General features: G+C 48.1%; 2 protein-coding genes across 12 annotated transcripts in view; both read left to right on the top strand.

The window, feature by feature from the left end:
• znf318 (zinc finger protein 318) overlaps positions 1-5,085 on the top strand; it is an 87,700-nt gene extending 82,615 nt beyond the window's left edge. For all 7 annotated transcript variants that reach the window (XM_085998063.1, XM_085998068.1, XM_085998062.1 and 4 more), the window contains one exon: positions 181-5,085. In XM_085998063.1, the coding sequence (XP_085854189.1) occupies positions 181-3,993 (3,813 nt within the window). In that variant the 3' untranslated portion in view covers positions 3,994-5,085. The remainder of the gene's footprint in view (positions 1-180) is intronic.
• Positions 5,086-24,141: 19,056 nt separating this feature from the next.
• Positions 24,142-49,112, top strand: LOC147113161 (uncharacterized). 5 transcript variants are annotated; one of them, XM_085998059.1, is made up of 3 exons: positions 24,142-28,119; positions 28,279-39,275; positions 46,403-49,112. In XM_085998059.1, the coding sequence occupies exon 2, from the start codon at positions 28,471-28,473 to the stop codon at positions 29,608-29,610; it is 1,140 nt and encodes a 379-aa protein (XP_085854185.1). In that variant the 5' UTR covers positions 24,142-28,119; positions 28,279-28,470; the 3' UTR covers positions 29,611-39,275; positions 46,403-49,112. The 5 variants fall into 5 exon arrangements, with proteins under 5 accessions (XP_085854185.1, XP_085854187.1, XP_085854184.1 ...); XM_085998061.1 differs by having other exon boundaries at positions 24,142-36,684; positions 39,227-39,275; positions 47,710-49,112; XM_085998058.1 differs by having other exon boundaries at positions 24,142-36,684; positions 39,227-39,275.
• The last annotated feature ends 22,492 nt before the right edge of the window (positions 49,113-71,604 follow it).

The following is a 71,604-nucleotide window of genomic DNA, read 5'->3' as shown; positions in this document are numbered from 1 at the left end:
ACGAAAAATAAACTCCTTACTCCCTTTAAGCAAGAAGAATTATTGCACAGAGCAGCTGACGTTTTGTTGAGTTGTTAAGTATGGGTTGTTGAGACGTAAGTAATCTTTTCTTTGTTTGGAAACTGTAGATGGTGTACATTTTCTTAAAGTAACAGCTTTTCTTTCCATATTTTTTGATAGGGATACTTAAATGAGAATCCTGTCTATCAACAGCGAAGAAACCTAGACCGCCAGGCTGGCTTAGTGGTGATCATGGAGACAGAGCGCCGGCGCCAGGCAGGGCTGAAGAGGAAAATAGATGAAGAAAAAGAGGTTCAGAAACAGAAGAGGCTGGAAGAAATTGATGAGAGGAAGGCGAAGCTAATCAAACTGGATAAGGAGGAGCGAGAGAGTGTCACTGAGCTGGAAGAGGAAAGAAGTGACCGTTCATCCTCCCGCAAAATGGAGCACAGTAGCAAGCCTGGTATAAAACTAATGCTGAAAAAGGACGCGATTGAAGACAAGAAAGATGAGGAACAAGGCTCATCCTTTGGGAAATTCAGCTGGAAGAAATCTGAAAAAGAGGAGGAGAAAAGCAGCACAGAAAATAGTGAGGGTAGCAAGGAGAAAGATGATGGCAAGGGGCAGGCAGGGAAATCTGCCTCCAAGACGATTGAAATCAAACTCTCGGGAAAGACTCTTATTGCTCATACAAGCCCATGGGTACCATTCACTTCAGTGACCACCACCACGCAGGCAAAAATTCGACCCAATCTTCCTGTAGCTAACATGCCACTGAGGAAGGCCAGTGGGACATCAGTCAATAAGCCAGCTCCTTTAGACACATTCCTCTCCATTCGATCTTCAGGGGCTTCCAATAAACCACTACCTGTAGTTAAGGCTGGAGTGTTGTTGGCTCCTGAAGTGATCTCCAGGGCCTTTGGTGGGGAGGAAGTGACTTTGAAGGGAAGTATTCTGGATGTACATCGAGAGCCAGATCCTTTGGCCGAAGAACCAGCCCCTGGAGTCTCTGAGTGTGAGCAAACTATATTGGCTGTTCCAGTCCGCCCACCACCACCACCACTTGTGTCTCTCAGTGACCCCAGTAAGAAAACCGAGAAACCCAAAACCTGTCTGGCTGCTGCTAATGCTAAAGATTTGTATGGTATTTACTATAGTAGCTCGGGGAAGAGCCCAGCTGACAGACTTGGCAACAGTGCACAAAGTGCCAAATTGGTGCATGGTACTTTGAAGATAGCTGCAGGACAAGTCAAAAATGGGGATGGAAATTCATCCAAAGAACTGGTACACTCTGAAAACACTGCCGTGGTCGTCCCCAAACCAGCAGTCCCAGATGAAAGCAATGAAACTGAAACCGATGAACAAGCTGAAAGCAGGGGCATACCTGATGCACAAGTCATGGAACTGGGTGAAAATTGTGATTTGGGCACCTCTACAGCAGAACTGCAGAGTATAGGTGACGAGGTGACTGTTGCTGAGCAAGGGAGCCAAGCTGGAAAGTTGGTGATTAGCACTACAGAACAACCAGAACAGGGTGATAGCAACTTCAGTATCCCCAATCTAGCAGAAAAAGTTGAAGATGAAGAACTGGATGCCCCTGTCTTGCAAACCACTGTAGAACAACCACAGCAGTGTGATGATGTAAGCATCTCCAATTCAAACAAAGAGGCTAAGGGTGTAGAATTGCATGCTCCCATATTAGGTAGCACTGCAGAACAGCCACGGCACTGTGACAAGGATGTAAGCATCCTCGCTGCAATAGAAGTTGGAGATGTTGATGCTACTGCCATACTAGATAGTGCTGTGGATGATGACCTAAGCATCTCCAATCTGGCAGGGCAGGTTAGAGATGAAGAAGGTATCCATATGTTGGATAGCACTGCAGATCATCTGGAACGGTGTGATACTGGTTTAAGCTTCCCTACTCCAGCAAAACAGGTTAGGGATATGGAAATGGATACCCATGTGTTAGACAGCACTGCAGATGAGACAGAGCAGTGTGATATTGGCTTAAGCGTCCCCAAGCCAATAGATGAGGTTAAGGATGTGGAAGTGGATGCCCATGTGGTAGACAGCACTGCAGATGACACAGAGCAGTGTGATATTGGCTTAAGCGTCCCCAAGCCAATAGATGAGGTTAAGGATGTGGAAATGGATGCCCATGTGGTAGACAGCACTGCAGATGACACAGAGCAGTGTGATATTGGCTTAAGCATCTCCAAGCCAATAGATGAGGTTAAGGATGTGGAAGTGGATGCCTCTGTTTTAGACAGCACTGCAGATGATGCAGAGCAGTGTGATATTGGCTTAAGCGTCCCCAAGCCAATAGATGAGGTTAAGGATGTGGAAATGGATGCCCATGTGGTAGACAGCACTGCAGATGACACAGAGCAGTGTGATATTGGCTTAAGCATCTCCAAGCCAATAGATGAGGTTAAGGATGTGGAAGTGGATGCCTCTGTTTTAGACAGCACTGCAGATGATGCAGAGCAGTGTGATATTGGCTTATTTGTCTCCAAGCTAATAGACGGGGTTAAGGATGTGGAAGTAGATGCCTCTGTTTTAGACAGCACTGTAGACCAGCCAGAGCAGAGTGATACTGACTTAAGCGTCTCCAAGCCAGTAGATGAGGTTAAGGATGTGGAAGTAGATGCCTCTGTTTTAGACAGCACTGTAGACCAGCCAGAGCAGTGTGATATTGACATAAGCATCTCCAAGCCAGTAGATGAGGTTAAGGATATGGAAGTAGATGCCCATGTGTTAGACAGCACTGTAGACCAGCCAGAGCAGAGTGATACTGACTTAAGCATCTCCAAGCCAGTAGATGAGGTTAAGGATGTGGAAGTAGATGCCCATGTGTTAGACAGCACTGTAGACCAGCCAGAGCAGAGTGATACTGACTTAAGCGTCTCCAAGCCAGTAGATGAGGTTAAGGATGTGGAAGTAGATGCCCATGTGTTAGACAGCACTGTAGACCAGCCAGAGCAGTGTGATATTGACATAAGCTTCTCTGAGCCAATAGACGAGGTTAAGGATATAAAAGTGGATGCTTTCATATTAGATAACACTGCAGGACAGCAGTGTGATGTTGGCTTCAACATCATCAATCCAACGGATGAGGTGGGAGATGTAGAAGTAAACGCCCCAATATTAGATAGCACCATGGAACAGAAGCAGCAGTTTGATGCAGTGGAGCAGGTGAGGGTTGAAGAAATGGATGGCTATAAAATAGATCAAATTGGAAATAGTGAAATGAGCAGTTCACCATGGACCGATCTGTGTGATAACCTTGTGATGAGTGTTCCTATCCCAAATCAGCAAATAATAATGACCAGCTCATTGCAAATTAAGCCTTGTGGTGATGATAGTGAGGTGGGTACCCATGTTACAGAGGAGCAAGATACAGATGTGAGCAGTTCACGACAGACTGATCAGGTTGGAAATAGTGACCAGAGTGTTCCTAATCCTGCAAAGCAATGTAAGGAAACGAGCAGCTCACAACAGACTGAGCAGCATGGTAATAGTGAGATGAGTGTCCCTGACGCAAAGCAGGATCAAGATCAGGGTGGGAGCAGCACTCCTGAACCAGATGATCTGTCTCGGAGTGTTAGAATTAGTATTTCAGATCAAATTAGGCGTAGTAGTGATGGTCAAATTGGCACCCTCAACCCTGAAGTGCAGGCAGCAGACAGCAGAGCAAAAACCCCAGAGCAGCCTCCTCAGCTTCAAAATGTTCATGTGAGCACATCAGAAATGGCACAGAAGGCAAACGGCTCACAGTCAATAAAAGCTGCTGGCATCAGCCAGGTGGGCACTCGAGAGGAATGCAAGAGCAGTGGCAGCTCGCGCACCTCTTCCAGACGAGCAGCACAGGCTGGAAAGGGTGCGTTGTGCTCACAAACCCCTGAGAAATCAGATGAGTCCGAAAATACTCAGGCTCCTACCAAGCAGCTGCGTCGCAGGAGCGCAAGAAACCTTCGGTCAGCAAAGTAACTTTGGAAAGTAACACTGACAGAAGAGCAGGATGGATAAAGTGTTCATTAACAGACAACAAGGTGCACAAAACCCTCTATTCTAATCTGCAGACTATGGCTATGCTGTGTATCCTGCTCTTGTCTGCCTCCCTGACTATTTTAAAAAAGTTGTGATTTTTTTTTTTGGTTTGTTTTTCTGCTGTCTTTTTAGGCATGCATGCTGTAAACGTTCCAGCAAAGGTTTCCAATCACTTTGTAAGTGCTGTGTAGCATTGTAAAGTTTTTTTTTTGCATGGTGCTGCATTATGTTGTAACGGACACCCAGGGCGCAGACATTCCACTTCAAGAAAAATTGTTGTTTAATAAAGTACGGGGCTATTTCTAAACCACAACTGCAGCTGTTTGAGAAGACATGAGGCTTTGTATTGCAGCATTTGTAAACAGTGGGTTGAAGGAGTATATTTCCAATTTTTTTGAACACACTGCTCTTCTGTAATTGGTTGCCATTATTGTACTGACCAGAAGAAATCATCATTCACTTATAGTAAAAATTGAATGTTTTTTAAGTAGTTTATAGTTCATTCTGTTTTATTCCCAATATTGTACATTAAACAGTGTAGTCAAGTCTGTGTGTCTGTCATTTGTTCCTTTGTTTCATAATTCTGCAGTGTTGTTTCCACTGAATAGATAGATTTCACCAGTACATCTTGTCATCCTATGAGTGGGAAGTGAGTTGGTAAGACAGGACAAGAGCATGGACCAAAATTGTGATTGTTGAAAATTTTCACTTTTTTTCGTAAATGCTATGCTTTGGAAATATTACTGTCATGCAGTAACTTTCCTCTATTACAGCGTATAGAGCAATGCAGAACTGATGAAACAGAAACCGAGGAAGGAAGATATTGAACTAATTTCTCCTCTGCCTGAACACAATATCAAAGTATCATTTGTATTGGCAATTTCTGTACGATTCTGATCTAAACTGTAATGTAAAAAAAACACATTTTGTGAACTTGATGGATTGTAACTGAAAGTTGCTTGGAAGACACTTATTTGCATAATTGCTATGTTGAAATGTTATAAATAAAATTACTCCATTCAACTATAGAAAGGTCTGTCTTGTCTTTGATCAGCTTACAGCTGCAGAATCTTCTGGAGTGGCCAAATCGTCTGAAGTTTGACATACCTGTTTGAGTGCAGCACAAAGCAGTGTTCTTTTCATTGCTCCCATTAGCTTGAAATTACACAACTGGAGTGGAAGTTTTGGAGAAAATTTTAACAACTTGGAGAAAGGGCTCTTATTGTTGCGTTCACCTGTTCTACAGAATGTTACTAATATGGTTAGAATGAAACAAGTTTAGAATCCAGACAACTGGATCTGCATTGTGGTAGAATGAAATTGAAACTGGACTGGGATTGTGTGTGTGAAGCCAATATTGAAAGCACAGTTAACCATAACACTGTTGTTTTCAGTTTCTCGTCCCCTCTACACATTTTATTTTTCTCGGCTCTTCAGGGTCACCGAGCACTGTTTTGTCTGACTAACGGAGGTGGGTAGGTGCTGTTCTATGGGCTCTGCTGCTAGGATGTCCATGAAAATCACCCTAATTATTTTGCCATCTTTCTATGTTTCCCCTCAGGTAAATATTTAACTCTCAGCAGGGTCTAAGTGCCATATGGGGATTACAGATGTAAATCTTACCTTTGTGATGCAGGATGTCTACACCAACACCACTTCGATCCTGAGGTTGTGTCTTTTTTATTCGTTCATGTTATGTGGGCGTCGCTGGCAAGGCCAGCATTTATGGCCCATCCCTAATTGCCCTCGAGAAGGTGGTGGTGAACCGCCGCCTTGACCGCTGCTGTCCATGTGGTGAAGGTACTCCCACAGTGCTGTTAGGTAGGGAGTTCCAGGATTTAGACCCAGCGACGATGAAGGGACGGCGACATACTTGTAAGTCAGGATGGTGTGTGACCTGGAGGGGAACTTGGAGGTGGTGTTCCCATGCACCTGCTGCCCTTGTCCTAGGTGGAAGAGGTCGTGGGTTTGGGAGGTGAGGCCAAAGAAGCCTTGGTGAGCTGCTGCAGTGCATCTTGTAGATGGTACACACTGCAGCCACGCTACGTTGGTGAATGTTTAAGGTGGTAGATTGGGTGCCAATCAAGTGGGCTGCTTTGTCCTGGATGGTGTCGAGCTTCTTGACTGTTGTTGGAGCTGCACTCATCCAGGCAAGTGGAGAGTATTCCATCACACTCCTTACTTGTGCCTTGTAGATGGTGGAAAGTATTTGGGGAGTCAGGAGGTGAGACACTCGCTGCAGAACACCTAGCCTCTGACCTGCTCTTGTTGCCACAATATTTATGTGGCTGTTCCAGTTAAGTTTCTGGTTAATAGTGACCCCCCCCCCCGCAGGATATTGATGGTAATGCCGTTGAATGTCAAGGGGCGGTGGTTTGACACTCGCTTGTTGGAGATAGTCATTGCCTGGCACTTCTGTGGCGCGACTGTTACCTGTCACTTATCAGCCCAAGCCTGAACGTCGTCCAGGTCTTGTTCTGTGTGGGTATCTGAGGAGTTGTGAATGGCACTGAACACTGCAGACATCAGCGAACATCCCCATTTCTGACCTTATGTTGGAGGGAAGGTCATTGATGAAGCAGCTGAAGATGGTTGGGCCTAGGACACTGCCCTGAGAAACTCCTGCAGCGATGTCCTGGGGCTGAGATGATTGACCTCCCACCACCACAACCATCTTCCTTTGTGCTGTGTATGACTCCAGCCAGTGGAGCGTTTTCCCTCCCGATTCCCATTGACTTCAGTTTTACTATGGCACCTTGATGCCACATTCGGTCAAATGCTGCCTTGATGTCAAGGGCAGTCACTCTCTCCTCACTTCTGGAATTCAGCTTGTTTGTCCATGTTTGGACCAAGGCTGTAATGAGGTCGGAAACTGAGTGGTCTTGGCGGAACCCAAACTGGGCATCAGTGAGCAGGTCATTAGTGAGTAAGTGCCGCTTGATAGCACTGTTGATGACACTTTCCATCACTTTGCTGATGATTGAGAGTTGACTGATGGGGCGGTAATTGGCCAGATTGGATTTGTCCTGCTTTTTGTGGACAGGACATACCTGGGCAGTTTTCCACATTGTCGGAAAGTTGCTAGTGTAGCTGTACTGAAACAGCTTGGCTAGAGGCGCGGCTAGTTCTGAAGCGCAAGTCTTCACCACGATAGGCGGGGTGTTGTCGGGGCCCATAGACTTTGCTGTATCCAGTGCGTGCAGCCGTTTGATTTTTTTATTCGTATATGGGATGTTGGCGTCGCTTTATTGCCCATCCCAAATTGCCCTTGAGTAGGTGTTGGTGAGCCACCGCCTTCAACCGCTGCAGTACGTGTGGTGAAGGTGCTCCCACACTGCTGTTAGGGAGGGAGTTACAGGATTTTGACCCAGCGACGATGAAGGTTTGGCGATATACTTCTAAGTCAGGATGGTGTGTGACTTGGAGGGGAACTTGGAGGTGGTGATGTCCCCATGCACCTGCTGCCCTTGTCCTTCTAGGTGGAAGAGGTTGCGGGTTTGGGAGGTGCTGCCGAAGAAGCCTTGGCGTGTTGCTGCAGTGCATCTTGTAGATGGTACACACTGCAGCCACCGTATGGCGGTGATGGAGGGAGTGAATGTTTAAGGTGGTGGATGGGGTGCCAATCAAACGGGCTGCTTTGTCCTGGATGGTGTCGAGCTTCTTGTGTTGTTGGAGCTGCACTCATCCAGGCAAGTGACGAGTATTCCATTACGTGGAGTCAATCGAATTGGCTGAAGACTGGCTTCTGTGATGGTGGGAACCTCGGGAGTAGGCCGATATGGATCATCCACTTGGCACTTCTGGCTGAAGATGGTTGCAAAAGCTTCAGACTTGTCTTTTGCACTCACGTGCTGGGCTCCACCATCATTGAGGATGGGGATATTCATGGGGCCTCCTCCATGGTGACCCCCCAGGATGTTGATGGTGGGGGATTTGGCGATGGTAATGCATTGTCATGGGGTGGTGGTTAGACTCTCGCTTGTTGGAGATAGTCATTGCCTGGCACTTGTGTGGCGTGAATGTTACCTGCCACTTATCAACCCAAGCCTGAATGTCGTCCAGGTCTTGTTGCATGCAGGCATAGATTGCTTCATTATCTGAGGAGTTGTGAATGGCACTGAACACTGTGCAGTCATTGGCGAACATCCCCATTTCTGACCTTATGTTGGAGGGAAGGTCATTGAAGAAGCAGCTGAAGATGGTTGGACCTAGGACACTGCCCTGAGGCACTCCTGCAGCGATGTCCTGGGGCTGAGATGATTGACCTCCAACCACCACAACCATCTTCCTTTGTGCTAGATATGACTCCAGCCTGGGGAGAGTCTCCCCCCCACCCCCAAATTCCCATTGACTTCAGTAATTAATTGTTTAATTGTATATAGGTGAAATGTTTGATTTTTGTCTAATTGATTTGTGATGTGATTGTGTTTAAGGATCAGATCTTTTAGAGACAACTCTGATCAGTGCTTTGAATGAGAAGATGTAATGTACAGGAACTTTGTGGTCTGGTGAGTAATGTATCCTGCTATAAACCAGTCCAAGAATTTTCTTGTAATTAACTACAACCTTTCTTGAACTAGTTTTGTCACCGGTTGTTATGCTCTCTGTTATGTCCTCCAGTGTACTTTCAAAGCTTTCGCTTCACATACAGATACAAATGAGATCAAAATACTGCCTCCTCCAAATCTGCAGCTCTACACAGCACCTATTTTTTGAGAAACCGACATGAAGGTCCAAGGCCCACAGTGCACCGTGATTGAAAAGAGACAATAGGATAAATTGGAAAAAATCTTGAGAAGATAAATGATGGATGTGATTGCAAGACTTGGTTTTTGTCAGTATGCGTAGATCATACAGGCATAATAGTTGGGTGTGGTCTTTGGAGTTGTCATGCTATTTGAGGAAGCTTTCTTTGACTGTCAGACATGTCCATATTTTGCTTCTGTCCATATTTTGTAATGGCTGAAGCAGGTAGGGTAAGAATTTTATGTACCTTGAATCCAAAAATATTGGATGTCTTTGGGAAGTAATAGTCCACTGTTGATAACAGACTCGGGTGTAGTTTGCTGCATAAGGTTTCTTGTTCCACAGCAATGCCTGGCTATGGATCTTGGATAACGTGAGACCTCCAAGCAAATTATTAGTGCATTCAGACAGAAAGGAACAGTTCTTTGGCGAGCAGGCAGAGTTGAATCAATGGTTGTTTTATATTAGTCCTCTGTTGTCGCATTTATTGCTCCAATTATGAATTGTACTGTATTAGCTCTCTCTCGCTGGTTGTAAATTATTTTATTAGCTTGAAAGCTGAACGTTGGCGAACAGGCTGCAGAGACATCCATGAAATCATCCTCGTTGGGACCCCCAAGAATGTCTGCTACCAAGCCTTTAAAGCAAAATTGGGGTTACGTTTGAACCTGGATGTTTCCTGGACTGTGAGATCCAGTATGTGGTGCAATTATAGACTGAGCCATGAGGGGACAATAATTGGCAAAATGGGCCAATCTGTAGGTTCAAAGACAACAGCCATGATTGACTATTGCAATGCAAGTTGTACTATTATCTTGCCAGTCATTTTGCCTGCTCTCAGTTTAACAATAGGATATGCATGAAATTTATTATTAATTTCTATCATTTTTGTTACAATGTTCCTTTTGAAAATTTTATTTATTTTATTTGCCAATTATAAATGGCCTCATCCCAGTATGTGAATGGTCAAATCCATTAAAACGTCATGTCATTATTGCAACGACGTGATGCAACTGTTGAGCCCACTGAATAGGCCGCTCCCTCGCCAGCTGTTCACTCGGGTAAGCCAGTTGTCTAAGTTATAAATTATTTTGACAAGCTTTGTATATTGGCCGAGACTTCTGCTTTATTCTATGATGTGGATATTGGAGATTTCTCAAGCGATGTTTGACTTGATGCAAAATATTCATTTCTCCACTGAGCTATTTCTGTTAAAATGTCAGCTGTTTCCTGTTGACCATAGTTTAATCACAATTTACCTTTTGATTTCCCATTCATTTTAAGGAGAAGCGTCAGGTGTTGTGCATTTGCACTGGACCTTTTTAGAAGAAAAAAGAAAAATGCTTGCGGATGAGATGTAGCCAGCTGGAAAGAGTGTTAGAAAGAGAAACCCCTGTATAGGGTGAGCTATAATTTGAGAGAGGAGTAGAGCGAACAGAGGCCGCCTGATCAGGTTAATATTTAAATGCCTGATGGGGGTGGAGCAAATGGAAGTTGGTACGGGGCTATTCCCCCAAAAAAGTGACATCAAAAATGACTGAATACAGCTACTCAAACTCCCATCAGTGTAGCTTGGTTATACGAAATATATTGAAGGTGATGGCAGACTCTCCGCAGTTAAAATAATTTACAGACTCAGTAATGCGTTGAGCGCACCGCGCCCTAAAGTTGGTCCACAAATTGTACCCCTCTCTAGGGAGCGAGCGCTAAAGGGACTGAGGCCAAAGGGGCACAGTGCTACACATGTTCCAGTTCTGTGCGCTCGATCATACAACGAGAGCATGATGAGCTTCATAGTCCTGTGGGCCTATGCTTACAGGCTTTGCTCCCATCCCCAGGAATGAACACCCACCTCCAGAATTGTCACTACTAGCTGCAAGGCAATGTATTCCCCCACTATGGTGGAGTGCAACCCCACCCACAACACACAATGGTGTGATGTGGGAGCACGATGTCTAAATACCACCTGGAACTCAGGGCGGGGAAGAAATGCCAGGCCATTTGGAACCCATTACTGGAAGCCCATGCGCACTCATATCAATCCTCAAGGAAGTTGAGGGGAGACTGCAATCCAGCAACATCTGCAGCGCTCCACAAAGGATAAGGCTTACCATCATCATTCTTATAAGGCACTTGAGGCAGCTAAATCTCACTGACCTTGGTTAAAGGATTGAACCCAAACCATGCTATTTCAAATGTCTTCATAACATAGAACTACACCAGTGCATTCATGTACATGTCCATAAACAGTGTCAAGCTCTAAAGTGATTCCATAAAATATATGGACACTTTTTTCTTAAAAATTTGTAATTTAATTAGATTTATTTTAAATTCTTTTTTAGTTTGTTCATGGGATGTGGGCGTTAATGGCAAGGCCAGCATTTATAGCCCATTACTAGTTGCCCTTGAGAAGGTGTTGGTGAGCTGCCTTGAACCGCTGTAGTCCCTGTGGTGAAGGTACTCCCACAGTGCTGTTGGGGAGGGAGATCCAGGATTTTGACCTAGCGACGATGAAGGAATGGCGATATATTTTCAAGTCAGGATGGTGTGTGACTTGGAGGTGATGGAATTCCCACATGACTTCTACCCTTGCCCTTCTAGGTGGTAGAGGTCGCAGGTTTGGGAGATGCTGCCGAAGAAGCCTTGATGAGTTGCTGCAGTGCATCTTATAGATGGTACGCACTGCAGCCACGGTGCACCTGTGGTGGAGGGAGTGAATGTTTAAGCTGGTGGATGGGGTGTCAATCAAGCGGGCTGCTTTGTCCTGGATGGTGTCGAGCTTCTTGAGTGTTGTTGGAGCTGCACTCATCCAGGCAAGTGGAGAGTATTCCATCGCACTCCTTACTTGTGCCGTGTAGATGGTGGAAAAGCTTTGGGGAGTCAGGAGGTGAGACACTCGCTGCAGAATACCCAGCCTCTTACCTGCTCTTGTTGCCACAATATTTATGTGGCTGGTCCAGTTAAGTTTCTGGTCAATGGTGCCCCCCAGGATGTTGATGGTGGGGGATTCGGCGATGGTAATGCCGTTGAATGTCAAGAGGCGGTAGTTAGACTCTCGCTTGTTGGAGATATTGCCTGGCACTTGTGTGGTGCGAACGTTACTTGCCACTTATCAGTACAAGCCTGAATGTTGTCCAGGTCTTGCTGCATGCGGGCACGGACTGCTTAGTTATCTGAGGAGTTGCAAATGGAACTGAGCACTGTGCAATCATCAGCGAACATCCCCATTTCTGACCTTATGATGAAGGAAAGGTCATTGATGAAACAGCTGAAGATGGTTGGGCCCTGGACACTGCCCTGAAGAACGCCTGCAGCGATGATTGGCCTCCAACAACCACAAGCATCTTCCTTTGTGCTAGGTATGACTGCATACCTCAAAGTCAAGCAATGTAAACTATTAAAAGTAAACAATTAAAAAAAACGAATTTAGATTACACAATGTTTGTAATTGATTTAATAATTAGCTAATTTATGTGCAACACTCAACTGCATTTGTTAGTTTTATGTACTGCCAGCAGTGAATGTAATGCTTCTCTGCATGAGTCTGTCTTTAAGTTCTATAGAAATCTACACTGGGACTTACACTACTGTGTTGGTGAGAGTATGTTCAGGAAACCGCAGTTTTATAATTTTCTTAACATTTTCAGCGGTGGTGCTTGGCCAGACATCTGAATACTGTAAAACCACTGACTGAAGTACGTCCCTTGGTCAGATAGTGGTTGATAGGCTAACAGTCACAGTTTTACCAGTGGATAACAGCAGCAGATGATTACCGTAGGATGAGGAGGCAGTACTCTCCAAACAGAATCCATCAGCCCCATGTGAATTATTTGGCTTTAAGGAAAGAGAGTGCATCAAGAGCTTCTGGCCCAACAGACTACATATGTCATGAATACAGTGAAGAGTTGCAGTCTTGCCATTAGCAGTTAAAATGTAGCATAAGCTTTTAAGCTATTGTGGCTTCCAGTCTCTAGAATTATCTTAGTCCACCATGGGTGTTTGTAAACTATCCAGAGTCAACTGGATGCCTCTAAGGGAGTGGGATTAATTGGATAGTTCTTTCAAAGTCCCGGCATGGGCACGATGGGCTGAATGGCCTCCTTGTGCACTGTATCATTCTACGTTTTCAAAGGTGTTTCTCCCAAAGCTATAAGCAACCGCAGAAAATAATGTGGATGGATTGTCATGGTTGAGGGTTGCAACTAGTCCCGTTCACCCATCACCCCTTAACTAAATGAGATCTTTTACCATAATTGGAAGGAATTCTTCTATATTCCTTGTCGCTGGTCAATATTTATTGCCCATCCCTAGTTACCCTGAGAAGATAGGACAACTGGGCCATTTCAGGAGGCTGTTAACCACACTGGTGCGGAATGAAGTCATGTTGGTCCTTACCCATGAAGTCATGTTGGTCCTTACCCAGTCTGGCCTATGTTCCCTTTAAGTTGTGCAGTACCAAAAAAGATATTAAAGGGAACATTGGTAAGGATATTACACCTGACTGGGTAAAGGACATTAGTGAACCATTTGGGCTTTTATGACAATCTGCCAGACTCATGGTCACTTTTACTGATGCCAGTTTTTATTTTATTTCCAAATTTTTTTTTAAGATGAATTGAAATTCTCAAGCTACCATAGTGAGATTTGAGCTTGTGTTCTCTGGATTATTAGCCCAGGCTGCTGGATTACTAGTCCAGTAACATAACCACTAGAATACCATAGCCCTGGCACAATAGTGTAGTAGTTATGATCATAGAAATAGTTTGTGGTTTAAACAGTTTCATCATTTTATGTTTGTAACCTATCCAGAGTCTACCCGCCTCCATTTCCAGGACATTTAAGACCATCGAGGGACATCTGGATCGGTTATTTGGCGATGATGATTATGGCCGAGGGCCCAGTCCATCCACCTCCTGGAAAGGAAAAAGTAATGATCCAGTCCATCAAACAGATTGCATGGTTACCGAGAGTGTTTTTGAAAGCTGCAAATGCTGATCTTCCAGTGCATTACAATGTGCCCTCTGAAGGTATGCTAAACCTTACTACCTAACTGTGTCTTTCACAATATTGTTATTCAGCATAGGAGACCTTCCCAGGAAGAGGCTCCATGTCAAGGTCATTTATGCTTATCATTCTGCCGATGTCAGTACTACTGCTGGTGTCGGGCTGTGTGGAATAATACAACATTTCATGTAACTGAGTACTGTCTGTAATATGCTTGGAACTGTGCTAGTGTGGCAAGTGAAATAGTCTAGTAATATAATGCATCTTTTCTATTTGTGATGGGGTTACATGCTATCTTGTCAATCATAAGATGTGAGTAAGTATAGCTGTCATCTACATCTTATCGTCAGTGTAGTTTCTACTCCCCACACTAATAGCAAAATACTGCGGATGCTGGAAATCTGAAATAACAGAAAATGTTGGAAACATTCAGCAGGTTAGGCAGCATCTGTGGAGAGAGAAACAGAGTTAACGTTTCAGGTCTGTGACCCTTCGTCAGAACTGGAAAAAGTTAGAGATGTAACAGATTTTAAGCAGGTGCGGAGGTAAGGAAAGGGGGGAGGGGAGGAAAGAACAAAGGGACGGTCTGTGATGGGGTGGAAGGCAGGAGTGATTAAATGTTGCAAATGGGGATGGCAGAATCATCAACAACTGCTGCCTGAAAAAATAGGGGCAGAGGTTATGGTCTGAAATTGTTGAATTCACTGTTGAGTCCAGAAGGCTGTCAAGTGCCTGATCGAAAGAGGAGTTGCTGTTCCTCGAGCTTACGTTGAGCTTCATTGGAACAGTGCAAGAGGCCGAGGTCAGAGTGGGAGTGGAGCGGGAAATTAAAGTGACAGACTGTATTTGCTACTCACGATGCGGTCTCCTCTACATTGGGGAGACGAAAGGCAGATTGGGTGACCGCTTTGTGGAACACCCCCGTTCAGTCTGTATGGATGACCCCGAGGTTCCGATCGCCTGTCACTTTAATCACTCCTGCCTTCCACCTGATCACAGACCGTCCCTTTGTTCTTTCTTCCCCTCCCCACTTTCCCAGCCTCTGCACTTGCTTAAAATCTGTTACATCTCTAACTTTTTCCAGTTCTGACGAAGGGTCCCAGACCTGAAACGTTAACTCTGTTTCTCTCTCCACGGATGCTGCCTGACCTGCTGAGTGTTTCCAGCATTGTCTGTTGTCATTCTACTCCCTGACCAGTACTTCATAACTTATCACTGATGTATCCAATGGCTGAAATAATTACTCCAAATCCAATATATTTCAGCTGAAGGGGCACAGGAATAAAACTTATTGGAAAATATTGGCATAAGTCAGTGACACTGAGCCACAAGAGATATTAGGACAGGTAACCAATAGCTTGGTCAAAGAGGTAAGTTAAATAGTTAGGTTTTAAGGAGCATCTTAAAGGAGGAGTGAGAGGTGGAGAGGTTTAGGGAGGGAATTCCAGAGCTGAAGGCACAGGGTTGCACAAGAGGCCAGAATTGGAGGAGTGCAGAGATCTTGGAAGGTTGTAGGACTGGAGGAGGTAGCAGAGATAGGGTGGAGTGAGGCCATGGAGGGATTTGAAAACCAGGATGAGAATTTTTAAATTGAGCTGTTGCTGGACTGGGAGCCAGTGTAGGTCAGCGAGCACAGGGTTGATGGGTGAACAGGACTTGGTGCGAGTTAGGATATAGGCAGCAGAGTTTTGGATGAGTTTAACATAGAAACATAGAAGATAGGAGCAGGAGTAGGCCATTCGGCCCCTCGAGCCTGCTCCGCCATTCAATGAGATCATGGCTGATCATCCAAACTCAGTACCCTGTCCCTGCCTTCTCCCATATCCCTTGATCCCTTTAGCCTTAAGAAATATATCTAACTCCTTCTTGAATATATTTAATGAATTGGATTCAACTGCCCTGTGTGGCAGAGAATTCCACAGGTTCACCACTCTCTGGGTGAAGAAATTCCTCCTCATCTCAGTCCTAAATGGCTTACCCCTTATCCTTAGACTGTGACCCCTGGTTCTGGACTCCCCTGCCGTCGGGAACAGCCTTCCTGCATCTAGTCTGTCCAGTCCTGTCAGAATTTGATAAGTTTCACTGAGATTATGCAGGGTGGAAGATGGGAGGCCAGCCAGGGGAGCATTGGAATGGTCAAGTCTCGAGGTAACAAAGGCATGGAGGAGAGTTTCAGCAGCAGATTGACCAAGGCAGGGGCAGAGTCGAGTGATGTTACGGAGGTGGAAGTGGGCAGTCTTGGTGGTGGAGCAGATATGCGGTTGGAAGCTCCTCTCGGGGTCAAATACGACATCAAGGTTGCAAACGGTCTGGTTCAGCCTCAGACAGTTGCCGGGGTGATGGAGTCGATGGCTAGGGAACGGAGTTTGTGGCGGGAATCAAGACAATGGTTTCGGTCTTCCCAATATTTAGTTGGAGGACATTTCTGCTCATCCAGTACTGGATGTCAGGCAATCAGTGTGGCAAATCAGAGACAGCGGAGGGGTCGAGAGATGGTATTAAGATACTGATCAGCCATGATCTAACTAAATGGCAGACAGGCTCAAGGAGTTGAGTGGCCTACACCTGTTACTATGTTCCTTCAATGATTTTGTACAAAACCCATTGTGTAACAATAACAGCTATGCAGTGACGACAAACCAATCTGGATTTAGGTAACAATATTCCACTTCCCTCAAAGTGAAGTGAGTTGGTTACAGAGGCTTTAGATTTACTGGAGCAGGTCTCTCAGTTTGGACAGCCAGGTGAGGAAAGAGATCCTATGTCCGCAATCTCTGTTGCTTAAGGCCTATTTGCGAATGAGTGAAGTCAGCTAAATGTAGTTTTTAAAAAAAAAAGTTAGGCGAAAGCATGTAAAAGCTGTACAATCCTATTTTTGAAAGTATTGTGTATGATGTCAATAGTGCTGCCAACAAAGAGGTAAAGTACCCACCCACTTGAATAGGTTGACTATAATGTCTGTGTCTTCCAGGATCCAACTTAAATGAGTAGGAAGAGTGGTGGAAGCTTGTTTTGCTAACAGTCTCGGACTCTGATCCTGTGGTGACAATTCAGGCCGAGCCTTGTGTTGGTTATGTTGCCAACAGTGAAGGCCAGCGACTAACACTTTCGCTTTCTTGCTTTTCTCCAGGTACCCAATATTCCCCCATGATTCGAGATGGAGATTTTTAACTCCCATTATGGAGCTCACCCTTGGCCAGACTTCACTGCATTACTATTAAGAAGATCAACATATCTCAGTGAGGTTAGGCTAACTGAAGTATGGTGAATGGATAATCCCATTGAATAGAATTATTTACACTACTGTTACTCATTGTCAACATTCCTCCCTCAGCCAAGGTGTGGAGATGCCGGTGTTGCACTGGGGTGGACAAATGTAAGAAGTCACACAACACCAGGTTATAGTCCAACAGTTTTATTTGAAATGACAAGCTTTCGGAGCGCTGCTGACGAAGGAGCAGCGCTCCGAAAGCTTGTGATTTCAAATAAAACTGTTGGACTATAACCTGGTGTTGTGTGACTTCTTACATCCCTCGGCCAACACCAACATTGACCAGTCATTCATCTCATTGGGGCGGGCTGCTGTTTATTATCATAGAAATTTAGAGCACAGAAGGAGGTCATCCGGCCAACAAAGAGCTATCCACCCTAATCCCACTTTCCAGCAGTTGGTCCATAGCCTTGTAAGGTTATGGCACTTCAAGGGTCTAATGAGAGGGAGGAATTGAATGAAATCAGTATTTGTAGGGAAATGGTGTTAGGGAAATTGACAGCATTGAAGGCCGATAAATCCCCAGGGCCTGATAATCTACATCGTAGGGTACTTAAGGAAGTGGCCCTCGAAATAGTAGATGCATTGCTGGTCATCTTCCAAAATTCTATAGACTCTGAAACAGTCCCCATGGATTGGAGGGTAGCTAATGTTACCCCACTATTTAAAAAAGGTGGTAGAGAGAAAACGGGGAATTACAGACCGGTAAGCCTGACATCGGTAGTGGGGAAAATGCTAGAGTCCATTATAAAAGATGTAATAGCAGAGCACTTGGAAAACAGTGACAGGATCGGACAAAGTCAACATGGATTTACAAAAGGTAAATCATGCTTGACTAATCTACTGGAATTTTTTGAGGATGTAACTGGTAGAATAAATAAGGGAGAACCAGTAGATGTGGTGTATTTGGACTTTCAGAAGGCTTTCGATAAGGTCCCGCATAAGAGATTGGCGTGCAAAGTTAAAGCACATGGGATTGGGGGTAAGGTACTGACTTGGATAGAGAACTGGTTGGCAGACAGGAAGCAGAGTTGGAATAAACGGGTCTTTTTTCGATTGGCAGGCAGTGACTAGTGGGGTACCGCAGGGATCGGTGCTCGGACCCCAGCTATTCACAATATATATTAATGATCTAGACGAGGGAACTAGATGTAATATCTCCAAGTTTGCAGATAACACAAAGCTGGGTGGGCGTGTGTGCTGTGAGGAGGATGCCGAGAAACTCCAGTATGATTTGGACAGGTTGGGTGATTGGGCAGATGCAGTATAATGTGGATAAATGCGAGGTTATCCACTTTGGTGGCAAAAACAGGAAGACAGATTATTATCTGAATGGCAATAGATTGGGAAAAGGGGAAGTGCAACGAGACCTGGGTGTCATAGAAACATAGAGATAGGAACAGGAGTAGGCCATTCGGCCCTTCGAGCCTGCTCCGCCATTCAATGAGATCATGGCTGATCTTCGTCTGAGATCATAGCTGATCTTACCAGTTCAGTACCCCGTCCCCGCCTTTTCTCCGTAACCCTTAATCCCCTTAGCCTTCAGAAATATATCCAATTCTCTCTTGAAAATATTTATTGAATTAGCCTTCACAGCCCTCTGTGGCAGGGAATTCCACAGGCTCACCACTCTTTGAGTGAAGAAATTCTTCCTCATCTCTGTTTTAAATGATTTGCCTGCTATTTTTAGACTGTGGCCCCTGGTTCTGTGCTCCCCTGCCATTGGAAACATTCTCTCTGAATTCAGCCTGTCCAGGCCTGCCATAATTTTATATGTTTCGATGAGATCCCCTCTCAATCTTCTAAACTCCAGTGAGTACAAGCCCAAACTATTCAATCTCTCCTCGTAGGTCATTCCCGCCATTCCAGGTATCAGCCTGGTGAATCGCCGCTGCACTCTTTCCATGACAAGAACATCCTTCCGCAGATGGGGCGACCAAAACTGTACACAATACTCCAGATGTGGTCTCACCAGCACCTTGTACAGCTGTAGTAAGGTATCCCTATTCCTATACTCGAACCCCCTTGATATGAAGGCCAACATACCATTTGCCTTCTTAATCGCCTGTTGCACCTGCATGCTCTCCTTCAGTGACTGGTGCACAAGAACACCCAGGTCCCTCTGCACTTCCCCATCTCCCAATCTATTGCCATTTAGATAATAATCCACCCTCCTGTTTTTACCCCCAAAGTGGATAACCTCGCATTTATCCACATTATAGTGCATCTGCCACGTATCCGCCCAGTCCCCCAACCTGTCCAAATCGCACTGTAGCCTCCTGACATCCTCATCAGAGCCCACCCCTCCTCCTAGTTTAGTGTCGTCAGCGAATTTGGAAATATTGCATCCAATTCCCTGATCCAGATCATTTATATATATTGTGAACAGCTGGGGTCCCAGGACAGATCCTTGCGGCACCCCGCTGGTCACTGCCTGCCACTCCGAAAACGAGCCGTTTATTCCAACTCTCTGTTTTCTATCCGCCAGCCAGTTCTCTATCCACGTTAATACTTTGCCCCCAATCCCATGAGCCTTAATTTTGCATGATAATCTTTTGTGTGGAACCTTATCGAAGGCTTTCTGGAAGTCAAGGTACACCACATCCACTGGCTCTCCCCCATCTATTTTACCAGTTACTTCCTCAAAAAATTCCAGCAGATTAGTCAAACACGATTTACCCTTTGTAAATCCATGTTGACTCTGTCCGATCCTTTCCCCATTTGTCAAGTGCTCCGCTATTTTATCCTTAATAATGGACTCTAGCATTTTGCCCACAACCGATGTAAGGCTTACTGGTCTATAATTCCCTGCTTTCTCTCTACCCCCCTTTTTAAATATTGGGGTAACATTAGCTACCCTCCAATCCACGGGTACTGTTCCTGAGTCAATGGAGTTCCGGAAGATGATCCTTAGAGCATCTGCTATCTCCAGGGCCACCTCCTTAAGTACCCTAGGATGTAGTTTATCAGGCCCCGGGGATTTGTCGGCCTTCAGTCCCCTCAACTTACCCAACACCATATCCCTAGAGATACTAATTTCTGTCAGCTCCTCCCTCTCATTAGTCCCTATGTTTGCCGATATTCCTGGGAGGTTATTTGTGTCCTCCTTTGTGAATACAGAACCAAAGTATGAGTTTAATTGGTCTGCCATTTCCTTGTGCACATCTCACTGAAGGTAAGCATGCAGGTGCAGCAGGTGGTTAAGAAGGCAAATTGTATGTTGGCCTTCATAGCGAGAGGATTCGAGTACAGGAGCAAGGATGTCTTGCTGCAGTTGTACAGAGCCTTGGTGAGACCACACCTTGAGTATTGTGTGCAGTTTTGGTCGCCTTATTTGAGGAAGGATGTTCTTGCCATGGAGGGAGTGCAGCGAAGATTCACCAGGCTGATACCTGGGCTGGCAGGAATGACGTATGGAGAGAGATTGGGTCGAGTAGGCTTATATTCGCTAGAGTTTAGCAGAATGAGAGGGGTCTCATTGAAACTTATAAAACTCTAACAGGACTAGACAGACTAGATGCAGGAAGTATGTTCCTGATGGCGGGGGAGTCCAGAACCAGGGGTCACAGTCTAAGGATAAGGGGTAAGCCATTTAGGACTGAGATGCGGAGGAATTTCTTCACCCAGAGAGTGGTGAACCTGTGGAATTCTCTACCACAGAAGGCAGTTGAGGCTAACTTATGAAATATATTCAAGAAGGAGTTAGATATATTTCTTGAGGCTAAAGGGATCATAGAAACATAAAAGATAGGAGCAGGAGTAGGCCATTCAGCCCCTCGAGCCTGCTCCGCCATTCAATGAGATCATGGCTGATCATCCAAATTCAGTACCCTGTCCCTACCTTCTCCCATATCCCTTGATCCCTTTAGCCTTAAGAAATATATCTAACTCCTTCTTGAATATATTTAATGAATTGGCCTCTACTGCCTTCTGTGGTAGAGAATTCCACAGGTTCACCACTCTCTGGGTGAAGAAATTCCTCCTCATCTCAGTCCTAAATGGCTTACCCCTTATTTTTAGACTGTGACCCCTGGTTCTGGACTCCCCCGCCATCGGGAACATCCTTCCTGCAAGGGATCAAGGAATATGGGGAAAAAGCAGGGACCGGGTACTGAATTTGGATGATCAGCCATGATCTCATTGAATGGCGGAGCAGGCTCGAGGGGCCGAATGGCCTACTCCTGCTCCTATCTTCTATGTTTCTATGTGCATATCCAAGTACTTTTTAAATGTGGTGAGGGTCTCTGCCTCTACCACCCTTTCAGGCAGTGAGTTCCAGACCCCCACCACCCTCTGGGTGAAAACATTTCTCCTCAACTCCACTCTCAACCTTCGACCAATTACTTTAAATCCATACTAGTGCTTCCGACCTGTCTTTTTCCTCAACCGAGGATTCCCCTCTATCGTGTCCATTCTATTTCCTGCACTTCTGCTCTCACCCCTTCCCCTCCCTCCTGGAACCACGATAGGGTTCCCCTTGTCCTCGCCTTTCACCCCACCAGCCTCCACATTCAACGGATCATCCTCCGCCATTTCCGCCACCTCCAACGTGATCCCACCACCAAACGCATCTTCCCCTCCTCCCCTTTCAGCATTCCGAAGGGACCACTCCCTCCGTGACGCCCTGGTCCACTCCTCAATCACCCCCAACACCCCTTCCCCTTCCCACGGCACCTTCCCGTGCAAACGCAGGAAATGCAACACCTGCCCTTTTACCTCCTCCCTTCCCACTGTCCAGCGCCCCAAACACTCCTTCCAGGTGAAACAGCGATTTACTTGTACTTCTTGCAATTTAGTATATTGTATTCATTGCTCACGATGCGGTCTCCTCTACATTGAGGAGATCAAATGCAGATTGGGTGACCGCTTTGCAGAATACCTCCGTTCAGTCCGTAAGGGTGACCCTGAGCTTCCGGTCGCCTGTCACCTTAATTCTCCGTTGCACTCCCACTCTGACCTCTCCGTCCTCTGCCTCTTACACTGTTCCAATGAAGCTCGAGAAACAGCACCTCATCTTTCAAATAGGCACTTGAGTCTTCTGGACTCGACATCGAGTTCAACAATTTCAGACCATAATCTCTGCCCCTATTTTTTTTTCACATGTCAGCTGTTGATGATTCTGCCATTGCCATTTACACTTAATCTAGACTCATCTTTTGTTTCTTAACTTGTCCCATTACCATCTTCTTTTGCCTTGCACCATCATCCCTTTTGTCTCTTAATCTCTCCTGCCTTCCAGCCTATCACAGACCTTCCCTTTTGTTCTTTCCTCTCCTTCCCCCTCCCTGCCCCTGCACTTGCTTAAAAACCTTTAACATCTCCAACTTTTTCCAGTTCTGACGAAGGGTCATCGACCTGAAACGTTAACTCTGTTTCTCTCTCTGACCTGCTGAGTTTCCAGCATTTTCTGTTTTTATTTCAGATTTCCAGCATCCGCAGTATTTTGCTTCTGTGCTTTAAACTTATGCCCCCTGCTTATTGACCCTTCTGCTAAGGGAAATAGGTCCTTCCTATCACTCTATCTAGGCCCCTCATCATTTTATACACCTCAATTACGTCTCCCCTCAGCCTCCTCTGTTCCAAAGAAGACAACCCCAGTTAAAGCAGCGGCGAGGGATAAAGAGCGGCCCAAGAGCGGACCTGAATTAAAGCAGTGGCAGCGGCGAGAGGATAACGAGCGGCCCGAGAGCGGACCTGAATTAAAGCAGTGGCAGCGGCGAGGGGATAAAGAGCGGCCCGAGAGTGGAGCTGAATTAAAGCAGTGGCAGCGGCGAGAGGATAAAGAGCGGCCCGAGAGTGGAGCTGAATTAAAGCAGTGGCAGCGGCGAGGGGATAAAGAGCGGCCCGAGAGTGGAGCTGAATTAAAGCAGTGGCAGCGGCGAGGGGATAAAGAGCGGCCCGAGAGCGGACCTGAATTAAAGCAGTGGCAGCGGCGAGGGATAAAGAGCGGCCCGAGAGCGGACCTGAATTAAAGCAGTGGCAGCGGCGAGAGGATAAAGAGCGGCCCGAGAGTGGAGCTGAATTAAAGCAGTGGCAGCGGCGAGAGGATAAAGAGCGGCCCGAGAGCGGACCTGAATTAAAGCAGCGGCAGCGGCGAGAGGATAAAGAGCGGCCCGAGAGCGGACCTGAATTAAAGCAGTGGCAGCGGCGAGAGGATAAAGAGCGGCCCGAGAGCGGACCTGAATTAAAGCAGTGGCAGCGGCGAGGGGATAAAGAGCGGCCCGAGAGCGGACCTGAATTAAAGCAGCGGCGAGAGGATAAAGAGCGACCCGAGAGCGGATCTGAATTAAAGCAGCGGCGAGAGGGTAAAGAGCGGCCCGAGAGCGGACCTGAATTAAAGCAGCGGCGAGAGGATAAAGAGCGACCCGAGAGCGGATCTGAATTAAAGCAGCGGCGAGAGGGTAAAGAGCGGCCCGAGAGCAGACCTGAATGAAAGCGGCGAGAGGATAAAGAGCGACCCGAGAGCGTAGCTGAATTAAAGCAGTGGCAGCGGCGAGGGGATAAAGAGCGGCCCGAGAGCGGACCTGAATTAAAGCAGCGGCGAGAGGATAAAGAGCGGCCCGAGAGCGGACCTGAATTAAAGCAGTGGCAACGGCGAGAGGATAAAGAGCGGCCCGAGAGCGGAGCTGAATTAAAGCTGCGGCGAGGGGATAAAGAGCGGCCCGAGAGCGGACCTGAATTAAAGCAGCAGCGAGAGGATAAAGAGCGGCCCGAGAGCAGACCTGAATTAAAGCAGCGGCGAGAGGATAAAGAGCAGCCCGAGAGCGGACCTGAATTAAAGCAGCGGCGAGAGGATAAAGAGCGGCCCGAGAGCGGACCTGAATTAAAGCAGCGGCGAGAGGATAAAGAGCGGCCCGATAGCGGACCTGAATTAAAGCAGCGGCAATGGCGAGAGGACAAAGAGCGGACATAACATAGAAAACATAGAAGATAGGAGCAGGAGTAGGCCATTCGGCCCTTCGAGCCTGCTCCGCCATTCAATGAGATCATGGCTGATCATCCAATTTCAGTACCCTGTCCCTGCCTTCTCCCCATATCCCTTGATCCCTTTAGCCTCAAGAAATATATCCAACTCTTTCTTGAATATATTTAATGAACTGGCCTCCACTGCCCTCTGTGGCAGAGAATTCCACAGGTTCACCACTCTCTGGGTGAAGAAATTCCTCCTCATTTCAGTCCTAAATGGCTTACCCCTTATCCTTAGACTATGACCCCTGGTTCTGGACTCCCCGGCCATCAGAAACATCCTTCCTGCATCTAGTCTGTCCAGGCCTGACAGAATTTTATAGGTTTCGATGAGATCCCCTCTCAATCTTCTAAACTCCAGTGAGTATAAGCCCAATCGACACAATCTCTTCTCATACGTCATTCCTGCCATCCCAGGTATCAGCCTGGTGAATCTTCGCTGCACTCCCTCCATGGCAAGAACGTCCTTCCTCAGGTAAGGTGACCAAAACTGCACACAATACTCAAGGTGCGGTCTCACCAAGGCCCTGTACAACTGTAGCAAGACATCCTTGTTCTTGTACTCGAACCCTCTTGCTACGAAGGCCAACATACCATTTGCCGCCTTAACCGCCTGCTGCACCTGCATGCTTACCTTCAGCGACTGGTGCACAATAACACCCAGGTCTCTTTGCACTTCCCCTTCTCCCAATCTATTGCCATTCAAATAACAATCTGCCTTCCTGTTTTTGCCACCAGAGTGGATAACCTCACATTTATCCACATTATAGTGCATTTGCCATGTTTCTGCCCAATCACCCAACCTGTCCAAATCGTACTGGAGTTTCACGACATCCTCCTCACAGCTTACCCTCCCACCCAGCTTTGTGTCGTCTGCAAATTTGGAGATATTACATCCAATTCCCTCGTCCAGATCATTAATATATATTGTGAACAGCTGGGGTCTTAGGACCGATCCTTGCGGTACCCCACTAGTCACTGCCTGCCACTCGGAAAACGACCCGTTTATTCCAACTCTTTGTTTTCTGTCCGCCAACCAGTTCTCTATCCCAGTCAATACCTTGCCCCCAATCCCATGTGCCTTAATTTTGCACGCTAATCTCTTATGCGGGACCTTATCGAAAGCCTTCTGAAAGTCCAAATACACCACATCCACTGGTTCTCCCTTATCTATTTTGCCAGTTACATCCTCAAAAAATTCCAGTGGATTAGTCAAGCATGATTTACCTTTTGTAAATCCATGTTGACTTTGTCCAATCCTGTCACTGCTTTCCAAGTGCTCTGCTATTACATCTTTTATAATAGACTCTTGCATTTTCCCCACTACCGATGTCAGGCTTACCGGTCTATAATTCCCTGCTTTTTCTCTACCACCTTTTTTGAATAGTGGGGTAACATTAGCTACCCTCCAATCCATGGGTACTGTTTCAGAGTCTATCGAGTTCTGGAAGATGACCAGCAATGCATCTACTATCTCTAGGGCCACTTCCTTAAGTACCTTGGGATGTAGACCATCAGGCCCTGGGGATTTATTGGCCTTCAGTCCCATCAATTTTCCTAACACCATTTCCCTACAAATACTGATTTCTTTCAGTTCCTCCCTTTCATCAGACCCTATGTTCCCCGGCATCTCTGGGAGGTTATTTGTGTCCTCCTTTGTGAAGACAGAACCAAAGTATGTATTTAGTTGGTCTGCCATTTCCTTGTTTCCCATTTTAAATTCCCCTGATTCTGACTGTAAGGGACCTACGCTTGACTTCACCAATCTTTTTCTCTTCACATATCTATAAAAGCTTTTAGTCAGTTTTTATGTTCCCTGCTAGCTTACTCTCATATTCTATTTTCCCTTTCTTAATTAATCCCTTTGTCCTCCTTTGTTGACTCCAAAACTGCTCCCAATCCTCAGGGTTATTGCTTTTTCTTGCCGATTTATATTTTCCTCTCCTTGGATCTTATGCTATCCCTAATTTCCCTTGTTAGCCACGGTTGAGTCACCTTTTTTGTTTTATTTTTGTACCAAACTGGGATGAACAAATTCTGTAGCTCATCCATTTGGTCTTTGAATGTTTGCCATTGCCTATCCACCGTCAACCCTTTGAGTGCCATTCCCCAATCAATCCTACCCAACTCGCTCCTCAGACCATCGTAGTTTCCTTTATTTAAATTCAGGACCCTAGTCTCTGAGTCAACTACTTCATTCTCCATCTTAATGAAGAATTCGATCATATTATGATCGCTCCAACCCAAGGGGCCTCGTACAACAAGATTGCTAATTAATCCTTTCTCGTTACATAATACCCAGTCTAAGATGGCCTGATCTCTGGTTGGTTCCTCGACATATTGGTCCAGGAAACCATCCTGTAAACACTCCAGGAATTGCTCCTCCACAGTATTGTTACTAATTTGGTTGGCCCAATCTATATGTAGATTAAAGTCACCCATGATGACTGCTGTGCCCTTATTGCACGCTTCTTTAATTTCCCTTTTAATGCCATCCCCAACCTCTGCATTACTGTTTGAAGGTCTATATACCACTCCCACTAATGTTTTTTTCCCCTTAGTATTTCTCAATTCTACCCATACAGATTTCACCTCATCAGAGCTAATATCCTTCATTACAATTGTATTAATCCCTTCTTTAACCAATAATGCTACCCCACCTCCCTTTCCTTTTTGCCTATCTTTCCTGAATATCGAATACCCCTGGATGTTGAGTTCCCAGTCTTGGCCATCCTTGAGCCAGGTTTCCGTAATCCCAACCAAATCATACTCGTTTACCTCTATTTGCGCAGCCAATTCATCCACCTTATTACAAATGCTCCTCGCATTAACGCATAAAGGCCTAGAAATTGGGTATAGACCCGCTTGAGGCGTTAGAACTGGCGCTGCGCAAAGTTTATCGCCAGACGAAACTTATCGCTGCCTGGCGAGATATTGGGTTGCATCGCCCCCAAAGGGGATTGAGGCGCGAACTCAGACATTGCACGGGGCTCCTAAGGCGCAAAAGTTCAGGCGCTACCCAATATCGGCGCGGACGGGCGCAGCACAGGTGATCTCAATTACCGGAAACCACGAGACTTCCAGGCGCCGGCCGGCTCTTAAAGGGGTGGATCAGTCAGCCTGAGCTGCCACACTCAACGCCCTGTAGGCCTCAGAATCGGCGCGTGCCCTTCTCTGGCGCAGGAAACTTGTTCAGGATGGAGAAGGTGAGACAGAGAGCAGAGCGCTTCAGCACTGAGGCTCTGGACCATTTGGTGTCTGCAGTTGAGCGCCGTCGAGATGTTCTGTATCCTGACAATGGCAAGAGGCCGAATCAAAAGGCTTACCGGCGATCTTGGAGGGAGGTTTCTCTGAGGGTCAACTCCAGCAGAATGGCGACCAGGACCCCTGTTCAGTGCAGGAAGAAATTCAACGACCTCACTCGGGTCGTTAGGGTGAGTGTTGGTTATGCAAACTTCTGATTCCCTCCATCTGCACCTGACTTCGAGAACCCTGTTGCCATGATGCCCCAATGGCCATTTGTCAGCAAGCACCCATGGCCCTTTCTGGGCACACACATGGACATTTCACTCAAGGCCACATGGAAGGGCCCTTGCACCATGGGGGGCATGAGATGATCTCTCAAGGCCTCATGTAAGGGCTCTTGCACCATGGGGGGCATGCGATGATCTCTCAAGGCCTCGTGTAAGGGCTCTTGCACCATGGGGGGCATGCGATGATCTCTCAAGGCCTCATGTAAGGGCTCTTGCACCATGGGGGGCATGAGATGATCTCTCAAGGCCTCGTGTAAGGGCTCTTGCACCATGGGGGGCATGAGATGATCTCTCAAGGCATCATGTAAGGGCTCTTGCACCATGGGGGGCATGAGATGATCTCTCAAGGCATCATGTTACAGAACTTCCCCTTCTTTCCCCTGCAGTCCGAGCTGGCGGCGAGGCGAAAGGAGCAGACTCGAACCGGTGGCGGGCCTCCACAAGTCATCACTCTGACGGATCTCGAGAGAGTGCACCAGATTCTTGGAGGACGTCTGTCTGGTCCTGTTACCACTGCAGCTGCCGACCCCATTTCCGACAGCGAGGGTAAGGCTTTTTCCTTTTTCAGCTGTTTCCTTCCACTTGGTCCCCCCGCCAGCATGCTTCCTCAGTGTGCAGCCATGTCAGAGCCTTGCCGCAATCTGGCATGCCTTTCCGCCAACCTGTCCTTTTGCTAAAGCCACTCTTCCACCTCCCTGCTTTCAGATGATGCATCACCAACTCGGACTCAACGCCCTGAAGCTGCCAGTGCCAGGCCTCCGGAGGCGAGGATCAGGAGGAAGCCGGACCATCCGTTCCAATCTCAGGGGAGCATACACATCTACAGACTGGGGATAGTAGTTCCCTGGAGGGGAGGGGGGTGGCTCTGAGGATCAGCCAGTTGCTGGAACAAGCGGCATGCAGCAACGCAAGGCGGGTAGGCAAGTTCGGCCACCGTCTCCCCAGAGGGCAAGGCAGGTAGTGATGACTGCTGCACAGAGTGCAGAGGAGGTGCATCGCCTGGCTGAAATGAGCACCCAGGCCCGGCTCAGGCACACTGAGCTGATGGCTGCAGTGGGGAGGATGCCTCCGTCAATAGATACACTGGCAAAGAGTGTGTTGGACTTCGGGGCAACAATGGACAGGACTCTCCAGGGCTTCAGGGCAACAATGGACAGGACTCTCCAGGGCTTCGGGGCAACAATGGAGAGGACTGTCCAGGGCCTCGGGCCAACAATGGAGAGGACTCTCGAGGGCTTCGGGGCAACAATGGAGAGGACTGTCCAGGGCTTCGGGCCAACAATGGAGAGGACTGTCCAGGGCTTTGAGGCCGCTATGGAAAGGACTGTTCAGGGCTTCGGACAATCCCTGGAAAGGTCTGTCCAGGGCTTGTCCGAGGCAGTGGAGCGGTCGGCACCGGCCTTGTCCGAAGCAATGGAAAGAACTGTCCAGGGCTTCTCCGAAGCACTGGCACCTGGCTCACAGGTCCTCACTGCTGCCACGCAGTCACTTGCCGGCCGCGTCCACACCCAGATTGAGGCAACGCGAACTCTCATTGCAGCCACCCTATCTGCATCAGCTAGGATCACCCCGGGCCCTTCCAGTCCCATACAAGGCCAGGAATCAGTGGAGCATGCGATTGTGGCAGATGAGCCGAGCCGGTTCCATCAGAGAGCCAGTGTGTCGTCCGACCATGGTGCAGGTGTCCTCTCTCGGCAGGTGACCATTGCACATGCCAGCGCTGGTACGTCTGCAGTGCAGCTGCCACCACCTGCAGGGAACACTGCTTCCAGCCATGCTCAGATCAAGCATCCTGCGTCCGCACCCTCCAAGCCCAGAGGTCGGCCAGGCCGTCCCTCAGGGGCTTCTGCGCGTCCACACAGTCAGCAGGCGTCCCCCAGCCTTCACCCCGCCACTGGGGTTCAATTACGTAGGAGCAGCAGGGAGGGAAGGGGCCGTCCGCGAAAGAGAAGTCGTTCTCCATCAAGGGGCCAGCAGTGGAGGGATGTGCTGAGACGTTTCCTTGGCCAAATTCAAGGACACCCTCACCTGTTGTAATTGTTGGAAATGGTTTGTTTAGTTTTGCGGCTTTGCCGAAGAGTTAACTGTTATTTTGTTAGTTATGGTTTCTGTTGACATGACGTTGTTTTGCTGTAATGAAAGACTTTTGTGACAATAAAGAGAAGTTTTAATGTGCTACGGTGCACGTGACTAATTACAGTGATGCTGGCCTTCAGAGGCTTTCAAACATCCAAAGTGCGCAGGAGTAAAGACACTCATCATTCCGCCAGAGGGGCCTCGAAACGAGTCCTCATGAACCCCTGACGGATGGCCCTTCCACTTTCAGGAGCCCTTCCATGTTCCTCTTCCTCCTCCTCCTCGACCGCCTGCTCTGCTGGTCGTTGAGGGACAGCTGGAATTGGCTGGGTGCGTCGAATCGCCAAGTTGTGGAGCATGCAGCAGACGACGACGATGTGACCCACTTGCTCCGGCGAGTACTGCAGGGCTCCCCCCCGAATGGTCAAGACATCGGAAACACTTTTTGAGCATACCAATAGTGTGCTCTACAATGTTCCTGGTCGCCTGATGGCTGCTGTTGAACAGCTCTTCTGCTGGGGTGGCGGACACCCGGAGTGGTGTGATCAGCCATGGGCAGTGAGGATAGCCCTTGTCCCCAATAAACCAGCCTCGTGGTCAAGCCGGCCCCTCAAAAAGGTAACAAACTGAGGTCTACCGCAGGATAAAGGCATCGTGGCTGCTCCCTGGGAATTGGGCGTTGACTGCCATGAGGATTTGGCGGCGGTCACAGACCAGCTGCACGTTGAGGGAGTGGAAGCCCTTGCGGCTGCGGAAGTCCTCAGGATTCTGGAATGGCGCCCTCAAAGCCATGTGTGTACAGTTAATCGCCCCCTGCACCATGGGGAAGTCCGCAATAGCAGCGAAGCCCTGCGCGTGCTCCGTCTGCTTCTCCAGGGTCAGAGGGAAGGTGATGAATTGACGCCTTCGCCTATAAAGGGCAGCTGTAACTTGCTGGATGCAACAGTGGACTGCAACCTGAGAGATATTCGCAATGTCCCCAATGGCTGACTGAAAGGATCCGTTGCCATAAAAATTGAGGGCAACAGTCAGTTTAACGGCCACCGACAGAGAGGTCCTGCACCGTAGACGCGGCTGCAGATCCTCAGCAAACAGGTGGCACAGCTCAGTAACAACGTCCCTCCCGATTCGGTGCCTTCGCACACACTGCTCCTCCGACATGTCAAGGTATGACACCTGCTGCCTAAAGACCCTCGCAGCATACCCTCGGATTGGCCGACCTCCATTGCCCCTCCTCCTTCTGGCCAATCCCGGCCCTCTCTCCCGCCGTCTCTGCCCCTAGTGTTCGGCCATGAGGCGGTCGCCCTCCAAAGCATCTCCCATTCCGATGCCAGTTGGTCAAAAGGCTGTTAGGTCTAGTGCTCCAACTGCTCCGGACAGGTTTGAAGGTCCCAAGTACTGTAATGCTAAATTCCAAAAACTGTGCTCCACAGTAGCTCACCAACTCTCTCCACCAACGATCGCAATGAACAGGCCAAGTGGCTGAAGCTTCTATACTAGAGCTGTCCCCTTTAAATAGCGCCCCCCGACTCCGAGAAGGGCCTGCTAACGCTCCTTCGAACTGTCACTAATAGCGCTAGGCGTAAAGGCTCCGGGCGCCACCCAATATCCGCTCAGGCGCCCCTAAAAGGCATTGCACACTGAAGTGACGTCATGATCTGCTTGCGCTCGCGGGCGCGCGCAAACACTTAGCGCAGGTGTTAAATGTATAGTCAATATGGGAGTTGTCGCTATCTTCATTGCGCCTGCCCCAACATTGGGTAACGCCCCAATTCTCGGTCTCTTTAGGCGCTAACCGCTGGCGCAAACAACCGAATTTCAAGGCCAAAGCCTTCAGGCTTGTTTTTTTAATGCTCTTACACCTATTAGAATTATTATTTACTGTGGCCACGTTTGATTTAAACCGTTGATTTCTCTGACTGCCACTTTTCTTTTTCTGCTTCCTATCTTTTGCTTTTATCCCTGTTTTCCTTTCCTCTGTCTCCTTGCTCAGGTTCCCAACCCCCTGCCATTTTAGTTTAAACCCCCCCGAACAGTGCTAGCAGACCTCCCCGCAAGGATATTTGTACCGCTCTGGTTCAGGTGCAACCCGTCCGACTTGTACAAGTCCCACCTTCCCCAGAAGCAGGCCCAGTGCTCCAGGAAACTAAAGCCCTCCCTCCTGCACCAACTCTTTAGCCACGCATTCATCTGAATTAAAGCAGTGGCGAGAAGATAAAGAGCGGCCCGAGAGCGGACCTGAATTAAAGCAGCGGCAGCGGCGAGAGGTTAAAGAGCAGCCCGAGAGCGGACCTGAATTAAAGCAGCGGCAGCGGCGAGAGGATAAAGAGCGGCCCGAGAGTGGAGCTGAATTAAAGCAGCGGCGAGAGGACAAAGAGCGGCCCGAGATTGGACCTGAATTAAAGCAGTGGCAACGGCGAGAGGATAAAGAGCGGCCCGAGAGTGGAGCTGAATTAAAGCAGCGGTGAGAGGTTAAAGAGCGACCCGAGATTGGACCTGAATTAAAGCAGCGGCAACGGCGAGAGGATAAAGAGCGGCCCGAGAGTGGAGCTGAATTAAAGCAGCGGCGAGAGGATAAAGAGCGGCCCGAGATTGGACCTGAATTAAAGCAGCGGCAACGGCGAGAGGATAAAGAGCGGCCCGAGATTGGACCTGAATTAAAGCAGCGGCAACGGCGAGAGGATAAAGAGCGGCCCGAGAGTGGAGCTGAATTAAAGCAGCGGCAACGGCGAGGGGATAAAGAGCGGCCCGAGAGCGGAGCTGAATTAAAGCAGCGGCAACGGCGAGAGGATAAAGAGCGGCCCGAGAGTGGAGCTGAATTAAAGCAGCGGCAACGGCGAGGGGATAAAGAGCGGCCCGAGAGCGGACCTGAATTAAAGCAGTGGTGAGAGGATGAAGAGCGGCCCGAGAGTGGAGCTGAATTAAAGCAGCGGTGAGAGGATAAAGAGCCGCCCGAGAGCGGACCTGAATTAAAGCAGCAGCAACGGCGAGAGGATAAAGAGTGGCCCGAGAGCGGACCTGAATTAAAGCAGCGGTGAGAGGATAAAGGGCGGCCCGAGAGCGGACCTGAATTAAAGCAGCGGTGAGAGGATAAAGGGCGGCCCGAGAGCGGACCTGAATTAAAGCAGCGGTGAGAGGATAAAGGGCGGCCCGAGAGCGGACCTGAATTAAAGTAGCGGCAGCGGCGAGAGGATAAAGAGTGGCCCGAGAGCGGACCTGAATTAAAGCAGCGGTGAGAGGATAAAGGGCGGCCCGAGAGCGGACCTGAATTAAAGCAGCGGTGAGAGGATAAAGGGCGGCCCGAGAGCGGACCTGAATTAAAGCAGCGGTGAGAGGATAAAGGGCGGCCCGAGAGCGGACCTGAATTAAAGTAGCGGCAGCGGCGAGAGGATAAAGAGCGACCCGAGAGCGGACCTGAATTAAAGCAGCGGCAACAGCGAGAGGATAAAGAGCAGCCCGAGAGTGGAGCTGAATTAAAGCAGCGGCGAGAGGATAAAGAGCAGCCCGAGAGCGGAGCTGAATTAAAGCAGCGGCGAGAGGATAAAGAGCGGCCCGAGAGCGGACCTGAATTAAAGCAGTGGTAGCGGCGAGAGGATAAAGAGCGGCCCGAGAGCGGACCTGAATTAAAGCAGCGGCAGCGGCAAGAGGATAAAGAGCGGCCCGAGAGCGGACCTGAATTAAAGCAGTGGCGAGAGGATAAAGAATGACCCGAGAGCGGAGCTGAATTAAAGCAGCGGCAGCCGCGAGAGGATAAAGAGCGGCCCGAGAGCGGAGGTGAATTAAAGCAGTGGCGAGAGGATAAAGAGCAGCACGAGAGCGGACCTGTATTAAAGCAGCGGCGAGAGGATAAAGAGCAGCCCGAGACTGGAGCTGAATTAAAGCAGCGGCGAGAGGATAAAGAGCGGCCCGAGAGCGGAGCTGAATTAAAGCAGCGGCGAGAGGATAAAGAGCGGCCCGAGAGTGGAGCTGAATTAAAGCAGCAGCAGCGGCGAGAGGATAAAGAGCGGCCCGAGAGCGGAGCTGAATTAAAGCAGCGGCGAGAGGATAAAGAGCGGCCCGAGAGTGGAGCTGAATTAAAGCAGCGGCAGCGGCGAGAGGATAAAGAGCGGCCCGAGAGCGGACCTGAATTAAAGCAGCGGCGAGAGGATAAAGAGCGGCCCGAGAGCGGACCTGAATTAAAGCAGCGGCGAGAGGATAAAGAATGACCCGAGAGCGGAGCTGAATTAAAGCAGCGGCAGCCGCGAGAGGATAAAGAGCGGCCCGAGAGCGGAGGTGAATTAAAGCAGTGGCGAGAGGATAAAGAGCAGCGAGAGGATAAAGAGCAGCACGAGAGCGGACCTGTATTAAAGCAGCGGCGAGAGGATAAAGTGCAGCCCGAGAGCGGATCTGAATTAAAGCAGCAGCAGCGGCGAGAGGATAAAGAGCGGCCCGAGAGTGGAGCTGAATTAAAGCAGCAGCAGCGGCGAGAGGATAAAGAGCGGCCCGAGAGTGGAGCTGAATTAAAGCAGCAGCAGCGGCGAGAGGATAAAGAGCGGCCCGAGAGCGGAGCTGAATTAAAGCAGCAGCAGCGGCGAGAGGATAAAGAGCGGCCCGAGAGTGGAGCTGAATTAAAGCAGCGGCGAGAGGATAAAGAGCAGCCCGAGAGCGGAGCTGAATTAAAGCAGTGGTAGCGGCGAGAGGATAAAGAGCGGCCCGAGAGTGGACCTGAATTAAAGCAGTGGTAGCGGCAAGAGGATAAAGAGCGGCCCGAGAGCGGACCTGAATTAAAGCAGCGGCGAGAGGATAAAGAGCGGCCCGAGAGCAGAGCTGAATTAAAGCAGCGGCGAGAGGATAAAGAGCGGCCCGAGAGCAGAGCTGAATTAAAGCAGCGGCGAGAGGATAAAGAGCGGCCCGAGAGTGGAGCTGAATTAAAGCAGCGGCAGCGGCGAGAGGATAAAGAGCGGCCCGAGAGCGGACCTGAATTAAAGCAGCGGCAAGAGGATAAAGAGTGGCCCGAGAGCGGACCTGAATTAAAGCAGTGGCGAGAGGATAAAGAATGACCCGAGAGCGGAGCTGAATTAAAGCAGCGGCAGCCGCGAGAGGATAAAGAGTGGCCCGAGAGCGGAGCTGAATTAAAGCAGCGGCAGCCGCGAGAGGATAAAGAGCGGCCCGAGAGCGGAGGTGAATTAAAGCAGTGGCGAGAGGATAAAGAGCAGCACGAGAGCGGACCTGTATTAAAGCAGCGGCGAGAGGATAAAGAGCAGCCCGAGAGTGGAGCTGAATTAAAGCAGCAGCAGCGGCGAGAGGATAAAGAGCGGCCCGAGAGCGGAGCTGAATTAAAGCAGCGGCGAGAGGATAAAGAGTGGCCCGAGAGTGGAGCTGAATTAAAGCAGCGGCGAGAGGATAAAGAGCGACCCGAGAGCGGAGCTGAATTAAAGCAGCGGCAGCGGCGAGAGGATAAAGAGCGGCCCGAGAGCGGACCTGAATTAAAGCAGCGGCGAGAGGATAAAGAGCGGCCCGAGAGTGGAGATTAATTAAAGCAGTGGTAGCGGCGAGAGGATAAAGAGCGGCCCGAGAGCGGACCTGAATTAAAGTAGCGGCAGCGGCGAGAGGATAAAGAGTGGCCCGAGAGCGGACCTGAATTAAAGCAGCGGCAACAGCGAGAGGATAAAGAGCAGCCCGAGAGCGGACCTGAATTAAAGCAGCGGCGAGAGGATAAAGAGCGGCCCGAGAGCGGACCTGAATTAAAGCAGTGGTAGCGGCGAGAGGATAAAGAGCGGCCCGAGAGCGGACCTGAATTAAAGCAGTGGTAGCGGCGAGGGGATAAAGAGCGGCCCGAGAGCAGAGCTGAATTAAAGCAGCGGCGAGAGGATAAAGAGCGGCCCGAGAGCGGAGCTGAATTAAAGCAGCAGCGAGAGGATAAAGAGCGGCCCAAGAGCGGACCTGAATTAAAGCAACGGCGAGAGGATAAAGAGCGGCCCGAGAGCGGACCTGAATTAAAGCAGCGGCGAGAGGATAAAGAGCGGCCCGAGAGCGGCCCTGATTTAAAGCAGCGGCGAGAGGATAAAGAGCGGCCCGAGAGCGGAGCTGAATTAAAGCAGTGGCGAGAGGATAAAGAGCAGCGAGAGGATAAAGAGCAGCACGAGAGCGGACCTGTATTAAAGCAGCGGCGAGAGGATAAAGAGCCGCCCGAGAGCGGACCTGTATTAAAGCAGCGGCGAGAGGATAAAGAGCAGCCCGAGAGCGGATCTGAATTAAAGCAGCGGCGAGAGGATAAAGAGCGGCCCGAGAGCGGACCTGAATTAAAGCAGCGGCGAGGGGATAAAGAGCGGCTCGAGAGCGGAGCTGAATTAAAGCAGTGGTAGCGGCGAGAGGATAAAGAGCGGCCCGAGAGTGGAGACTAATTAAAGCAGTGGCAGCGGCGAGAGGATAAAGGGCAGCCTGAGAGCGGACCTGAATTAAAGCAGTGGCGGTGGCGAGAGGATAAAGAGCGGCCCGAGAGCGGAGCGGAATTAAAGCAGCGGCGGCGGCGAGAGGATAAAGAGCGGCCCGAGAGTGGAGCTGAATTAAAGCAGTGGCGGCGGCGAGGGGATAAAGAGCGGCCCGAGAGCGGACCTGAATTAAAGCAGTGGCGGCGGCGAGGGGATAAAGAGCGGCCCGAGAGCGGACCTGAATTAAAGCAGCAGCAGCGGGGAGAGGATAAAGAGCGGCCCGAGAGCGGACCTGAATTAAAGCAGCGGCAGCGGCGAGAGGATAAAGAGCGGCCCCAGAGCGGACCTGAATTAAAGCAGCGGCAGCGGCGAGAGGATAAAGAGCGGCCCGAGAGCAGAGCTGAATTAAAGCAGCGGCGAGAGGATAAAGAGCGGCCCAAGAGCGGACCTGAATTAAAGCAGCGGCGAGAGGATAAAAAGCGGCCCGAGAGTGGACCTGAATTAAAGCAGAGGCAGCGGTGAGAGGATAAAGAGCGACCCGAGAGCGGACCTGAATTAAAGCAGCGGCAGCGGCGAGGCTCCAATTGGAAAAACAACATCAAAGAGTGAAGTCACAGGAGAGCAGGTAGGTGATTGGTTGGTGTGTATTACAGCTCTTTTTTGCTCTCAAGTTAGGGAAGGTTAAATTAAGAGCTGTGAAACTGTAACTTGCTAGTACTTATTAAATTAATAACTTAAACTAAATAAAATAATCCAAAAATAAACCTAAAATACTGATTGAATAAAATCTTTAACTAATTAATTAATAAATAAAACAAGGTTAAAGATGGCAGGGCAGGTGGAGTGTCGTAACTGCAGCATGTGGGAGTCTGGAGAGCATCGCGATCCCGAGCAACCACATCTGCAGCAAGTGTCTGCAACTCGAGGGACTTTGGCTCAGAATTGTTGAGCTGGAGTACGAGCTGCAGACATTGCGATGCATCAGGGAGGGGGAGAGTTACCTGGACACTTTGTTCCAGGAGGCAGTCACACCCTTTAGGTTAAGTAGAACTTTAGAGTTAGTCAGTGGTGAGGGACAAGAGGGTGTGACTGCGAGTCAGGAAGGTATGGGGACCCAGGATGTAGTGATGGAGGAGCCTCAGCCCTGGACCTTCTCCAACAGGTACGAGGTACTTTCTACCTGTATGGATGAGGAAAAGGACTGCAGGGAGGATGGGCAAACTGACCACGGCACTGTGGTACAGAGGGCCATTCAAGTGCGGGGAGTAGGAAGGAATGTGGTAGTAGTAGGGGACAGTGTAGTCAATGGGATAGATACTGTTCTCTGCAGCCGTGAAAGAGAGTCCCGAAGGCTGGTGCCAGGGTTAAGGATATCTCCTCGTGGCTGGAGAAGAACTTGGAGTGGGAGGAGGAGGATCCAGTTGTCGTGGTCCATGTAGGAACCAACAACATAGATAGAACTAAGAATGAGGTTCTGCTGAGGGAGTTTGAGGAGCTAGGGTCTAAATTAATAAACAAAACCACAAGGGTAATAATCTCTGAATTACTACCTGAGCGCCACACAGCTTGGCATAGGGTCAAGCAGATCAGAGAGTTAAATGCGTGGCTCAAAGAGTGGTGTGGAAAAAAGGGGTTTCAATTCATGGGGCACTGGCACCAGTACTGGGGAAAGAGGCAGCTGTTCCATTGGGACGGGCTCCACTTAAACCGAGCTGGGACCAGCGTCCTGGCGAATTAAATAACTAGGGCTGTAAACTTTAAAAAAAAAAAGGGGGGGAGGGGTCAGGTGAGGGGAAATTTAGAAATTAAATAGAAAGGTCAAGGCAATAGAGCAGTGTAATGATTTGGGTAAAAATAAGCAGAGTGTGACAGGAAGGGACAGAGAGTTTAATGGTAGCAGTGCAGCAGAGAATAAGGTCCAAGCAGGGAATAATGGTAAAAAAATTAAATTAAAGGCTCTTTATCTGAATGCAAGAAGCATTCGTAACAAGATAGACGAACTAGTGGCACAAATAGAGATAAATGGGTTTGATCTAATAGCCATTACAGAGACATGGTTGCAAGGTGGCCAAGGTTGGGAACTAATTGTTCCAGGGTACTTGACATTTCAAAAAGACAGGCAGAATGGAAAAGGAGGGGGAGTAGCCCTGATAAAGGATCTCGGCTCGGAAGATCAGGAAGTAGAATCAGTATGGGTGGGGATAAGGAATAACAAGGGGCAGAAAACACTGGTAGGAGTGGTATATAGGCCCCCCCTAACAGTAGCAATACCATTGGACAGAATATTAATCAAAAAATAGTAGGAGCTTGCAACAAAGGTAATGCAATAATCTTGGGGGACTTTAACCTTCATATAGACTGGACAAATCAAATAGGCAAAGGTAGTCTGGAGGAAGAGTTCATGGAATGCATTCGGGACAGTTTCCTAGAACAATGTGTCATGGAACCAACCAGGGAACAGGCTATTTTATTGAGTAATGAGACAGGGTTAATTAGCAATCTCATCGTAAAAGATCCTCTGGGGGTAGAATGATCATAATAGGATAGAATTTTACATTCTTTTTGGAGTGACTTGCCGAAATCCGAAACTAGGGTCTTAACCTTAAATAAAGCCAATTACATAGGTATGAGGGGCGAGTTGGCTAAAGTAGATTGGAAAAATAGATTAAAAGGTATGGCGGTAGATAAGTAGTAGCTAGCATTTAAAGAAATATTTCATAATTCTCAACAAAAATACATTCCATTGAGAAACAAAAACTCCACGGGAAAAGTGATCCAACCGTAGCTAACTAAAGAAGTTAAGGATAGCATTAGATTGAAAGAAGAAGCTTATAATGTTGCAAAGGATCTGGGCTCGGAAGATCAGGAAGTAGAATCAGTATGGGTGGGGATAAGGAATAACAAGGGGCAGAAAACACTGAGGAGTGAGAGAATTTCAGTAACCAGCAAAGGTTGACCAAAAAATTGATAAAAAGGGAAAAAATAGAATGAGAGAAAACTAGCAAGAAATATAAAAGCAGATAGCAAGAGTTTTTACATGTATGTAAAAAGGAAAAGAGTAGCAAAAGTAAACATTGGTCTCTTAGAGGCTGAGACAGGAGAAATTATTATGGGGCATAAGGAAATGGCAGAAACGTTAAACAAATATTTTGTATCTGTTTTCACAGAAGACACAAAGTATACCAAAAATGGTGGGGAACCAGGGGTCTAATGAGGGTGAGCAACTTAACGTAATTAATATAAGTAGAGAAAAAGTACTAGAGAAACTCATGGGACTAAAAGCCGGCAAATGCCCTGGACCTGACGGGCTACATCCTAGGGTTCTAAAAGAGGTGGCTGAAGAGACAGTGGATGCATTGGTTTTGATCTTCCAAAATTCCCTGGATTCTGAAATGGTCCCAACAGATTGGAAGGTCACAAATGTAACACCGCTATTCAAGAAAGGAGGGAGAGAAAAAACACAGAACTACAGGCCAGTTAGCCTGACATCAGTCATCAGGAAAATGCTAGAATCCATTGTTAAGGAAGTGGTATCAGGGCACTTAGAAAATCATAACATGATTAGGCAGAGTCAACATGGTTTTATGAAAGGAAAATGGTGTTTGACAAATTAGATTTTTTTGAGGATGTAACTAGCAGGGTAGATAAAGGTAAACCAGTGGATGTAGTAAATTTGGATTTCCAAAAGGCATTCGATAAGGTGCCACATAAAAGATTATTACACAAGATTAGGGCTCATGGGGTTGGGGGTAATATAGTAGCATGGATAGAGGATTGGTTAACAGACAGAAAACAGAGAGTAGGGATAAACAGATCTTTTTCAGGTTGGCAGGCTGTAACTAGTGGGGTGCCGCAAGGATCAGTGTTGGGGCCTCAGCTATTTACAATCTATATTGACGACCTAGATGAAGGGACCGAGTGTAATGTATCCAAGTTTGCTGATGATACAATGCTAGGTGGGACAGTAAGCTGTGAGGAGAACACAAAGAGCCTGCAAAGGGATATAGATAGACTAAGTGAGTGGGCAGTAAGGTGGCAGATGGAGTATAATGTCGGGAAATGTGAGGTTATTCACTTTGGTAGGAAGAATAGAAAAACATAATATTTTTTTAAATGGTGAGAAACTTTCAAATGTTGGTGTTCAGAGAGATTTGGGTGTCCTCGTGCAAGAAACACAAAGCTAGCATCCAGGTACAGCAAGCAATAAGGAAGGCAAATGACACGAGCATAAGAGGAAGGAAGTCTTTCTACAATTGTACAGGGCCTTGGTGAGACCACACCTGGAGTACTGTGTACAGTTTTGGTCTCCTTATCTAAGGAAGGATATACTTGCCTTGAGGGCGGTGCAACAAAGGTTCACTAGATTGATTCCTGGGATGAGAGGGCTGTCCTATGATGAGAGATTGTGTAGAATGGGCCTATACTCTCTGAAGTTTAGAAGAATGAGGCGCGATCTCATTGAAACATACAAGATTCTGAAGGGGAGTGACCGGGTAGATGCTGAGAGGCTGTTTCCCCTGGCTGGAGTGTGTAGAACTAGGGGGCATAGTCTCGGGATAAGGGGTAGGCCATTTAAGACTGAGATGAGGAGGAATTTCTTCACTCAGGGTTGTGAATCTTTGGAATTCTCTGCCCCAGAGGGCTGTGAATGCTGAGCCTTTGGGTATATTCAAGGCTGAGATAGATAGATTTTTGGACTCTAGGGGAATCAAGGGATATGGAGATCGGGCAGGAAAGTGGAGTTGAGGTCGATGATCAGTCATGATCTTATTTGAATGGCGGAGCAGGCTCGAGGGGCCGTATGGCCTACTCCTGCTCTTACTTATGTTCTCACACTTCTCCAGATTGAATTCCATTTGCCACTGTTCTGCCCACCTGACTAGTCCGATGATATCTTCCTGCAGTCTGCAACCAGCTGCCGCCTTCATGATCAACCACACGGACAATTTTTGTATCATCTGCAAACTTCTTAATCATACTTCCTACATTCAAGTCCAAATCATTGATATATACCACAGAAAGCAGAGGACCCAGTACTGAGCCCTGCAGAACCCCACAGGAAACAGCCTTCCAGTCACACAAACACCCTTCGACCGTTACCTTTTGTTTCCTGCCTCTGAGCCAATTTTGGATCCAACTTGCCACTTTGTTTTGGATCCCATGGGCTTTTACTTTCGTGACCAGTTTGCCATGCAGGACCTTATCAAAAGCCTTGCTAAAATCCATATAGACTACATCAAATGCACTACCCTCATTGACCCTCCGTGTTGCCTCCTCAAAAAATTCAATTAAGTTAGTTAGACACGACCTTCCCTTGACAAATCCATGCTGAGTGTCCCAGATTAATCCGTGTCTTTTTAAATGAAGATTTATCCTGTCCCTCAGAATGTTTTCCAATAATTTTTCCACCACTGAGGTTAGGCTGACTGGCCTATAATTACTCGGTCTATCCCTTCCTCCCTTTTTAAACAACGGTACCATGTTAGCAGTCCTCTGGCACCACACCTGTAACCAGAGAGGATTGGAAAATGATGGTCAGAGCCTCTGCGATTTCATCTTTTACTTCTCTTAACAGTCTGGGATACATTTCATCCGGGCCTGGGGATTTATCCACTTTCAAATATGCTAAACCCCTCAATACTTCCTCTTTCGCTATGTTTATTTCATCTAATATTTCACACTCCTCCCTGATTGCAATGTCTGCATCGTCCCTCTCTTTTGTGAAAACAGACGCAAAGTATTCATTAAGAACCATACCCATGTCAGGTTATCTTTATAGTCCCTAATAGGCCCTACTCTTACTTTAGTTATCCTCTTGCTCTTAATGTATTTATAAAACATCTTTGGGTTTTCCTTGCCAATATTTTTTCATGCCCTCTCTTTGCTTTCCTAATTTCCTTTTTAATTTCACCCCTGCACTTTCTATACACCTCTAAGCTTTCCGCAGTATTGAGTCTTCGGTATCTGTCATAAGCTTCCCTTTTTTTCTTTATCCTACCCTGTTTGCCCCTCGACATCCAGGGAGCTCTAGATTTGTTAGTCACACCCTTTTTCTTTAAGGGAACATACTTGTTCTGAACCCTCGCTATCTCCTCCTTGAATGCCTCCCACTGCTCTGACACTGATTTACCTTCAAGTTTCTGTCTCCAGTCCACTTTGGCTAAATCACATCTCAGCTTAGTAAAATTAGCTTTTCCCCAATTGAGAACTTTTATTCCTGGTCTGTCCTTGTCCTTTTCCATAACTACCCTAAATCTAACTGAATTATGATCACTACCACCAATATGCTCTCCCAGTGATGCCCTTTCCACCTGCCCAGCTTCATTCCCTAAAACTAGGTCCAGAACCACCCCCTCTCTTGTTGGGCTTGCTACGTACTGGCTAAATAAGTTCTCCTGAATGCATTTTAAGAATTCTGCTCCCTCTATACCTTTCATACTAATTTTATCCCAGTTAATATTAGGGAAGTTGAAATCCCCTACTATTACTGCCCTATTTTTGCACGTCTCAGAAATTTGCCTACATATTTGCTCTTCTATCCCCCTCTGACTGTTTGGGGGTCTATAGTACACTCAGCAGTGTGATTGGCCCTTTTTTGTTTTTTAGTTCAACCCATATGGCCTTATTGGATGATCCTTCTAAGATATCCTCCCTCCTCACAGCTGTAATTGATGTTTTAATCAATATTGCGACACCCCCTCCTTTTTGTATCCCTCTCTATCTCGTCTGAAAATCCTGTAACCAGGTATGTTGAGCTGCCATTCCTGCCCTTCTTTCAGCCATGTCTCAGTAATGGCTATAATATCAGACTCCCACGTGTCTATCTGTGCCCTCAGCTCATCTGCTTTATTCACTAGACTCCGTGCGTTGAAGTATATAACATTAAGCACTGCTGAGGTCCCTTGTTATCTATTTTCTAGCCTTTGTTTCCTCTGCCTTCCAAACTCGCTAATTTTCTGCCTTCCATTTCCAGCTTTGCTTCTCTCCTTCTGAACCCACTCTCAGGTTCCCATCCCCCTGCCAAGCTAGTTTACCTCCCCAACAGCTCTAGCAAACCCCACTGCAAGGATATTAGTCCCAGTCCTGTTGAGGTGCAACCCGTCCGGCTTGTACAGGACCCACCTCCCCCAGAAACAGTCCCAATGCCTCAGGAATCTAAAGCCCTCCCTCCTGCACCATTTCTTCAGCCACGCATTCATCTGCTCTATCTCTATTTCTGTTTCAGTTTCTGTACTCACCAGCACGTGGCACCGGGAGTAATCCAGAAATTACTACCTTTGAAGCCCTGCTTTTTAATCTCTTTCCTAGCTCCCTAAAATCTGCCTGCAGGACTTCATCCCTCTTTCTACATATGTCGTTGGGACCGATGTGGAGCACGACCTCTGGCTGCTCACTCTCCCCCCTCAATGTCCTGCCACCAGGGAGGCAACATACCATCCTGCAGTCACGTCTGTGGCCGCAGAAACGCCCGTCTATTCCCCTATCTAATCCCCTACCACTATTGCTCTTCCGCTCTTCTTCCTCCCCACCTGTGCCATGGTGCCGTGGACTTGGCTCTGGCTGCACTCCCCAGAGGAACCATCGCCCTCACCAGTATCCAGAACTGAATAATGGTTAGCGAGCAAGATGCACTCAGGTGACTCCTGCACTACCTGCCTGGTGGTCCTCCTGTCTGGCGGTCACCCATTCCCTCTCTGCCTGCACATTCTTAAGCTGTGGAGTGTTTACTTCCATAACAACGATCACAGCACTCCAAAAGCCATTCATTTTGTGAAATGCTTTCAAATATTTTGGCAACATGATGAGGTGCTACTGAAGTGCAAGTAATTTTACTCAAATCACAGGGTGCGATTATGTGTTGAGCACACATCCACCCAAATCGCACTGATTGCCCCATCTCCAACCTCCCTTTCCTCTCCTAAGTCCTTGAACGTGTTGTCGTCTCCCAAATCCGTGCCCATCTTTCCCGCAATTCCATTGGACTGCCGGACTCGACATTGAGTTCAACAATTTCAGATAATAACCCCTGCCCCCATTTTTCATGCTGTATGATTTTTGCCACTCCCATTTGCAACATTTTATCTTTCCTGCCTTACAGAAGTACAGGATGTTCATCAATTCCTTCCTCCCCTCCTAACCACCCCCACCCGGCCCCCCCCCAATCTCTGCACCTGCTTAATATCTGTTACATCTCCAGCTTTTTCCAGTTCTGATGAAGGGTCCCAGACCTGAAACGTTAACTCTGTTTCTCTCTCCACGGATGCTGCCTGGCCTGCTGAGTATTTCCAGCATTTTCTGTTGTTACTCCCTCTCCCTAACATCTGTCTGAGGCTGAACCAAACTGTTCGCAACCTTGGTGTCATATTTGACCCTAAAATGAGCTTCCGACCACATATCCAAAGCATAATAAAGACCGCCTATTTCCACCTCCGTAACATCGCCCGTCAACGCCCCGCCTCAGCTCATCCGCTGCTGAAACCCTCATCCATGCCTTTGTTACCTCTAGACTTGACTATTCCAATGCACTCCTGGCTGGCCTCCCACGTTCTAACCTACGTAAACTTGAGGTCATCCAAAACACCCGTGTCCTAACTCGCACCAAGTCCTTCTGTTGCCTAGGCCCTAAGCTCGAATTCCCTCCCTAAACCTCTCTGCCTCTTTATCCTCCTTTCAGACGCTCCTTAAAACCTACCTCTGACCAAGCTTTTGGTCACCTGCCCTCATTTATCCTTACGTGGATCGGTGTCAAATTTTTTGTCTTAAAATACTCCTGTGCAGCGCCTTGGGACGTTTTACTACATTAAAGATGCTATTTAATTACAATTTGTTGTTGTTGATTCAACCAGGTCGACCATTGTTTCTACCCACATCCACCCTAATCATTCTGATTCAACCAGGTCGACCATTGTTTCTACCCACATCCACCCAAATCATTCTGATTCAACCAGGTCGACCATTGTTTCTACCCACATCCACCCAAATCATTCTGATTCAACCAGGTCGACCATTGTTTCGACCCACATCCACCCAAATCATTCTGATTCAACCAGGTCGACCATTGTTTCTACCCACATCCACCCAAATCATTCTGATTCAACCAGGTCGACCATTGTTTCGACCCACATCCACCCAAATCATTCTGATTCAACCAGGTCGACCATTGTTTCTACCCACATCCTAGTTATTTTTGTTTTATTTGTGTGTTGGTACTTCAGCACTTCCCTTGTACAGGAGGGAGTGATTTCCCTCCTTTATCCAGCAAGGGATTCAGGAGTTTTTCAAAAACAACTCTTTAATGCGAAAGATACCCAGCTTGATAATCTAATACAACTTGAGCACACGGGCACTTGCTGGCAGAATGTAGGAAAGACATTTCTGAAGGGGGCCAGCTCCACCATCAGTGAAGTATTGAGAATGGGCACCTGACCAGGCCTAGTTACATGTGTTCGGCTGTCCTGCACTATGGTCATCCCATTTACTTGAACCAATTTGGTGAGGAGGACGTTATTCTCAGCCTTGGAATGTATCTCAGTCCCATGGTTCAAGGCAGACCCTCCCACGTGGGTGGGTCAAGGCAGACCCTCCCACGTGGGTGGGTCAAGGCAGACCCTCCCACGTGGGTGGGTCAAGGCAGACCCTCCCACGTGGGTGGGTCAAGGCAGACCCTCCCACGTGGGTGGGTCAAGGCAGATCCTCCCACGTGGGTGGGTCAACTTTCAATGCAATTCTTGCAGAACCCGCTGTACAAAATCTGATCTTTATGTCAGTCTGGGTTGTCGCCCTTTTTGGCCAGTGTAAATACTGGTTTGAGGTGATGGGATTGCTTGTACACACTATTGGATGGGCTTTCCATACCTGGTTATTATTTTCACCTGATCATGTTTATGATAAAACCAAGAAGGGAGAATCTGTTTTTATATTTTTTTCTACTTTCCTTTTTGCAACTGTTGACTATCATTTGCTCTTTTGCCGTGTCAGCCATGGCTCAGTGGGTAGCACCCTCGCCACCAGTCAGAAGGTCGTGGGTTCAAGTCCCTCTCTAGAGCCTTCAGCACAAAATCTAGACTGACACTCCCAGTACAGTACTGAGGGAATGCTGCACTGTTGGACGTGTCGTCTTTTGGATGAGATGTTAAACCAAGCCCCCATCTACCCCCTCAAGTGGATGTAAAAGATCCTATGACACTACTTCGAAGAAGAGCAGGGGAGTTATCCCCAGTGTCCTGGCCAATATTTATCCCTCAATCAACATCACTGAACAGATTATCTGGTCATTATCACATTGCTGTTTGTGGGAGATTGTTGTGCACAAATTGGCTGCTGTGTTTCCTACATTACAATAGTGACAACATTTCAAAAGTACTTCATTGGCTGTAAAGCGCTTTGGGATGTCCTGATGTCATGAAAGGTGCTATAGAAATGTAAGTCTTTTTCTCCTATATTCTTAAATAATTGTCAACTTGTGTTGGTAGTGTTTTCTTAAGATGTGTTTACTCATTATTGTATTAGTGCTTTTGCATGACATCTTATGTAATGGATTATACCACACATTCTCTTACTGTATATAGTTTAACACAAAAACTTTAAAAGAAAACTCCATTCAAAAAGCTTACACTTTAAGGAAAGACTCCAGAAGATAAAAAAAACCAACTTGCCTTATATTAGTGTCTCTAATAGAGAAAAACACCCCAAGCTGGTTCATAGAGGCGCAAGGCAAAAAATAGACACCAGGCCAAAGGAGAAATTAGGATATACTTGAGTGAAGATCTCAAAACACACGCTCGAATGAGTCTGTCCAGTAGGCTCTGAGCTACTTGGGGCCAAAATTCAAATGAAAACCGAATAAAAGGAAATTATCCTTCATCTGCATATAACACACCCTGTATGAGCAAGGAAGAAATAAAGAAACTGGAGCCTTTGATTTCAACCAGCAAGAAAATTGATGTACTATTTCTCAGACACAGAACATTTGTGGAGAATCCTGAGGGCCATGTGAAAGATTCCACAGACTGAAATCTCTGCCCTCTTGACATAAAACAATTGCACTCTCAGGGCCTCCAATTAGCAACTGAAACCAGACTAATAACAAGCAAGTCTCTTACATCCCAGAAGAGCACATGCACTTCTGATCATCTTCTCAAATGTGGTGCCCCTCCTATGGCTGTCCTCTTGGATCTAGAGAAGGTTCAATTTCCTATATTTCTCCAAAAAGATTTAATGTAGGTCTTGTCTTATTCAGATTGCTTTCCAAGTCCTGCAATAGGCCATAGTTTTCATACTAGCTAGTTTATTTATCTTTTTAAATGGGATCTAGTTGAGGCTTCACTGTCTTGTTTCTCCCCTCATCTCTCTGCAGCCCTTGGAGTCACTGATACAGTATTGGAGCCTTCCATGCTATCTAGGCTGTTTCTGGGGAAAACACACAGTGCTCCTTATGAGAAACTGACAAGAATCTTGCAAACATGCACGTCTACATCCACATCCCCGCGTACAATATTTGAAATCGTGTCGGGGTACAAGATAAATGGGAGAAAACAGTCGGTATCCCTTCATCTAAAAATGCCGTCCTACTCAGGCTTCACACCTTCCATTTAAGTGACTCTAGATCTCGAGAATCTACCATGTCTAAATAAAACAACTTCTTCAACAGCACCTCCCAAACTCGCAACCTCTACCACCTAGAAGGACAAGGGCAGCAGGCACATGGGAACACGATCGGCTGCAAGTTCCCCGTCAAGTCACACACCATTCTGACTTGGAAATATATCACTGTTTCTTCATCGTTGCTGTGTCATAATCCTGGAACACCCTCCCTAACAGCACTGTGGGAGTACCTGCACCACACGGACTGCAGCGGTTCAAGATGGTGGCTCACCACCACCTTCTCAAGGCAATTAGGGATGGGCAATAAATGCTGGCCTTGCCAGTGACACCCACATCCCATGAATGAATTTTAAAAACCTCCACTTCTAGGAACAAGATAGCTTAAACCTCAGCAGCTGCAATGCTCAACTTGTCTCTACATGTTAAGATAGAAATCTGCACATTAATCGTTGAGTGAACTATCTATTTGATTATTCCACTGCATTGTAGCATTGTAATCCACTAGTGATGTCAGGGCTTGTGTCTGTCTTCCATGTGAATGGCAGGAACAGAAGAGCAACTGCCCCATCATCTCAATATTCTGTGGTAATCCAAAAAGCATCCAGGAATACTAACTCTTCAGCTTCACAAACTCCTGCCAACAGAACTCTCCCGTGTGACAGTGGTTGGGCTAGTTGGTGAAGTTCAGACCATCACGCTGCATAAGCCTCTTGTCAGGCTGTAGGAAATCTATAACTTGGGGTCCAGCAATAATACTCAAAGACTTTCTGCACTGCCAGTAACCACTGGGGTCAAATCTGTGACACATTACTTAAACTAACACCATGTCGTTATCCAAAAAAACAAGACCAGCATATTTAAGCCCTCTCTCAATTGTTGTGATAAGAAAGGAAGAGAGCAAAGGCCAATTCCAATAACGTAACTGATGTGAAGGGGACCTTGTTCATACCCACCTAGAACCCTTGGCGCCTAAGCGATGACTCGTTAACAAAGGCTTTTCAGACTGAGGAGGCAAGATTCCTTTCCCTTGGCACAATGCGTTTGCAGGCAACATAAGGGGAAAGAAAGTTGCACTCAAAGGCCCTTTGTGTACATTGAGAAAGATCGTGTCCCTGTCACCACATCATGACCCATACCTCAGAGTCACATATAACCGGCCAATTCGCGGCAAGACCGGCTCACCAACACTACGCAATGTAAAACGCTGGACAGGCTTCTCGGTCATTTCAGAAACTTTTATCTTGGGAATGAAATGTGCAATGAGCTTGGTATGGTGGCACTCCAAAAGATCATAGACACCGGTCTCCTAGCACACATGGTCCAGTATAGTAACCTCTATGTATATTGGCTTCCTTTTGTAAATCATTGCTGTGCTTTGTTTAACTTAATACGTTTTCCTGGTTGTAACAGTTTATATAATTTTTAATTAAATTATACAAAGATACTTAACCAATTTGGACGATGAATGGCTCGAGTCTTCTGTTAGAGATTAAGACTAAAGGCTGTGACCCTGGACTGATCTTTTCACCTGTTGTAGAAATACGTTCACCTTCTCGCGTTACTTCTGTCCCCAGTAGCACTGCGGTAGACCTGATACAAGTAACCCGTCCCATCCCCTTCTCCAAACGATGCCAGTTGTTGCTTGTTGAGGTGGAAAACATGTACCTAACAGTATCACAATTAATGGTGGGAAATATGGAGATGGCAAAAACACTGAATATTTTACATCAGTCTTTACAGTAGAAGACACTAAGAATATCCCAACACTGGACAAACAGCGGGCTAAAGCGGGGGGGGGGAGCTAAACACGATCAAAATCACTAAGGAAGTGGTACTCGGTAAAATAATGGGACTCCAGGCAGATAAATCACCTGGACCTGATGGCTTACAGCCTAGGGTCTTGAGGGAAGTGGCGGTAGGGATTGTGGATGCATTGGTGGTAATTTTCCAAAACTCCCTGGACTCGGCAAAGGTCCCGGCAGACTGGAAAACTGCTAATGTAACACCCTTATTTAAAAAGGGCAGTAGACAGAAGGCTGGAAACTATAGACCGGTTAGCCTAACATCTGTGGTAGGTAAAATTTTGGAGTCCATTATTAAGGAGACAGTAACAGGACATTTGGATAATCATAATTTAATAGGACAAAGTCAGCATGGTTTTATGAAGGGGAAGTCATGTTTGACAAATTTGCTGGAGTTCTTTGAGGAAGTAACGTATAGGGTGGATAAAGGGGAACCAGTGGACGTAGTGTATTTAGACTTCCAAAAGGCATTTGACAAGATGCCGCACAAGATTATTGCTTAAGATAAAAAATCACGGGATTGGGGGTAATATTCTGGCATGGATAGAGGATTGGCTATCTAACAGAAGGCAGAGAGTTGGGATAAATGGTTCATTCTCAGACTGGCAATCAGTAACTAGTGGTGTTCCGCAGGGGTCAGTGCTGGGTCCCCAACTTTTTACAATCTATATTAACGATTTGGAGGAGGGGACCGAGTGTAACATATCAAAGTTTGCAGATGATACTAAGATGGGAGGGAAAGGAGTGAGTGAGGAGGACATAAAAAACCTGCAAGGGGACATAGACAGGCTAAGTAAGTGGGCAGAGATTTGGCAGATGGAATACAATACTGGAAAGTGTGAGGTTATGCACTTTGGCAGGAAAAATCGTAGAGCAAGTTATTATCTTAATGGCAAGAAACTGGAAAGTACTGAAGTACAAAGGGATCTGGGGGTCCTGGTGCACGAAACTCAAAAGGTTAGTATGCAGGTGCAGCAAGTGATTAAGAAGGCCAATGGAATGTTGGCTTTCATTGCTGGGATAGAATATAAAAATAAGGAGGTATTGCTTCAGTTGTACAAGGTATTGGTGAGACCGCACCTGGAATACTGCGTACAGTTTTGGTGTCCATACTTAAGAAAGGACATACTTGCTCTCGAGTCAGTACAAAGAAGGTTCACTCGGTTAATCCCGGGGATGAGGGGATGGACATATGAGGAGAGGTTGAGTAGATTGGGACTCTACTCATTGGAGTTCAGAAGAATGAGAGGCGATCTTATTGAAACATATAAGATTGTGAAGGGGTCGGATCGGGTGGATGCGGGGAAGATGTTCCCGATGATGGGTGAAACTAGAACTAGGGGGCATAGTCTTAGAATAAGGGGCTGCTCTTTCAAAACTGAGATGAGGAGGAACTACTTCACTCAGAGGGTGGTGGGTCCATGGAATATGCTGCCCCAAAAAGCTGTAGAAGCTACATTATTACATAAATTTAAAACAGAAATAGACAGTTTCCTAGAAGTAAAGGGAATTAAGGGTTACGGGGAGCGGACAGGAATTTGGACATGAGTCTAGGTTCGGATCGGTCATGGCCCTGTGGGTAGCGGAGCGGGCCCAGGGGCCGTGTAGCCTGATCCTGCTCCTATTTCGTGTGTCTAATTCTGTTAGATTCAGGAGATGGTTCTGTGATAGTGGATTGGCGGTTAGGATCAGATCAGCCATGATCTTATTAAATGGCGGAGCAGGCTCGAGGGGCCGATTGGCCTACTCCTGCTCCTATTTCTTATGTTCTTACACACAGCACTGCCAACAAGACCCAAAAAAAACAGCTTCTGCTGGGAAATTCCTGCTGTTCGCCCTCTCCCGTTTCCTCTTCAAGTCACAGCCACCTTTAAAAGACTTTAGTGTTCACTTTTATGGCATTGGGAAACCAACCATAACTATACATATAAAAACAGAAAATGCTAGAAATACTCAGCAGGTGCAGCTGTTGATCTATGAGCCCCCCTCCCCTCCAGCTGATTTGGTAAATGCCTTGCCTAGTTGAGGATTGAGCTCTGCAGGCCAGGAACGTGCCAAGTTTGCTTCTGGTCAGTACTATTAATTGATTTCAGCTGGGGCTGCAAAAGGGGGCCCAACAATTAGCTTCAGTCTCTATGCCAGGAAGGCAAAAAAGAACAGCTATTTTCCTGCTCCTCAGTGCCACCCAGTGATTTGTGTGGACGCGGGACGAAGACAATATCAGGCTTTGCTGTGAAACATCCCATAGTCAAATATAGGCCCAGAAATTTGGGTCTCCACGGGTGAGTACGCACAGGGTACTCACCCGTAGGCCCAATGGAAGTGCCGGTTTCTTGCATGCACTGCGCATGCGTGGGAAACTGGCACTTCCGTTCCCCTGAAAGAAGGGGTTCAGAGGTCGTGCGCGGGGGAGGTTGCGCGTGTGCATCGAACTTAGTTTTGTTTGCAGGTTTTCCCGGGAGGGTAAGTCTGCAGAAGTTACACATAAAAAGCAGGCGTAAGGCCTGCTTTTTACAAGGTAACTGGTGAATTAATTAAAATTAAAACATTTTTTCCACAAGTTTATTATTTTTAAATACTTTAAAGCAAGGTAAGTTTATTTTTAGCCCCGTTAGAAAATAAAATTATTTTTTCCAAAAATTTAAATTATTGTTTAAAAGTTATTTCATGTAATTTATAGTTTATTTAAAAAATGTGATGTTTTTTAAAAATTTATTTGAAGATTTAGTTATGTTTTGGGGCCTGTAGTATTTCTAAGTTTTGACAGCTCTTCCTGTCAAACTTATGAATGGAGCATTCCCTGCGCTGATTGGCTCTCCATGGCCCACGAGATCCCAGGGGACGCATCGAACTAACTGCGCCCCTGGGATACGCAAGCACTGCGCTCCGGCAGCTGGACCAGGCCCCGGATCGGAATTCCACGGGGGCCCACAGCTCTTACCACCCCTTTTCATCTAACCCCATCACCATATCCCTCATCTGTTTATCTAGCTTCCCCTTAAATGCATCTGTGCAATTTGCCTCAACTACTCCATGTGGCAGCAAGTTCTACATTTTAAACACTCTCTGGATAAAGAAGTTTCTCCTGAATTCCCGATTGGATTTATTAGTAACCATCTTATATTTATCTCCCCTTGTTTTGGTCTCCCTGCAAGTGGAAACAACTTCTCTATCAATTGTGTCCAATTCTGGGCACCACACTTTAGGAAGGACGTGAAGGCTTTGGAGAGGGTGCAGAAGAGATTTACTACAATGGTTCTGGGGATGAGAGATTACAGTTATGTGGATAGACTGGAGAAGTTTCCAATAGCTTAAGGGTCAATAACAAAAAGGCACAGATTTAAGGTGGTTGGCAAAAGAACCAGAGGCGACATGAGGAAAAACTTTTTTTACACAAAGTAGTGGTTATTTTTGGAACACACTACCTAATAAGGTGGTGGATACAGATTCAATAGTAGCCTTCAAAAGGGAATTGGATAAATACATGAACAGGAAAAAATTGCAGGGATATGGGAAAAGAGCAGGGGAGTGGGACTAACTGCATTACTCTTCGAAAGACCCAGTACAGTCTCGATGGGCCGAATGGCCTGGTTCTGTGCTGTACTATTCTATGATCCCTCTACTCCATGTTGGCACTTATTTTTCAAGGGGGATTTTTGGCTGCCTTATTCTTCCTACCAAAATGTATCGCATCACACTTATAGTGCTGACACTCATTGACCATTTCTACAAGTTACTGGAGGGTGGAACTGTACCTTGGCACAAGTTAGCACTTTAAGAGAAAAGGTGATAATAGAAGAGGGAGATAATCAAATTTTTTTTAAATAATACGTGTACCAGTCAGCTTCTATGGCAATATTTGCGGGGGCTCAGGGGGTGATGGCCTTATATAAAGTGGATGTGAAAGGCAGTGGGTACAGTAGATGAGATAGTATGACAATGTGTGAAGAGTTGAGATGGGTGTTTGAGGAAAGTGGGCTGGGATTTTGGGGGTTTAGTTGGGGTATAATATTGAAGGAGGAGAAAGGGTTCTTCTTAGGCAGTCCCTCGGAACCGAGGATGACTTGCTTCCACATCAAAAATGAGTTCTCAGGTGACTGATGAGTCCAATGCGGGACCTACAGTCTCTGTCACAGGTGGGGCAGACGGTTGAAGGGGCGGGTGCGTGGGGTGCTTGGGTTGACGTGTGCTCCTTCCACTGTTTGCGCTTGGCTTCCGCTTGCTCCCGGCGAAGAGACTCGAGGTATTCGGCGCCTTCCCGGATGCTTCTCCTCCACTTTGTACGGCCTTGGGCCAAGGATTCCCAGTTGTCGGTGGGGATGTTGCACTTTTTCAAGGAGGCTTTGAGGGTGTCCTTGAAGCGATTCCTCTGCCCACCTGGGGGGCTCTTGCCGTGTCGGAGCTCAGAGTAGAGCGCTTGTTTTGGGAGTCTCGTATTGGGCATGCAGACGATGTGACCCGCCCATCGGAGCTGATCAAGCGTGGTCAAAGCTTCGATGCTCGGGATGATGGCCTGAGCGAGAACACTGACGTTGGTGCGCCTATCCTGCCAATGGCTTTGCAGGATTTTGCGGAGGCAGCGTTGGTGGTACCTCTCCAGTGCTTTGAGGTGCCTGCTGTACATGGCCCATGTTTCTGAAGCATACAGGAGGGCGGGTATCACTGCTGCTCTGTAGACCATGAGCTTGGTGCCAGGTTTGAGATCCTGGTCTTCAAACACTCTCTTCCTCAGGCGACCGAAGACTGCACTGGCAGACTGAAGGCGGTGTTGGACTTCGTTGTCGATGTCTGCCCTTGTTGACAGTAGGCTCCCAAGGTATGGAAAGTGGTCCACATTGTCCAAGGCCTTGTCATGGATTTTGATAATCGAGGGGCCGTACTCTGTGGCGGGGGCAGGTTGGTAGATGACCTTTGTCTTACGGATGTTTAGAGTAAGGCCCATGCTCTCGTACGCTTCGGTGAAGGTGTTGACGATGGTGTGGAGTTCGACCTCCGAGTGAGCACAGATGCAAGCGTCGTCTGCATACTGTAATTCGACGACAGAGGAACGGACGACCTAGGATCTGGACTGGAAGCGACGGAGGTTGAACAGTTTCCCATTTGTTCTGTAAATTAGCTCACTGAGGGTGAGATGGAGCATTGCAGCAAGGAGAAAGGGTAGTGAGTAGTTGCGGGGTAAAGGAAATACTGGGGAGGTGGTGACTATTTGGCGGCAAGTAGTGGGATGTACTGAGTGGGTTAGAGTTTGGATTGGTGGGTGAATAAGACCGTGATGTGGGCAAGAATTTTAAAAGGAAAGAGTAATTCCAAAAATTACACAGGTAATACATAACTTCCAAAAAATAACAGGGCAATGCAGGTTCAATAACAGGACAATGGGGAACAGATATTCCGGTGAAAGGAGGGAATAGGTGCTGAGTAGAAACAACAGTCATTCAAAAACAATAACGATCAATGGGCACTTAAACACAAGATGGCGGGGGAAAGGAATGCAGAGACAAAACACAGTGAGGGACAGAGATTCAGCGACAAAGGACAGTGAGGGACAGGCATTCAGAGACAAGACAGTGAGGGACAGGCATTCGGAGGAATAACATGGTGAGGGACAGGCATTCATAGACAAAGGACAGTGAGGGACAGAAGAGAGTGAGGGACAAGCATTCAGAGACAAAGGACAGTGGGGGATAGGCATTCAGAGACAGAAAACAGTGAGAGACAGGCATTCAAAGACAAGGGACAGTGAGGGACAGGAATTCAAAGACAAAAGACTGAGGGACAGGCATTCAGAGGTAGAGGACAGTGAGGAACAGGAATTCAGAGACAACACTGAGGGACAGGCATTCAGAGACGAAGGACAGTGAGGGACAGACATTCAGGGACAGAAGACAGAGACAGGCATTCAAAGACAAGGGACAGTGAAGGACAGGAATTCAGAGACAACGGACAGTGAGGGACAGTCATTCAGAGTCAGAAGACCGTGAGGGACAGGCATTCAGAGACAACGGACAGTGAGGGACAGGCATTCAGAGACAACGGACAGTGAGGGACAGTCATTCAGAGTCAGAAGACAGTGAGGGGCAGGCATTCAGAGACAGAGGACAGTGAGGGGCAGGCATTCAGAGACAGAAGACCGTGAGGGACAGGCATTCAGAAACAAAAGACAGTGAGGGACAGGCATTCAGAAACAAAGGACAGTGAGGGACAGGCATTCAGAGACAAAGGACAGTGGGGGACAGGCATTCAGAGACAAAGGACAGTGGGGGACAGGCATTCAGAGACAGAAGACAGTGAGAGACAGGCATTCAGAGGTAGAAGGCAGTGAGGGACAGGCATTCAGAGAGAAGAGACAGTGAGGGACACGCATTCAGAGACAGGACAGTGAGGGACAGGCATTCAGGGACAAAGGACCGTGAGCGACAGGCATTCAGAGACAAAGGACCATGAGGGACAGGCTTTCAGAGAGAAGAGACAGTGAGGGATGGGCATTCAGAGACAAAGAACAGTGAGGGACAGGCATTCAGAGACAAAGGACAGTGAGGGACAGGCATTCAGAGACAAACAACAGTGGGGGACAGGCATTCAGAGACAAAGGACAGTGAGGGACAGGCATTCAGAGGTAGACGGCAGTGAGGGACAGGCATTCAGAAACAACAGGCAGTGAGGGACGCATTCAGAGAGCAAAGGCAGTGAGCAACGCATTCAGGGACAGAACACAGCGAGAGACAGGCATTCAGAGGTAGAAGGCAGTGAGGGACAGGCATTCAGAGACAAAAGGCAGAGAGGGAGAGGCATTCAGAGACAAAGGACAGTGGGGGACAGGCATTCAGAGACATAGGACTGAGTGATGCATTCAGGGACAGAAGAAACTAAGGGACAGGCATTCAGAGACAAAGGAAAGTGAGGGACAGGCATTCAGAGACAGAAGACCATGAGGCACAGGCATTCAGAGGTAGAAGGCAGTGAGGACAGGCATTCAGAGACAAAGGACAGTGAGGGACAGGCATTCAGAGGCAAAGGACACTGGGGAACAAGCATTCAGAGAAAAAGGACAGTGATGGACAGTCATTCAGAGACAGAAGACCGTGAGGGACAGGCATTCAGAAATAAAGGACAGTGAGGGACAGGCATTCAGAGATAGAAGGCAGTGAGGGACAGGCATTCAGAGAGAAGAGACAGTGAGCGACAGGCATTCAGAGGTAGAAGGCAGTGATCGACAGTCATTCAGAGACAGAAGACAGTGAGGGGCAGGCATTCAGAGACAGAAGACCGTGAGGGACAGGCATTCAGAGACAAAAGACAGCGAGAGACAGGCATTCAGAGGTAGAAGGCAGTGAGGGACAGGCATTCAGAGAGAAGAGAAAGTGAGGGACAGGCATTCAGAGACAAAAAACTGGGTGACGCATTCAGAGACAAAGGACAGTGAGTGACAGGCATTCAGAGACGAAGGGCAGTGAGGGACAGGCATTCAGAGACAGAAGACAGTGAGGGGCAGGCGTTCAGAGACAAAGGACACTGGGGAACAGGCATTCAGAGACAAAGGACAGTGAGGGACAGGCAGTCGCAGACAAAGGATACTGAGCGACAGGTGGTCACAGACAAAGGGCAGTGAGGGACAGACATTCAGGGACAGAAGACAGTGAGTGACAGGCATTCAGAAACAAAGGACAGTGAGGGACAGGCATTCAGAGACAGAAGACCGTGAGAGACAGGCATTCAGAGAAGAGACAGTGAGGGACAGGTATTCAGAGGTAGAAGGCAGTGAGGGACAGGCATTCAGAGACAAAGGATAGTGAGGGACAGGCATTCAGAGACAAAGGATAGTGAGGGACAGGCATTCAGAGACGAAGGACAGTGAGGGGCAGGCATTCAGAGAAAGAAGACTCTGAGGGACAGGCATTCAGAAATAAAGGACAGTGAGGGACAGGCATTCAGAGGTAGAAGGCAGTGAGGGACAGGCATTCAGAGACGAAGGACAGTGAGGGACAGGCATTCAGAGACAAAGGACCGTGAGGGACAGAGTTTCAGAGAGAAGAGACAGTGAGGGACAGGCATTCAGAGAAAAAGGTCAGTGAGAGACAGGCATTCAGAGATAAAGGACAATGAGTGAGGCATTCAGAGACAAAGGACTGTGAGGGACAGACTTTCAGAGAGAAAGGACAGTGAGGGACAGACTTTCAGAGAGAAGATACAGTGAGGGACAGGCATTCAGAGAGAAGAGATAGTGAGGGACAGGCATTCAGAGGTAGAAGGCAGTGAGTGACAAGCATTCAGAAACAACAGGCAGTGAGGGACAGCCATTCAGAGGTAGAAGGAAGTGAGGGACAGGCGTTCAGAGACAAAGGACAGTGAGTGACAGGCATTCAGAGACAAAGATCAGTGGGGGACAGGCATTCAGAGACAAAGGACAGTGAGGGACAGGCATTCCGAGACACAGGACAGTGAGGGACAGGCATTAAGAGACAAAGGACAGTGAGGGGCAGGCATTCAGAGACAAAGGACAGTGATGGACAGGCATTCAGAGACAAAAGACTGAGTGATGCATTCATAGACAAAGGACAGTGAGGGACAGGCATTCAGAGACAAAGGACAGTGAGGGACAGGCATTCAGAGACAAAGGACAGTGATGGACAGTCATTCAGAGACAGAAGACAGTGAGGGGCAGGCATTCAGAGAAGACCGTGAGGGACAGGCATTCAGAAACAAAGGACAGTGAGGGACAGGCATTCAGAGATAGAAGGCAGTGATGGACAGTCATTCAGAGACAAAGGATAGTGAGGGACAGGCATTCAGAGACAAAGGATAGTGAGGGACAGGCATTCAGAGACAAAGGACAGTGAGGGGCAGGCATTCAGAGAAAGAAGACTGTGAGGGACAGGCATTCCGAGACAAAGGACAGTGAGGGATAGGCATTCAGAGACAAAGAACAGTGAGTGACAGGCATTCAGAGGTAGACGGCAGTGAGGGACTGGCATTCAGAAACAACAGGCAGTGAGGGACAGGCATTCAGTGAGCAAAGACAGTGAGCAACAGGCATTCAGGGACAGGACACAGCGAGAGACAGGCATTCAGAGGTAGAAGGAAGTGAGGGAGAGGCATTCAGAGGCAAAGGACAGTGGGGGACTGGCATTCAGAGCCTTAGGACAGTGAGTGACACATTCAGGGACAGAAGAAACTGAGGGACAGGCATTCAGAGACAAAGCAAAGTGAGGGACAGGCATTCAGAGACAAAGGACAGTGATGGACAGTCATTCAGAGACAGAAGACAGTGAGGGGCAGGCATTCAGAGACAGAAGACCGTGAGGGACAGGCATTCAGAAACAAAAGAGAGCGAGAGACAGGCATTCAGAGATAAGAGACAGTGAGGGACAGGCATTCAGAGACAAAAGACTGAGTGACGAATTCATGGACAAAGGACAGTGAGGGACAGGCATTCAGAGACAAAGGACAGTGATGGACAGTCATTCAGAGACAGAAGACAGTGAGGGGCAGGCATTCAGAGAAGACCGTGAGGGACAGGCATTCAGAAACAAAGGACAGTGAGGGACAGGCATTCAGAGATAGAAGGCAGTGATGGACAGTCATTCAGAGACAGAAGACAGTGAGGGGCAGGCATTCAGAGACAGAAGACCGTGAGGGACAGGCATTCAGAGGCAAAAGACAGCGAGTGACAGGCATTCAGAGACGAGGGACAGTGAGGGACAGGCATTCAGAGGTAGATGGCAGTGAGGGACACACATTCAGAGACAAAGGACACTGGGGAACAGGCAATCAGAGAAAAAGGACAGTGAGGGACAGGCATTCAGAGACAGAAGACAGTGCGGGACAGGCAGTCGCAGACAAAGGACACTGCGCGACAGGTGGTCACAGACAAAGGACAGTGAGGGACAGGCATTCAGGGACAGAAGAAACTAAGGGACAGGCATTCAGAGACAAAGGACAGTGAGGAACAGGTATTCAGAGACAAAGGACAGTGAGGGACAGGCATTCAGAGACAAAGGACAGTGAGGGACAGGCAGTCGCAGACAAAGGACACTGAGCGACAGGTGGTCACAGACAAAGGACAGTGAGCGACAGGCATTCAGAGACAGAAGACCATGAGGGACAGTCATTCAGCGGTCGACGGCAGTGAGGGACAGGCATTCAGAAACAACAGGCAGTGAGGGACAGGCATTCAGAGAGCAAAGGCAGTGAGCAACAGGCATTCAGGCACAGCACACCGAGAGACAGGCATTCAGAGGTAGAAGGCAGTGAGGGACAGGTATTCAGAGACAAAAGGCAGAGAGGGAGAGGCATTCAGAGACAAAGGACCGTGGGGGAAAGGCATTCAGAGACATAGGACAGTGAGTGACGCATTCAGGGACAGAAGAAACTAAGGGACAAGCATTCAGAGAAAAAGGACAGTGAGGGACAGGCATTCAGAGACAAAGGACAGTGAGTGACAGGCATTCAGAGATAGAAGGCAGTGAGGGGCAGTCATTCAGAGAAAGAAAACCATGAGGGACAGCCATTCAGAGGTAGAATCCAGTGGGGGACAGGCATTCAGAGACATAGGACAGTGAGTGACAGGCATTCAGAGACAGAGGACCGTGAGGGACAGAGGTTCAGAGAAAAAGGATAGTGAGGGACAGGCATTCAGAGACAAAGGACCGTGAGGGACAGGCATTCAGAGGTAGAAGGCAGTGAGGGACAGGCATTCAGAAACAAAAGACAGTGAGGGGCAGGCATTCAGAGACAGAAGACCATGAGGGACAGGCATTCAGAGAGAAGAGCCAGTGAGGGACAGGCATTCAGAGGTAGAAGGCAGTGCTGGACAGTCATTCAGAGACAAAGGACAGTGAGGGACAGGCATTCAGTGACAAAGGACAGTGAGGGACAGACATTCAGGGACAGAAGACAGTGAATGACAGGCATTCAGAAACAAAGGACAATGAGGGACAGGCATTCAGAGACAGAAGACCGTGAGAGACAGGCATTCAGAGAGGAGACAGTGAGGGACAGGTATTCAGAGGTAGAAGGCAGTGAGGGACAGGCATTCAGAGAGAAGAGACAGTGAGGGACAGGCATTCAGAGACAAAGGACTGTGAGGGACAGAGTTTCAGAGACAAAGGACAGTGAGGGACAGGCATTCAGAGGTAGAAGGCAGTGAGGGACAGGCATTCAGAGACAAAGGACAGTGAGCGACAGGCATTCAGAGATAAAGGACAGTGAGGGACACGCATTCAGAGACAAAGGACAGTGAGGGACAGGCATTCAGAGACAAAGGATTGTGAGGGACAGACTTTCAGAGAGAAAGGACAGTGAGGGACAGACTTTCAGAGAGACGATACAGTGAGGGACAGGCATTCAGAGAGAAGAGATAGTGAGGGACAGGCATTCTGAGACACAGCACAGTGAGGGACAGGCATTCAGAGACAAAGGACAGTGAGGGACAGGCATTCAGAGGTAGACGGCAGTGAGGGACTGGCATTCAGAAACAACAGGCAGTGAGGGACAGGCATTCAGTGAGCAAAGACAGTGAGCAACAGGCATTCAGGGACAGGACACAGTGAGAGACAGGCATTCAGAGGTAGAAGGCAGTGAGGGACAGGCATTCAGAGACAAAGGACAGTGAGGGACAGGCATTCAGAGACAAAGGACAGTGAGGGACAGTCATTCAGAGACAGAAGACAGTGAGGGGCAGGCATTCAGGGACAAAGGACAGTGAGGGACAGTCATTCAGAGACAGAAGACAGTGAGGGGCAGGCAATCAGAGACAGAAGACCGTGAGGGACAGGCATTCAGAGACGAAGGACAGTGAGGGACAGGCATTCAGAGACGAAGGACACTGGGGAACAGGCATTCAGAGAAAAAGGACAGTGAGGGACAGGCATTCAGAGGTAGAAGGCAGTGAGGGACAGGCATTCAGAAACAAAAGACAGCGAGAGACCGGCATTCAGAGGTAGAAGGCAGTGAGGCACAGGCATTCAGAGACGAAGGACACTGGGGAACAGGCATTCAGAGACAGAAGACAGTGAGGGAAAGGCATTCAGAGACAGAAGACCATGAGGGACAGGCATTCAGAGAGAAGAGCCAGTGAGGGACAGGCATTCAGAGGTAGAAGGCAGTGCTGGACAGTCATTCACAGACAAAGGACAGTGAGGGACAGACATTCAGGGACAGAAGACAGTGAATGACAGGCATTCAGAAACAAAGGACAATGAGGGACAGGCATTCAGAGACAGAAGACCGTGAGAGACAGGCATTCAGAGAAGAGACAGTGAGGGACAGGTATTCAGAGGTAGAAGGCAGTGAGGGACAGGCATTCAGAGAGAAGAGACAGTGAGGGACAGGCATTCAGAGACAAAGGACTGTGAGGGACAGAGTTTCAGAGACAAAGGACAGTGAGGGACAGGCATTCAGAGACAAAGGACAGTGAGGGACAGGCATTCAGAGGTAGAAGGCAGTGAGGGACAGGCATTCAGAGAGAAGGGACAGGCATTCAGAGACAAAGGACAGTGAGCGACAGGCATTCAGAGATAAAGGACAGTGAGGGACACGCATTCAGAGACAAAGGACAGTGAGGGACAGGCATTCAGAGACAGAAGACCGTGAGGGACAGGCATTCAGAAACAAAGGACAGTGGGGGACAGGCTTTCAGAGACAGAAGACAGTGAGACAGGCATTCAGAAGTAGAAGGCAGTGAGGGACAGGCATTCAGAGAGAAGAGACAGTGAGGGACAGACTTTCAGAGAGAAGAGACAGTGAGGTTCAGGCATTCAGAGACAAAGGACAGTGAGGGACAGGCATTCAGAGACAAAGAACCATGAGGGACAGGCATTCGGCGGTCGACGGCAGTGAGGGACAGGCATTCAGAAACAACAGGCATAGACATAGTCATAAAGTCATAGAGTTTTACAGCACAGAAAGAGGCCCTTCGGCCCATCGTGTCTGCACCGCCCATCCATCCCTGTCCAGTCTAATCCCATTTTCCAGCATTTGGTCCATAGCCCTGTATGCAATGGCAATTCAAGTGCTCATCCAAATGCTTCTTGAATGTTGTGAGGGTTCCTGCCTCTACCACCCTTTTAGGCATTGAGTTCCACATTCCAACCACCCTCTGGGTGAAAAAGTTCCTCCTCAAATCCCCTCTAAATCTCCTGCCCCTTACCCTGAATCTATGCCCCCTTGTTATTGACCCCCCTACTAAGGGGAAAAGTTCCTCTTTGTCTACCCTATCTATGCCCCTCATCATTTTGTACACCTCAATCAGGTCCCCCCTCAGCCTTCTCTGCTCCAAGGAAAACAACCCCAGCCTGTTTAGTCTTTCTTCACAGCTGAGGCGCTCCATCCCAGGTAACATCCTGGTGAATCTTCTCTGCACCCTCTCCAAAGCAATCACATCCTTCCTATAGTGAGGCGACCAGAACTGCACACAGTACTCCAGCTGTGGCCTCACCAGCGTTTTGTACAGCTCCATCATAACCTCCCTGCTCTTATATTCTATGCCTCGGCTAATGAAGGCAAGTATCCCATATGCCTTTTTAACCACCTTATCTACCTGTTCCGCTGCCTTCAGAGATCTATGTACATGTACACCAAGGTCCCTCTGACCCTCTGTACTTCCTAGGGTCCTACCTCTCATTGTGTATTCCCTTGCCTTATTTGTCCGTCCAAAATGCATCACCTCGCACTTTTCAGGGTTAAATTCCATTTGCCACTTTTGCGCCCAACTGACCAACCCGTCTATATCGTCCTGTAGCCTGAGGCTTTCCTCCTTGCAATTTACCACCCCACCAATTTTCGTGTCATCTGCAAACTTACTGATCATCCCTTTTACATTCTCATCCAAATCATTTATGTAGATCACAAACAACAAGGGACCCAGCACCGATCCCTGAGGTACCCCACTGGACACAGGCTTCCAGTCACAAAAGCAACCTTCGACCATCACCCTCTGCCTCCTGCCACTCAGCCAGTTTAGGATCCAACGCACCAAGGCACCCTGGATCCCATGGGCTCTTACCTTCTTGACCAGTCTCCTATGCGGGACTTTGTCAAAAGCTTTACTGAAGTCCATGTAAACCACATCCACAGCATTTCCCTCATCCACCTCCCTAGTCACCCCCTCGAAAAATTCAATCAGATTTGTCAGACATGATTTACCCTTGACAAAGCCATGCTGACTATCCCCGATTAATCCTTGCCTCTCCAAGTGGAGACTAATTTTGTCCCTCAGAATTTTTTCCAATAATTTCCCTACCACAGATGTTTGGCTCACTGGCCTGTAATTCCCTGGTTTATCCCTGCTACCCTTCTTGTATAATGGTACTACATTAGCTGTTCTCCAGTCCTCTGGTACATCCCCTGTGGCCAGAGAGGTTCTGAAAATTTGTGTCAGAGCCCCTGCAATCTCCTCCTTTGCCTCCCACAGCAGCCTGGGATACATCTCGTCTGGGCCTGGGGATTTATCCACTTTTTGGCCTGCTAAAACCGCTAGCACCTCCTCCCTCTCGATGCTAATATGTTCAAGTATGTCACAGTCCCCTTGCCCGATTTCTATGTCTGCATCGTCTTTCTCCATAGTGAACACAGATGCAAAAAATTCATTTAAAACCCCGCCTACATCATCTGGCTCTACACACAGATTGCCACTTTGGTCCCTAATGGGCCCTACCCTTTCCCTGGTTATCCTCTTGCCCTTAATATACTTATAAAACATCTTAGGATTTTCCTTTATTTTGCTCGCCAGTGTTATTTCATGGCCCCTCCTCGCCGTCCTAATTTCTTTTTTAAGTATGCCCCTGCACTTTTTATACTCCTCTAGGGCTTCTTCCGTCTTTAGTCTTTTGTAACTGCCAAAAGCCCCCCTTTTTATTTCTAATGCATTTTTGTATCTCCCTTGTCATCCAAGGTTCCCTTTGCTTGTTGGTCCCACCCTTGACCTTTACAGGAACTTGTTGGCGCTGTACTCTCTCTATTTCCCTTCTGAAAGTCTCCCACTGTTTTGATGTGGAGCGAGGGACAGGCATTCAGAGAGCAAAGGCAGTGAGCAACAGGCATTCAGGCACAGAACACAGCGAGAGACAGGCATTCAGAGGTAGAAGGCAGTGAGGGACAGGTATTCAGAGACAAAAGGCAGAGAGGGAGAGGCATTCAGAGACAAAGGACAGTGGGGGAAAGGCATTCAGAGACATAGGACAGTGAGTGACGCATTCAGGGACAGAAGAAACTAAGGGACAGGCATTCAGAGACAAAGGAAAGTGAGGGACAGGCATTCAGAGACAGAAGACCGTGAGGGACAGGCATTCAGAGGTAGAAGGCAGTGAGAACAAGCATTCAGAGAAACAGGACAGTGAGGGACAGGCATTCAGAGACAAAAAACTGAGTGACGCATTCAGAGACAAAGGACAGTGAGTGACAGGCATTCAGAAGTAGAAGGCAGTGAGGGACAGGCATTCAGAGAGAAGAGACAGTGAGGGACAGGCATTCAGAGACAAAGGATAGTGAGGGACAGGCATTCAGAGACAAAGGACAGTGAGGGGCAGGCATTCAGAGAAAGAAGACCGTGAGGGACAGGCATTCAGAGACAAAGGACTGTGGGGGACAGGCATTCAGAGACAAAGGACAGTGAGGGACAGGCATTCAGAGGTAGAAGGCAGTGAGGGACAGGCATTCAGAGAGAAGAGACAGTGAGGGACGCTTTCAGAGACAAAGTTCCGTGAGGGACAGCAATTCAGATACAAAGGACCGTGAGGGACAGACTTTCAGAGAGAAAGGACAGTGAGGGAGAGGCATTCAGAGACAAAGGACAGTGAGGGACAGGAATTCAGAGACAAAAGACAGTGAGGGGCAGGAATTCAGAGACAGAAGACCGTGAGGGACAGGCATTCAGAAACAAAAGACAGTGAGCGACAGGCATTCAGAGACAAAGGTCAGTGGGGGACAGGCATTCAGAGACATAGGACAGTGAGTGACAGGCATTCAGAGACAAAGGACCATGAGGGACAGAGTTTCAGAGACAAAGGTCAGTGAGGGACAGGCATTCAGAGATAAAGGACAGTGAGGGTCAGGCATTCAGAGACAAAGGACCGTGAGGGACAGAGCTTCAGAGACAAAAGACAGCGAGAGACAGGCATTCAGAGGTAGAAGGCAGTGAGGGACAGGCATTCAGAGAGAAGAGACAGTGAGGGACGCATTCAGAGACAAAGTTCAGTGAGGGACAGGCATTCAGAGATAAAGGACAGTGAGGGACAGGCATTCAGAGACAAAGGAAAGTGAGGGACGCATTCAGAGACAAAGGACACTGAGGGAGAGGCATTCAGAGACAAAAGACCATGAGGGACAAGCATTCAGAGGTAGAAGGCAGTGAGGGACAGTCACTCAGAGACAAAGGACACTGAGCGACAGGTGGTCACAGACAAAGGACAGTGAGGGACAGGCATTCAGAGACAGAAGACCATGAGGGTCAGGCATTCAGAAACAAAGGACATTGAGGGACTGGCATTCAGAGAGAAGAGAGAGTGAGGGACAGGCATTCAGAGACAAAGGACAGTGAGGGGCAGGCATTCAGAGACAGAAGACCGTGAGGGACAGGCATTCAGAGGTAGAAGGCAGTGAGGGACAGGCATTCAGAGACAAAGGACAGTGAGGGACAGGCATTCAGAGACAAAGGACAGTGAGGGACAGGCAGTCGCAGACAAAGGACACTGACCAACAGGTAGTCACAGACAAAGGACAGTGAGGGACAGACATCCAGGGACAGAAGATAGTGAGGGACAAGCATTCAGAGACAAAGGACAGTGAGGGACAGACATTCAGGGACAGAAGACAGAGACAGGCATTCAAAGACAAGGGACAGTGAGGGGCAGGCATTCAGAGACAGAAGACCGTGAGGGACAGGCATTCAGAGACAGAAGACCGTGAGGGACAGGCATTCAGAGAGAAGAGAAAGTGAGGGACAGGCATTCAGAGACAATGGACAGTGTGGGACAGGCATTCAGAGACAAAGGACAGTGAGGGACAGGCATTCAGAGACAAAGGACAGTGAGGGACAGGCATTCAGAGACAAAGGACAGTGATGGACAGTCATTCAGAGAGAGAAGACAGTGAGGGGCAGGCATTCAGAGACATAGGACAGTGAGTGACAGGCATTCAGAGACAAAGGACCATGAGGGACAGAGTTTCAGAGAAAATGGACAGTGAGGGACAGGCATTCAGAGACAAAGGTCAGTGAGGGTCAGGCATTCAGGGACAGAAGGCAGAGACAGGCATTCAAAGACAAGGGACAGTGAGGGGCAGGCATTCAGAGACAGAAGACCATGAGGGACAGGCATTCAGAGAGAAGAGAAAGTGAGGGACAGGCATTCAGAGACAATGGACAGTGTGGGACAGGCATTCAGAGACAAAGGACAGTGAGGGACAGGCATTCAGAGACAAAGGACAGTGATGGACAGTCATTCAGAGAGAGAAGACAGTGAGGGGCAGGCATTCAGAGACAGAAGACCGTGAGGGACAGGCGTTCAGAGAGAAGAGAAAGTGAGGGATAGGCATTCAGAGACAAAAAACTGAGTGACGCATTCAGAGACAAAGGACAGTGAGTGACAGGCATTCAGAGACGAAGGACAGTGAGGGACAGGCATTCAGAGACAGAAGACAGTGAGGGACAGGCATTCAGAGACGAAGGACAGTGAGGGACAGGCATCATAGACAAAGGACAGTGAGTGGCAGGCATTCAGGGACAGAAGAAACTAAGGGACAGGCATTCAGAGACAAAGGAAAGTGAGGGACAGGCATTCAGAGACAAAGGACACTGAGGGAGAGGCATTCAGAGACAAAGGACAGTGAGGGACAGGCATTCAGAGACAGAAGACCGCGAGGGACAGCCATTCAGAGGTAGAAGGCAGTGAGGGACAGTCATTCAGAGACAGAAGACAGTGAGGGACAGGCAGTCGCAGACAAAGGACACTGAGCGACAGGTGGCCACAGACAAAGGACAGTGAGGGACAGACATTCAGGGACAGAAGACATTGAGGGTCAGGCATTCAGAAACAAAGGACAGTGAGGGACAGGCATTCAGAGACAGAAGACCGTGAGGGACAGGCATTCAGAAACAAAGGACAGTGAGGGACAGGCATTCAGAGGTAGAAGGCAGTGAGGGACAGGCATTCAGAGACAGAAGGCAGTGAGGGGCAGGCATTCAGAAACAAAAGACAGCGAGAAACAGGCATTCAGAGGTAGAGGGCAGTGAGGGACAGGCATTCAGAGACAAAGAACAGCGAGGGACAGGCATTCAGGGACAAAGCACAGTGATGGACAGGCATTCAGAGAGAAAGGACAGTGAGGGACAGGCATTCAGAGACAGAAGACAGTGAGGGACAGGCATTCAGAGACAAAGGACAGTGGGGGAAAGGCATTCAGAGACATAGGACAGTGAGTGACGCATTCAGGGACAGAAGAAACTAAGGGACAGGCATTCAGAGACAAAGGAAAGTGAGGGACAGGCATTCAGAGACAGAAGACCGTGAGGGACAGGCATTCAGAGGTAGAAGGCAGTGAGAACAAGCATTCAGAGAAACAGGACAGTGAGGGACAGGCATTCAGAGACAAAAAACTGAGTGACGCATTCAGAGACAAAGGACAGTGAGTGACAGGCATTCAGAAGTAGAAGGCAGTGAGGGACAGGCATTCAGAGAGAAGAGACAGTGAGGGACAGGCATTCAGAGACAAAGGATAGTGAGGGACAGGCATTCAGAGACAAAGGACAGTGAGGGGCAGGCATTCAGAGAAAGAAGACCGTGAGGGACAGGCATTCAGAGACAAAGGACTGTGGGGGACAGGCATTCAGAGACAAAGGACAGTGAGGGACAGGCATTCAGATACAAAGGACCGTGAGGGACAGACTTTCAGAGAGAAAGGACAGTGAGGGAGAGGCATTCAGAGACAAAGGACAGTGAGGGGCAGGAATTCAGAGACAGAAGACCGTGAGGGACAGGCATTCAGAAACAAAAGACAGTGAGCGACAGGCATTCAGAGACAAAGGTCAGTGGGGGACAGGCATTCAGAGACATAGGACAGTGAGTGACAGGCATTCAGAGACAAAGGACCGTGAGGGACAGAGCTTCAGAGACAAAAGACAGCGAGAGACAGGCATTCAGAGGTAGAAGGCAGTGAGGGACAGGCATTCAGAGAGAAGAGACAGTGAGGGACGCATTCAGAGACAAAGTTCAGTGAGGGACAGGCATTCAGAGATAAAGGACAGTGAGGGACAGGCATTCAGAGACAAAGGAAAGTGAGGGACGCATTCAGAGACAAAGGACACTGAGGGAGAGGCATTCAGAGACAAAAGACCATGAGGGACAAGCATTCAGAGGTAGAAGGCAGTGAGGGACAGTCACTCAGAGACAAAGGACACTGAGCGACAGGTGGTCACAGACAAAGGACAGTGAGGGACAGGCATTCAGAGACAGAAGACCATGAGGGTCAGGCATTCAGAAACAAAGGACATTGAGGGACTGGCATTCAGAGAGAAGAGAGAGTGAGGGACAGGCATTCAGAGACAAAGGACAGTGAGGGACAGGCATTCAGAGACAGAAGGCAGTGATGGACAGTCATTCAGAGACAAAGGACAGTGAGGGGCAGGCATTCAGAGACAGAAGACCGTGAGGGACAGGCATTCAGAGGTAGAAGGCAGTGAGGGACAGGCATTCAGAGACAAAGGACAGTGAGGGACAGGCATTCAGAGACAAAGGACAGTGAGGGACAGGCAGTCGCAGACAAAGGACACTGACCAACAGGTAGTCACAGACAAAGGACAGTGAGGGACAGACATCCAGGGACAGAAGATAGTGAGGGACAAGCATTCAGAGACAAAGGACAGTGAGGGACAGACATTCAGGGACAGAAGACAGAGACAGGCATTCAAAGACAAGGGACAGTGAGGGGCAGGCATTCAGAGACAGAAGACCGTGAGGGACAGGCATTCAGAGACAGAAGACCGTGAGGGACAGGCATTCAGAGAGAAGAGAAAGTGAGGGACAGGCATTCAGAGACAATGGACAGTGTGGGACAGGCATTCAGAGACAAAGGACAGTGAGGGACAGGCATTCAGAGACAAAGGACAGTGATGGACAGTCATTCAGAGAGAGAAGACAGTGAGGGGCAGGCATTCAGAGACATAGGACAGTGAGTGACAGGCATTCAGAGACAAAGGACCATGAGGGACAGAGTTTCAGAGAAAATGGACAGTGAGGGACAGGCATTCAGAGACAAAGGTCAGTGAGGGTCAGGCATTCAGGGACAGAAGGCAGAGACAGGCATTCAAAGACAAGGGACAGTGAGGGGCAGGCATTCAGAGACAGAAGACCGTGAGGGACAGGCATTCAGAGAGAAGAGAAAGTGAGGGACAGGCATTCAGAGACAATGGACAGTGTGGGACAGGCATTCAGAGACAAAGGACAGTGAGGGACAGACATTCAGAGACAAAGGACAGTGATGGACAGTCATTCAGAGAGAGAAGACAGTGAGGGGCAGGCATTCAGAGACAGAAGACCGTGAGGGACAGGTGTTCAGAGAGAAGAGAAAGTGAGGGATAGGCATTCAGAGACAAAAAACTGAGTGACGCATTCAGAGACAAAGGACAGTGAGTGACAGGCATTCAGAGACGAAGGACAGTGAGGGACAGGCATTCAGAGACAGAAGACAGTGAGGGACAGGCATTCAGAGACGAAGGACAGTGAGGGACAGGCATCATAGACAAAGGACAGTGAGTGGCAGGCATTCAGGGACAGAAGAAACTAAGGGACAGGCATTCAGAGACAAAGGAAAGTGAGGGACAGGCATTCAGAGACAAAGGAAAGTGAGGGACGCATTCAGAGACAAAGGACACTGTGGGAGAGGCATTCAGAGACAAAGGACAGTGAGGGACAGGCATTCAGAGACAGAAGACCGCGAGGGACAGCCATTCAGAGGTAGAAGGCAGTGAGGGACAGTCATTCAGAGACAAAGGACAGTGAGGGACAGGCATTCAGAGACAAAGGACAGTGAGGGACAGGCAGTCGCAGACAAAGGACACTGAGCGACAGGTGGCCACAGAGAAAGGACAGTGAGGGACAGACATTCAGGGACAGAAGACAGTGAGGGTCAGGCATTCAGAAACAAAGGACAGTGAGGGACAGGCATTCAGAGACAGAAGACCGTGAGGGACAGGCATTCAGAAACAAAGGACAGTGAGGGACAGGCATTCAGAGGTAGAAGGCAGTGAGGGTCAGGCATTCAGAGACAGAAGGCAGTGAGGGGCAGGCATTCAGAAACAAAAGACAGCGAGAAACAGGCATTCAGAGGTAGAGGGCAGTGAGGGACAGGCATTCAGAGACAAAGAACAGCGAGGGACAGGCATTCAGGGACAAAGCACAGTGATGGACAGGCATTCAGAGAGAAAGGACAGTGAGGGACAGGCATTCAGAGACAAAGGACAGTGAGGGACAGGCATTCAGAGACAGAAGACAGTGAGGGACAGGCATTCAGAGACAAAGGACAGTGAGCGACAGGCATTCAGAGGTAGACAGCAGTGAGGGACAGGCATTCAGAAACAACAGGCAGTGAGGGACAGGCATTCAGAGAGCAAAGACAGTGAGGGACAGGCATTCAGAGACACAGGAAAGTGAGGGACAGGCATTCAGAGACAAAGGACAGTGAGGGACAGGCATTCAGACGTAGAAGGCAGTGAGGGACAGGCATTCAGAGAGAAGAGACAGTGAGGGACAGGCATTCAGAGACACAGGAAAGTGAGGGACAGGCATTCAGAGACACAGTAAAGTGAGGGACAGGCATTCAGACGTAGAAGGCAGTGAGGGACAGGCATTCAGAGAGAAGAGACAGTGAGGGACAGGCATTCAGAGGTAGAAGGCAGTGAGTGACAAGCATTCAGAAACAACAGGCAGTGAGGGACAGGCATTCAGAGGAAGAAGGCAGTGAGGGACAGTCATTCAGAGACAAAGGACAGTGAGTGACAGGCATTCAGAGGTGGACGGCTGTGAGGGACTGGCATTCAGAAACAACAGGCAGTGAGGGACAGGCATTCAGAGACAAAGGACAGTGAGGGACAGTCATTCAGAGACAGTAGACAGTGAGGGGCAGGCATTCAGAGACAGAAGACCGTGAGG

The sequence above is a fragment of the Somniosus microcephalus genome, chromosome 9 (genome assembly GCF_052327205.1).
Source record: "Somniosus microcephalus isolate GS21.2 chromosome 9, FLI_Smic_1.0, whole genome shotgun sequence".
In the NCBI taxonomy this organism is placed as follows: Eukaryota; Metazoa; Chordata; class Chondrichthyes; order Squaliformes; family Somniosidae; genus Somniosus; species Somniosus microcephalus.
This window is presented reverse-complemented; position numbering and strand designations above follow the sequence as displayed.

Bases quoted from the DNA above. Each gene is read 5' to 3' on its own strand.
- LOC147113161 (XM_085998059.1), top strand. From the start codon at position 28,471: ATGCAGCAACGCAAGGCGGGTAGGCAAGTTCGGCCACCGTCTCCCCAG.